We start from the raw sequence: 72,089 nt of genomic DNA, 5'->3' as shown, positions 1-72,089 counted from the left end.
CCAAAATCAGCTAATCAAAATCCTAAGAACACTCTGCACCACACCCAGCAGACACACTAGTGGACGGCCTGAGTGGAATAGGGTCGCCCACTTGCGGGGTTGGGAAAGGGGAGGTCAGGAGTGTCAGGAGTCAGTATGAGAAAGGGAGAGTGTAGAGTTGGAGGTGAAAGTGAGAGGAGGTCAGGAGCTGGGCTCCTTGGAACTACTAGGTAGCAGACGTTGGTCTGGGCCTGGTAGGAGCTGGACCCCCTGTCGCAGGGGATCGTGACAAGGGGCACGGCATTGTCATGGAGGACAGCCGCCGACCTTGTACCATCACCGAGCTGGGAACAGGGCACAACGGGGTACGTGGACCCGAGGTCAGGTGGTAGCTTCAGGCAACCTGACAATTCGCCCGACGAGAATGGAGCCTTCAAGATCCGCTCTCCACCTGCTCAAAAATCGGGGTACTAGCGCAACGAGGGGGATAGGACTTTCCACACATACGGTCCAAGAAGTCCCAAGCGTAAACCCTGAGCGCAAGCTCCCTCAGTTAGCCACACTGGGGAGCGGGACCCGACTAGTTTTAGGCTACAGGGACCAACCAGAAAGAAACAAGGTGCCATGGGAAAAGGTCACAGATCAACAGGCAACACCAACAGAAACGGGACCCAAACTTGCTCCCCCTCAGCAGCAGCGGTGTCCAGAACTTTGGTTTACTAAAGTTGTTGGTGTCAGCGTTATTGGACTGAGTGAGTACGCAAGTGACCCTTACCTCCCCAACGGCACCTCCCTGTCCCCATCATCGAGTCCCGGGGCATCCCCCTACCCGTGGAGGGGTTAAACACCTGGCTGCCCATTCCATTGCCACCAGGTACTCCCAGCCGCAGCGGTGGTACTCCATCTTACCACACACAACGGGTGGCATCACAAACGCTCAATATACCAAGCCCCCTGTAAATACCCCCCTTCATTCTGGTGGCCACGAGATCCCGGGTCCGGACGCCCCTCGAGCCATCGCGGATCCGAACCCGAGCAGCTCGGCTGCTGACACGGGGGCGGTACAATAGCATAGGCCCCCTATTTATCATGATAATAGATGGACATGTTAATAAGATGCAAATGAGGATAAAGAGTAAACAAAATGTTCTAAACATCTAAATTTATTCAATATTGAGTATCAGTGCCACGTGCAGAAATCCCAGCTCTCACAAACCTTGGCTGCCATTAACAATTATTTGAACAATGTTCTGCTACGCTGAATGCACTTGGGCAAATCATCAAGATCTGTTGCTGGCAGATGTGCTTGATGGGAGACATTATTTTTTTGGTGTAACTAGTGGTACAGCGCTTTCTCCAATATGTCCCGGAAGCCATTATTCAACATGAAAACATCAAGCTACATGTTGTTCATGCTACTGTGTACAGCGTTCATATCCTAAATGTGTTACTATGGCCTTCAACATCTCTGGACGTTTCTCCCATCAAGCACATCTGGGATGTCATTGGTCAACAATTGCAAAGAAAACTGCCAGCATTGGAACTATCCTAAGCCTTCAGCTGTCTTACGCCTCCTCCATCGCCACAGATTTATGGTCCACACCGCTGATCTTCTACAGCAAGAAGCCCAGTAAGTAAAACATCGCTGAAGCCAAGGTCTCAGCCTCTATTTCATGTTGCTCTCAGATGGCTTAGCAATTATATGATACCAGATTCACCTTAATAATGTATGTTTGTGTTGGAAAATCTGGTGACAGAACTGCTCTAGGTTAAAATGGACATTAAGTGTCATACGGTGTGCTGCTCTATATGCACCAGGTGCCGTGGCGACTATGGACTCTATTCCCACTGCAGAGTCTGACACGCAACCTAGTACTTCTATGTTGCTTAGTCAAAGCCTGGTGTCGACCAGTTTAGTGCTTGCTTGTGTTAGGAGTTAATTCCTGCTGACCTGTGAGTTGCTGCTGGGGCCACAGGTTACTGAAGACCTATCACAGCTGCCTCCGCCCTTTAAAAGATGGTGGGTCCTGTTCCTCTCTGCTGAATATAGAAAAATCGATACTGGTCTTGGTGCATGGTGATTCAGCGTATGGAGCACTGCTGTATGGTATCTTGGTGTGTTGTGAAGATACCCTTGTCCTTGCATATTTCCTTCCTTTTCTTTATTTCCCCCTTTGCACATATTGTCATTACCTCCATGAGTGACTGCTGTGAGTTAAGAGTTTTAGTTTTTCCATGTCTGTCTATTTGTGTGGGAATTTATCACTCCAGTTCTGGTCACCTTTCAGGTGGTGAGGGGGTATAAGACCAGGGCTTCTCAGGAGCTAGAGTTACGCTGGTGGTCCGGACCGCACCACCATCAAGCATACCTCTGGGATATAGATCAGTTAAGGGCTCCCCTAGCCTTAGGGCCAGTTTAGAAGTCCCAATTCCCAGTCACTTCATTACTATCGTGACTTTAAGTTATTATGGCATAACCTGACATGATTTACACTGAAAAATCTCCATGTTTTCCATATTTCCATATTTCTTTGAATTGTATGACGTTACTAAACTAAAGGCCCTGTCACACACAGAGATAAATCTGCGGCAGATCTGTGGTTGCAGTGAAATTGTGGACAATCAGTGCCAGGTTTGTGGCTGTGTACAAATGGAACAATATGTCCATGATTTCACTGCAACCACAGATCTACCAAAGATTTATCTCTGTGTGTGACGGAGCCTTAAGACTAATATCACGGACAATTAACGAGAAGTTATAGTCAAAATTCTGCGACACTGAGAAACAATATGACCAAAAATGTTGAAGCTTTTCATTTTAAATGTAAATATTATTACTACCTCATTTTCATTCTTGGGGGCACTATAAGAAAATGATGAAATTGTTTAATGATTGAAAAAACCCAAATCAGTTTGGACGTCTGTATACAGTACTGACCAAAAGTTTGGACACACCTTCTCATTCAAAGAGTTTTCTTTATTTTCATGACTCTGAAAATTGTAGATTCACATTGAAGGCATCAAAACTATGAAGTAAAACATGTGGAATGAAATACTTAACAAAAAAGTGTGAAACAACTGAAAATATGTCTTATATTCTAGGTTCTTCAAAGTAGCCACCTTTTGCTTTGATTACTGCTTTGCACACTCTTGGCATTCTTTTGATGAGCTTCATGAGGTTGTCACCGGAAATGGTCTTCCAACAGTCTTGAAGGAGTTCCCAGAGATGCTTAGCACTTGTTGGCCCTTTTGCCTTCACTCTGCAGTCCAGCTCACCCCAAACCATCTTGATTGGGTTCAGGTCTGGTTACTATGGAGGCCAGGTCATCTGGTGTAGCACCCCATCACTCTCCTTCTTAGTCAAATAGCCCTTACACAGCCTGGAGGTGTGTTTGGGGTCATTTTCCTGTTGAAAAATAAATGATGGTCCAACTAAACGCAAACCGGATGAAATAGCATGCCGCTGCAAGATGCTGTGGAAGCCATGCTGGCTCAGTATGCCTTCAATTTTGAATAAATCCCCAACAGTGTCACCAGCAAAGCACGCCTACACCTCCTCCTCCATGCTTCACGGTGGGAACCAGGCATGTAGAGTCCATCCGTTCACCTTTTTTGCATTGCACAAAGACACGGTGGTTGGATCCAAAGATCTCAAATTTGGACTCATCAGACCAAAGCACAGATTTCCACTGGTCTAATGTCCATTCCTTGTGTTCTTTAGCTCAAACAAGTCTCTTCTGCTTGTTGCCTGTCCTTAGCAGTGGTTTCCTAGCAGCTATTTTACCAAGAAGGCCTGCTGCACAAAGTCTCCTCTTCACAGTTGTTCTAGAGATGTGTCTGCTGCTAGAACTCTGTGCGGCATTGACCTGGTCTCTAATCTGAGCTACTGTTAACCTGTGATTTCTGAGGATGATGACTTGGATAAACTTATCCTCCGCAGCAGAGGTGACTCTTCGTCTTCCTTTCCAGGGGCGGTCCTCATGTGAGCCAGTTTCTTTATAGCATTTGATGGTTTTTGCCACTGCACTTGGGGACACTTTCAAAGTTTTCACAATTTTTCGGATTGACTGACCTTCATTTCTTAAAGTAATGATGGCCACTCGTTTTTCTTTACTTAGCTGCTTTTTTCTTGCCATAATACAAATTCTAACAGTCTATTCAGTAGGACTATCAGCTGTGTATCCACCAGACTTCTGAATAACACAACTGATGGTCCCAACCCCATTTAGAAGGCAAGAAATCCCATTTATTAAACCTGACAGGGCACACCTGGGAAGTGAAAACCATTTCTGGTGACTACCTCTTGAAGCTCATCAAGAGAATGCCAAGAGTGTGCAAAGCAGTAATCAAAGCAAAAGGTGGCCACTTTGAAGAACCTAGAATATAAGACATAGTTTCAGTTGTTTCACACTTTTTTGTTAAGTATTTCATTCCACATGTGTTAAATCATAGTTTTGATGCCTTCAATGTGAATCTACAATTTTCAGAGTCATGAAAATAAAGAAAACTCTTTGAATGAGTAGGTGTGTCCAAACCTTTGCTCTGTACTGGACATTTATCATTAGCCACTAACAAAGACCTAATAATTACCTATAGGGGACCACTCAATAAACATTAGATAACAGCGAAAAAATGTGGTACTAAACCCAATTGTTAAAAAAATTATTTTTATTTATTTATAACAACCATATAAAATTAATTAAAATCAGCAAGAAGTCCATATAGGTTGGCTATACCACAACAATTTCAATATAATAATTATGTAAACATACTGGAGCAATTTTCCAAATTAATTGTCACAACATAAAGAAGGGGATATAGGGGGAACCAATATAATTGGCTACTCTTCCATGACTTTGAACAATAATTCCTGAGTTCCAGTATCCACTCAATTCCTCCCTAAATATCCTCCAATTCAATAATTGGTTATAAACCAGTACTAACCCATGAATTGTGGTGGTATGAAGCCTCCCAGGTCGTCCAAATTGCACCGGTATGTTTACATAATTATTATATTGAAATTGTTGTGGTATAGCCAACCTATATGGAATTCTTGCTGATTTTAATTAATTTTATATGGTTGTCATAAATAAATTAAAAAAAAAAAATTTTTAACAATTGGGTTTAGTACCACATTTTTTCGCTGTTATCTAACGTTACATTGCCAGGTATCAATACAAAAATAACATTTATAGTACTTTTACATGGGAGACAGATGAGCTTCAGGTATAAAAAAAAACCCCAAAACAATCTATACTTATTATTTAATTGATCTCTTACAGATTTGTATTTTTATGTACAGATGAAGCTAGAATTAAAAAGACTACAATACCATTATGCACTAAAGATACTCTGGCATGAAACAATGTAAGGCCACACAAACCTAACAATTCAAATTCATTGCCTTTTGTTGAGATAAAAGAACCTATAGGGCACTTTACACAGCGACATCGCTAGCGATGATGCTGGTGAAAGCACCCGCCCCCGTCGGTTGTGCGTCATAGGCAAATCACTGCCCGTGGTGCACAACATTGCTAGGAATGGTCACACGGACTTACCTGCCTAGCGACGTCACTGTGGCCGGCGAATTGCCTCCTTTCTAAGCGGGTGGTTCGTTTGGCGTCACAGCAGCGTCACTAAGCGGCCGACCAATAGAAGCGGAGGGGCGGAGATGAGCGGCCGGAATATCCCGCCCACCTCCTTCCTTCCTCATTGCCAGCGGCCGCAGCTACAATGTTGTTCCTCGTTCCTGTGGTGTCACACATAGCGATGTGTGCTGCCGTAGGAACGACGAACAATCTGCGTCCTGCAGCAACAACAATATATGAGATTAGAACGATGTGTCAACGATCAACGATATAGTGAGTATTTTTGATCGTTAGCGGTCGTTCGTACGTTTCACATGCAACGACGTCGCTAACAAGGCCGGATGTGCGTCACGAATTCCTTGACCCCAATGAAAATCTCGTTAGCGATGTCGTTGCGTGTAAAGTGGCCTTATGTCATCACACGCCACTAACCAGTAGATATAGGATTAATGGACAAGTTAAAATGGTTGTCCTGCCTTGGGGCAGAAGTCACTTTATTTGACTGCTGACTTGTGAATCATCACAGAGAATAGAATTCTCTGGTGCCGGAAGAGGGCAGGCATGTAACCGCAAGTTTGTGATGTGCATATATGTGGTTAAGCCAACTAGACATGCATGACATCACTCAATGTAAGTGAATTGAGTGAGGCTGGATAGGTCTAGCCGGAATGTGACTAGGAGTATGCAAATTGTATACTTGCGGTCACATGACCGCCCGCTCCCGGCACAAGTTCTGGAGAGTCCTGACAGTGTGCACACTGTGCTCTGTGAGGATTCACAAGTCTGCAGTCACATAAAGTGACTTGTGCCCTAAGGCAGGACAACCCATTTAATAGTGTTACGATGCTGTCCGGTGGCTTTATTGAAAGTATGGCTACTAAATGAGCTTCACTCCTTCCATTGGCTTTGAGTCATAGAGGCATGCACAAAGTGGCTACAGTCAGCATTCAGTACATACTGAGTGGTGAATGTAATGACGCCCCAGGACTTTGATTGACAGTACTCAATACAGCACATCCTCTAGAGCATGAGCTGTCAATCAACAGTGCTGGGGTACACTTCCAGTTGCACAATGCTATCAACAATGACTATAGCCACTCCAGGCAAGTCTGTATCATTGGATGCAGCCTTTCATATTAACTTTATTATCCTGTAGATTAACCCTATATCTTCAGGTTAATATAATTGGGGAACAATACCAGTTCCCTTCAAGTTAAATTATCTTGCCGTGATATCTTTCTTATGTGTTAGTTTAAGAAGGAGTACAAGTGTCGTTGATGTACACTGACAAGCAAAAGGGTAACAATGTTTTGTCTTTTGAATTTTTAACTTTCAGGTTCCATATCTCACCATCGAATTCAGCTTTCAGAGTGAGACTACCTTTATTTCATAGACAATCCAGTTTGCTAAATCATATACAGTATACATTTCACTTGCAACTATTAAGCTTCTTCACCCTTTTTCAGGCAACCATTTCAGACTTGTGTAACATGTGTCACACGGTGCTTGCATGGATGTCTGTGATCTCACTATTATGATGCATACGAGCCACCTCTACTGCCATGTTTGTCACACCAAAACTAATAGACCTTATGATGAACCGACTTCTTGACTGATATTCTCCCTGAACTTCCAGCTTTTGAATGGATGGATGGACTTTATTTCCCATTCTTCCAACTGACATTGTACTCACATGATGCAGTTGCAATATTCTTGGCAGAGAGACTACTATCATTGAGTAGGATGATGATGTTTCTCATTTTTTGAGAAATGTTCCACATTGCTGCTTCTCAATTCGAACCAGTGAATTGTTTCTTGTGAATCTGCCTAATTAAACATTCAGCTATTTGTGAGAAAAGGATATAATTTGAAGTATACAGGAAGAAAGTTTTTTCAAACACAAGGAGCAAAACAGTAACAATGCTGTATCATGACAAGAATTTGCGTAACTAATTATATGCTAAGTAGTTGGAAGTCAAATTTATATATAAGATAGCCAAGATGATTGTCTATAAAATTAAGGTAGTCTCTTGATCGAAGCTGTAGTGGATGGTGACATATGAAGCTTGAAAGTCAAAAGTTCAAAACATTGTTACTTTTTGCTCATTACTATATATATACTAACTATACCTCTACTATAGGGGACTCATACCTTTGGCTCGGGAGCTGCATGGGGTTCGCACGCCCGGTGATCTGTGGCTTGTGGCTGTCTGCTGGTTAAGTACACTAGTCTAGCAAAAAGATTTCATTTCTGTGAAAAAGCTTTGGCTGTAATTATTAGGGTAATGGGGGCTCTGGGTGTCATTTCTGTGAGTCTGGCAGAAGCTGAATGTGGCTCGCGACCCTCTCTGTGTTGAATGTGGCTCACAACCATCCCTCAGAGCTGAATATGGCTCGTAACCAGGGCCGTATTTACCATTAGGCACCCGTGGTCCGGTGCCTAGGGCGGCAGATTGTGAGGGGCGGCACCTTCTGGCAGCAAAAAAAAAAAAAAATTTTTTTTTTTTTTTTTTTTTTTTTTTTTACATTTTTTTTTTTTGTGGCCGCCGAGCACAGGGAGCTGATTGACCCCGGAACTGCCGGCGCCTGCACTTCCGGGGTCACAGGCGCGCGCCAATCAGCTCCTTCCTCTGTGCTGCGTCCACTGCTGTGTGGACGTCACATGCAGAGCTCACAGCAGGACGCCGTGGAGGACGCCGTGATGGAAGCCGGTGTCAGAAGAGGATACTCACGTGAGCCAGGAAGATGGCGGCGGGCACTGGAGCAGGTAAGTGGATTCATAAGGAGCGTGGGAGTGTCTCTAATGCAGACCAGAGATCTGCGCATGCGGGGGGGGGGAGGCGGCAAAGGCAGATACTGGAGGGAGGCAGAGGCTGAGACTGGGGGGAGGCTGGAGGGAGGCAGAGGCTGAGACTGGGGGGAGGCTGGAGGAAGGCAGAGGCTGAGACTGGGGGGAGGCTGGAGGTAGGCAGAGGCTGAGACTGGAGGGAGGCAGTGGCTGAGACTGGGGGGAGGCTGGAGGGAGGCAGAGGCTGAGACTGGAGAGAGGCAGAGGCGGAGACTGGGGGGAGGCTGGAGGGAGGCAGAGGCTGAGACTGGAGGGAGGCAGAGGCTGAGACTGTGGGGAGGCTGGAGGGAGGCAGAGGCTGAGACTGGGGGAGGCTGGAGGGAGGCAGAGGCAGAGACTGGGGGGGAGGCTGGAGGGAGGCAGAGGCAGAGACTGGGGGGAGGCTGGAGGGAGGCAGAGGCTGAGACTGGGGGAGGCTGGAGAGAGGCAGAGGCTGAGACTGGGGGGAGGCTGGAGGGAGGCAGAGGCAGAGACTGGGGGGAGGCTGGAGGGAGGCAGAGGCTGAGACTGGGGGGAGACTGGAGGGAGGCAGAGGGAGAGACTGTGGGGAGGCTGGAGGGAGGCAGAGGCAGAGACTGGGGGGAGGCTGGAGGGAGGCAGAGGCAGAGACTGGGAAGAGGCTGGAGGGAGGCAGAGGCTGAGACTGGGGGGAGGCTGGAGGGAGGCAGAGGCTGGGGGGAGGCTGGAGGGAGGCAGAGGCAGAGACTGCAGGGAGGCAGAGGCTGAGACTGGAGGGAGGCAGAGGCTGAGACTGGGGGGAGGCTGGAGGGAGGCAGAGGCAGAGACTGGAGGGAGGCAGAGGCTGAGACTGGAGGGAGGCAGAGGCTGAGACTGGGGGGAGGCTGGAGGGAGGCAGAGGCTGAGACTGGAGAGAGGCAGAGGCTGAGACTGGGGGGAGGTTGGAGGGAGGCAGAGGCTGAGACTGGAGGGAGGCAGAGGCTGAGACTGTGGGGAGGCTGGAGGGAGGCAGAGGCTGAGACTGGAGAGAGGCAGAGGCTGAGACTAGGGGGGGGCTGGAGGGAGGCAGAGGCTGAGACTGGAGAGAGGCAGAGGCTGAGACTGGGGGGAGGTTGGAGGGAGGCAGAGGCTGAGACTGGAGGGAGGCAGAGGCTGAGACTGTGGGGAGGCTGGAGGGAGGCAGAGGCTGAGACTGGGGGAGGCTGGAGGGAGGCAGAGGCAGAGACTGGGGGGAGGCTGGAGGGAGGCAGAGGCAGAGACTGGGAAGAGGCTGGAGGGAGGCAGAGGCTGAGACTGGGGGAGGCTGGAGAGAGGCAGAGGCTGAGACTGGGGGGAGGCTGGAGGGAGGCAGAGGCAGAGACTGGGGGGAGGCTGGAGGGAGGCAGAGGCAGAGACTGGGGGGAGGCTGGAGGGAGGCAGAGGCAGAGACTGGGGGAGGCTGGAGGGAGGCAGAGGCAGAGACTGGGGGGAGGCTGGAGGGAGGCAGAGGCTGAGACTGGGGGGAGGTTGGAGGGAGGCAGAGGCTGAGACTGGAGGGAGGCAGAGGCTGAGACTGTGGGGAGGCTGGAGGGAGGCAGAGGCTGAGACTGGGGGAGGCTGGAGGGAGGCAGAGGCAGAGACTGGGGGGAGGCTGGAGGGAGGCAGAGGCAGAGACTGGGGGGAGGCTGGAGGGAGGCAGAGGCTGAGACTGGGGGGAGGCTGGAGAGAGGCAGAGGCTGAGACTGGGGGGAGGCTGGAGGGAGGCAGAGGCAGAGACTGGGGGGAGGCTGGAGGGAGGCAGAGGCAGAGACTGGGGGGGAGGCTGGAGGGAGGCAGAGGCAGAGACTGGGGGGAGGCTGGAGGGAGGCAGAGTCAGAGACTGGGGGGAGGCTGGAGGGAGGCAGAGGCAGAGACTGGGGGAGGCTGGAGGGAGGCAGAGGCTGAGACTGGAGGGAGGCTGAGACTGGGGGGAGGCTGGAGGGAGACTGAGGCTGAGACTGGGGGGAGGCTGGAGGGAGGCAGAGGCAGAGACTGGGGGGAGGCTGAAGGGAGGCAGAGGCAGAGACTGGGGGGAGGCTGGAGGGAGGCTGAGGCTGAGACTGGAGGGAGGCTGAGGCTGAGACTTGAGGGAGGCTGAGGCTGAGACTGGAGGGAGGCTGGAGGGAGGCTGAGGCGGAGACTGGGGCAGGCTGAGGCTGGGGGGAGGCAAAGGCTGAGACTGGGGAAGAGAGGCTGATGCTGAGGGAAGATAGAGGCTGATGCTGGGGGAGAGAGGCTGATGCTGGGGGAGTGGGAGAGAGGGGCTAATGCTAGAGACAGAGGACAAGGGATGAGGGATAGTGCAATGACAAAATCGATTGGGTGGGGGGAGTGTAAGGACTCAGAATAAGAGGGGGCAGCATTGGGAGCTCATTGTGAAGAAGGGGCAGCATGTGTGGGATCAGTATGGAGTGGAGCAATGTAGGGGAGTCAATATCAAGAGTGGGGTAGTGTGTGTGTGGGGGGTCTCAGCATAAGCGTTAGTGTGGTGGTCTTAGCATGAGTGGGGCAACATGAAGGTCTCATTATGGAAAAGAGGAAGGCAGCATTAGGAGCTCATGGAGAGGGACAGCATGCATGGGACATTGTGAGAAGGGGGCAGCATGCATGGGACACTGAGGAGGGGGCAGCATGCATGAGACATTGTGAGGAGGGGGCAGCATGCATGGGACATTGTGAGAAGGGGGCAGCATGCATGGGACACTGAGGAGGGGGCAGCATGCATGAGACATTGTGAGGAGGGAGCAGCATGCATGGGACATTGTGAGGAAGGAGCAGCATGCATGGGACATTGTGAGGAGGGAGCATCAAGCATGAGACATTGTGCGGAGGGAGCAGCATGCATGGGACATTGTGAGGAGGGAGCAGCATGCATGGGACATTGTGAGGCGGGAGCAGCATACATGAGACATTGTGAGGAGGGGGCAGCATGCATGAGACATTGTGAGGAGGGAGCAGCATTCATGGGACATTGTGAGGAGGGAGCAGCATACATGAGACATTGTGAGGAGGGGGCAGCATGCATGAGACATTGTGAGGAGGGAGCAGCATGCATGGGACATTGTGAGGAGGGGCAGCATGCATGGGACATTGTGAGGAGGGAGCAGCATGCATGGGACATTGTGAAGAGGGGGCAGCATGCATGGGACATTGTGAGGAGAGAGCAGCATGCATGGGACATTGTGAGGAGGGGGCAGCATGCATGGGACATTGTGAGGAGGGGGCAGCATGCATGGGACATTGTGAGGAAGGGGCAGCATGCATGGGACATTGTGAGGAGGGGGCAGCATGCAAGGGACATTGTGAGGAGGGGGCAGCATGCAAGGGACATTGTGAGGAGGGAGCAGCATGCATGGGACATTGTGAGGAGGGAGCAGCATGCATGGGACATTGTGAGGAGGGGGCAGCATGCATGGGACATTGTGAGGAGGGGGCAGCATGCATGGGACATTGTGAGGAGGGGGCAGCATGCATGGGACATTGTGAGGAGGGGGCAGCATGCATGGGACATTGTGAGGAGGGGGCAGCATGCATGGGACATTGTCCTCACATCATGCTGCTCCCTCCTCACAATGTACAGATCATATTTCATAATCGAGGAAGGTGTGGTGGATATACAGTAGTTTATAAGGGAGGGCAGTGTGGTGTTTATTAGGGGCAGTGTCACAGTCACAGTATATAAGTGGGGACGGTGTGGTGGGAATATTTTATACTCATGCTATGTTTTGATGTGCCTGTGGTGATTCCCATTGGGGGGGGGGGGTTCGTTTCTTATTGATACTTTTTAAAGTGTGCTACAGAGTAGATCTGCCTTAAACAGATGTCATGTGCGAAAACTCAGTTTTACGTTGTCACTAAGGGGCGCGACCACTTAAAGTGCCTAGGGCAGCACGAAGGCAAAATACAGCCCTGCTCGTAACTCTCTCTCAGAGTTTAATGGAATGTGGCTCGCAAAACTCCCTCAGAGCTGAATGTGGGTCGCAAGCATCCCTCGCAGTTGAATGTGGCTCATGAACTTCCCTCATAGCTGAATGTAGCTCGCAACCATCCCTCAGAGCTAAATATGGCTTGCAGCCATCCCTCAGAGCTGAGTATGTCTTGCGAACATCCCTCAGAGCTGAATGTGGCTTACAACCATCCCTCAGAGCTAAATTTGGCTCACGAGTCACGACCATCCCTCATCGCTAAACATGGCTTGCAACCATCCCTCATAGTTGAATGTGGCTAGCAAACTTCCCTCATAGCTGAATGTTGCTCGCAATCATCCCCAATAGGTGAATGTGGCTCGCGACCATCCCTCAGAGCTAAATGTGGCTCATGGCCATCCCTCAGAACTGAATATGTCTTGCAAACATCCCTCATAGCTGAATGTGGCTCGCAACCATCCCTCATAGCTAAATGTGGCTTTCAACCATCCCTCATAGTTGACTGTGGCTCTCGACATCCCTCAGAGCTGAATGTGGCTCGCGTCCATCCCTCAGAGCTGAATGTGGCTTGCGACCATCCCTGAGAGCTGAATGTGGCTCTCAATCCTCTATCAGAGTTGAATGTCGCTTGCAACACTCCCTCAGAGCTGAATGTGGCTCGCAAGTATCCCTTGTAGCTGAATGTGTCTCGCGAAGTTCCCTCATAGCTGAATGTGGCTCGCGACCATCCCTCATAGCTGAATGTGGCTCGCGACCATCCCTCATAGCTGAATGTGGCTCGCGACCATCCCTCATAGATAAATGTGGCTCACAGCTATCCCTCAGAGCTGAATATGGCTTGCAGACATCCCTCAGAGCTGAATGTGGCTCGCGACCATCCCGAAGAGCTAAATTTGGCTCGCAACCATCCCTGATAGCTAAATGTGGCTTGCACCCATCCCTCACAGTTAAATGTGACTCGCGACATCTCTCAGAGCTGATTGTGGCTCGCGACCATCCCTCAGAGCTAAATGTGGCTCCGACCATCCCTCAGCTGAATGTGGCTCGTGACCATCCCTGAGAGCTGAATATGGCTCTCAACCCTCTATCAGAGTTGAATGTGGCTCGCAGCCATCCATTAGAGCTAAATGTGGCTCGCGACCATCCTTCAGAGCTGAATGTGACTCGCAACCATGCCTTAGAGCTGAATGTGGCTCGCAACCATGCCTCAAAGCTGAATATGTCTTGCAACCAGCCCTCAGAGCTGAATGTGGCTTCTGAACCTCTCTAAGGGGTACTTTGCACGCTGCGACATCGCTAGCCGATTGTAGTGATGCCGAGCGCGATAGTCCCCGCCCCCGTCGCAGATGCGATATCTTGTGATAGCTGCCGTAGCAAACATTATCGCTATGGCAGGTTCACACGCACTTACCTGCCCTGCGATGTCGCTCTGGCTGGCGACCTGCCTCATTCCTAAGGGGGCGGGTCGTGCGGCATCACAGCGACGTCACACAACAGGCGGCCAATAGAAGTGGAGGGGCGGAGATGAGCGGAAAGTAAACATCCCGCCCACCTCCTTCCTTCCTCATTGCAGGCGGGACGCAGGTAAGGAGATGTTCCTCACTCCTGCGGCTTCATACACAGCGATGTGTGCTGCCACAGGAATGAGGAACAACATCGTACCTGTCGCTGCAGCGAAATTATTGAAATCACCGACACTACACAGATCACCGATTTTTGCCGTTTTTGGGATCGTTAATCGGTGCTTCTAGGCTTTACACATTGCAATGTCGTTACTGGCGCCGGATGTGCGTCACTTTCGATTTGACCCCGACTTGATCGCAGTAGTGATGTCGCAACGTGCAAAGTACCCCTAAGGGGTACTTTGCACACTATGACATCGCAAGCCGATGCTTGCAATGCCGAGCGCAATAGTCCCCGCCCCGTCACACATACGATATTGTGTTATAGCTGCCGTAGCGAACATTATCGCTACGGCAGCTTAAACAGACTTACCTGCCCTGCAACGTCGCTCTGGTTGGCGAACCGCCTCGTTACTAAGGGGGCGGATCGTGCGGCGTCACAGCGCCGTCACACGGCAGGCGGCCAATAGAAGTAAACATCCCGCCCACCTCCGTCCTTCCGCATAGCCGGCGTGAGCCGCAGGATGCAGGTAGGAGAAGTTCCTCGCTCCTGCAGCATCACACATAGCGATGTGGCTACCGCAGGAACGAGGAACAACATTGTAACATCGGTCCTTCCGAAATTATGGAAATGACCGACGCTACACCGATGATACGATTTCGACGCTTTTGCACTCATTAATCATATCAAAAACAACTTACACACTCCGATATCAACAGCGATGCCGGATGTGCGTCACTTTCGATTTGACCCCACCGACATCGCAGCTGCAATGTCGTAGTGTGCAAAGTACCCCTAAGAGTTGAATGCATCTCGTGACCCTTTCTCAGCACTGAATGTGGCTCACAACCATCCCTCACAGCTGAAAGTGGTTCCCAAGGTCAGAAAGTTTAGGGGCCACTGTTTTAGAAGTACATTACTACAGGACGTGACAATCTTGCATAGCATGAAGGAGTGTTTTTCTCATTTTACTCATTAAGGGGAAATAAATTATCTAAGGAAGAAAAAAGCTAAAAATACCCAATGTCTCTTTTACATTTCTTTAGAAAGTTTCTTTTTAACTCTCGCACACATATACTTTGTACTATATATGTTTGATTTTCTTTTTAGTTAGATCTTGCAAATTTGAGCTAACTTATATAGAAGTAATTATGTAGCATTGCTAAACAGATGTTTGCTCCAAACCTTGACAGTTAGGAAAGTAATAATGAGCTCCATATGTTTATGTACAGTACATATTTCAAGAAAATAATGGTAATATTGTACTAAGTAAGGCACAAAACCATATGAGTTCACCAATATGATATGGAGGGGTATATGTAAATTATATATGGGTTAAGTATATATATTCATAGGACTGGAATATATAATTAAGAAAAACTTGTTTCAAAATTCAATCTGTTCATCTATTCTGGGACCTCTAGTCAGTAGGATAAAAAAGATAAAGATGTTGGGTTATAGTAGAGCTGATCTGAGACTGTTATCTAGGGTCATGGCATCTCCTGTCTGCTGTTTCAATGAAGTCTGCTCTGGTGTGGCACTTTGTTTGAAAAGTGATAAAGTAGGAGAAGTGTGATGGATTTTTTTTCTTATGTCTGCGGCTTTTTGATGTAACCTGTCATACCTACTGTCAGAGCGCATAGTCTGTCTTTCTGTTACTGTTAGAATTATATCATGTGAAATGCTAAGAAAAGGTCAAACGACTCCACAAAGAGCTCGGCACTTAGATGTACCTGATATTTAAAGCAATGTATATTCATGCGCTCTCATGGTTACATTTGGAGGATTATATCAACAATGTATGGGAACGATTCAGGATAAACATTAACGGAGTTGTACTGAAGATGTACGAGGAGGTAGAAAGAAGCTGTAGGGGATGTTTCCTCTACTTTCAAGGCAATTCACACATGCCTGCAGGTGTACTTTATGGTTTAGACATCTTTATGGCTTCTGAAGACTTTCACAGGGATGGTATGAAAGTCACATATGAAAACTGTATTTCTCCACAATAAATTGGGGAATCAATATCACTTGGAGGTGCAGGAATGAATTTAAGTGAAGATGAGGGTCCTCACATCAGTGAGTAGAACTGTAAAGGTCTATAGAGAAATGTCTGAGTAGTTATGTGCAAGTGTTTAGGGTTGAGCCTACGGTCTTTATTGTTTAGAGGGCCTAAGATCTGTACTTAAGGGCTCTCTTTTAGGCTATGTGCCCACGCTGCGGATTTACCGCGGATTTTGCCGCGGATTTGCCGCGGATTTACTGCGGATTTTCCGAAAATCTGCAGCAGCGGCACTTCCAAGCCATTTCAATGGCATTTTGGAAATGCTGTGTCCATGCTTCGGATTTTTCCGCGGCGGATTTGCCGCGGATTTTGATCTGGAAAAATCTGCACCATGTCAATTATTGTTGCGGATTTTGGTGCGGATTTTGGGTATAGAATGGGGAAAAAAAAAAAAAATCCGCATCAAAATCCGCGGCAAATTCACGGTAATCCGCGGCAAAAATAAGGTGCGGATTTGCCGCGAAAGTCGCGGATTTTCATGTAGAAAAATCCGCAGGTACATTCTACCGTGGACACATAGCCTTAGAGTCTATATTTATTTGTGAGTAGAACTGTAAAAGTCTATAGAGAAATGTCTGAGCAGCTAGGTGCAAGTGTTTAGGGTTGAGCCTAGGGTGTTTATTGTTTAGAGGGTTGAGCCTATGGTTTAGAGGGTATTGTTTAGAGAGTTGTCCTAGGGTTTAGAGGGTATTGTTTAGAGTGTCTAAGATCTGTACTTAAATGGTCTATTTTAGGGTCTATATTTATTTGTGAGTAGAACTGTAAAGGTCTATACAGAAATGTCTGAGCAGTTAAGTGCAAGTGTTTAGGGATGAGCCTAGGGTCTTTATTGTTTAGAGGGCCTAAAATCTGTACTTAAGGGGTCTCTTTTAGGGTCTATATTTAGTTGTGAGTAGAACTGTAAAAGTCTATAGAGAAAAGTCTGAGCAGGTAGGTGCAAGTGTTTAGGGTTGAGCCTAGGGTGTTTATTGTTTAGAGGGTTGAGCCTATGGTTTAGAGGGTATTGTTTAGAGAGTTGTCCTAGGGTTTAGAGGGTATTGTTTAGAGTGTCTAAGATCTGTACTTAAATGGTCTATTTTAGGGTCTATATTTATTTGTGAGTAGAACTGTAAAGGTCTATACAGAAATGTCTGAGCAGTTAAGTGCAAGTGTTTAGGGATGAGCCTAGGGTCTTTATTGTTTAGAGGGCCTAAAATCTGTACTTAAGGGGTCTCTTTTAGGGTCTATATTTAGTTGTGAGTAGAACTGTAAAAGTCTATAGAGAAAAGTCTGAGCAGGTAGGTGCAAGTGTTTAGGGTTGAGCCTAGGGTGTTTATTGTTTAGAGGGTTGAGCCTAGGGTTTAGAGGGTATTGTTTAGAGGGTTGTCCTAGGGTTTATAGGGTATTGTTTAGAGCATCTAAGATCTGTACTTAAATAGTCTATTTTAGGGTCTATATTTATTTGTGGGTAGAACTGTAAAGGTCTATATAGAAATGTCTGAGCAGTTAGGTGCAAGTGTTTAGGGATGAGTCTAGGGTCTTTATTGTTTAGAGGGCCTAAGATCTGTACTTAAATGGTCTCTTTTAGGGTCTATATTTATTTGTGAGTAGAACTGTAAAGGTCTATACAGAAATGTCTGAGTAGTTAAGTGCAAGTGTTTAGGGTTGAACCTAGGGCCTTTATTGTTTAGGGGGCCTAAGATCTGTAATTAAGGGGTCTCTTCTAGGGTCTAAATAAGTAGAGTCACTAAATGAAAGGGCAACATGTTTCAACATCAATATGAAGACTTCCTCAGGTTGATAATGCATACTTCTAATACAATGGAGCAGGTACAACCATTAGGAAAGGAAGTAGAATGTGACATCATGTGGTGAAAGGTCCATTCATGTCTCTTCATAAGCTAAAAATGGTAGAAAGTGAGGCAGGCAGTGACATAACATGGTAAACGGTGGTCCATCTATGTATCTGCATAGTTTAAAAAGGGCAGGAAGTGAGGTAAGCAGTGACATCACATGGTAAAAAGTGGTCCATCCATGTGTCACACCCCTTTAATCTGCCGCTAGGGCAGGGTGTTTGGTAGTTCTCACCTTGATATGACGCAGTGCCTCCACCCGAATCTTCCTAGGAGCTCTAGGGGAATGCAGAAGGGTCCTTGTCTTCTGCTAGGGGTCGACTCGGGAAACCCTTGCCAACGCTCCGTACACACTCACAATAACAGGTTAGAAATCTTAACAGGTTTATTTGCAGGAGGATGAAAACTGGCAATTGCAGGAGAAAAGCAAGTAACAGTGAACAACAGGAAATGTTATGCAGTATTCTACAATTCTAAAAAAATGCCAGAGGGGCTCTTTGCAATAGACCTGAAGGTTAGGGGTAATGCTTCCTCTTTAACCTACACCACACACTCTGCTCACTTATTACAATTTACCAACTAACAGCTGCAGCCTCACAAATGAGACAGTCCCAAACTGGGGCCCCAGTTGCCACGGATGTTGGCGCGCTTGCTGTACATTGGTGCATTTAAAATAATGAAGGCAATATTCTTCCAGAGCTGGTCCTATACAAACTCCCAATTAATGCAATTAAAAGTTCCATTTGCATGGCTTTGTAATTAGCTTCAGCACACTTCTCAGACTGTAGAATTTCAAGTCCCAGGTACACTCCCTTATGAATAGCTCCAGTACACTTCTCCAGTAGTACAACTACAAGTCCCAGTAATGCCCTTGTAATTTGCTCCAGCACCCTTCTCACACTGTAGAACTACAGGTCCCAGCAATGTCCTACTCACTTCTGACTGCAGCCGGTCTGTTCTCTCAGACTATTCCACACTGGAGCTTCAGGATCCAAGTGTTTGGAACGAATGGGAATGTCAAGCAAAATCCTTCGTCTGAGTGAGAGTCCCAGAGGACGGAAGTTCCTACTTGTAGTATCTCCTGGAGATGTGGAACTCAGTCTCCTCTCTCAAGGAGAGGTAGCTTCAGTTCCCCAAGATGGCTGAGCCTCCCTCCACCCCCCAGTCCTGTTCCCACCTCCCCCAGATTTGCAAGGCACCTTGGGAATTGTAGTTTCCTGCAGTTCAACCAAAGTAACAGCATCTGTAGAGGTGAATGTGGGTGGAACTCTATAGATAGCTCCCAATTCAAGTGTCACACATGTATCTGCATAGTCTAAAAATGGCAGGAAGTGAGATAGGCAATGACATCACATGGTGAACGGTCCATCCATGTATCTGCATAAGTAAAAAATGGCAGGAAGTGAGATAGGCAGTGACATCACATGGTGAACTGTCCATCCATGTATCTGCATAAGCCAAAAATGGCAGGAAGTGGATAGCCAGCGACATCACATGATGAATGGTCCATCCATGTATCTGCATAAGCTAAAAATGGCAGAAAGTGAGGTGGGCAGTGACATCATGTGGTGAAAGATCCATCCATGCATCAGCATAGATTAAAAATGAAGAAAAAACAAAAAGCCAGCACTAAATGTGCACTTCAGCACTAAAAATTCCAAACTGTACTTATTATATAAAAATTTTGAGATTTTTGGCACAAAATTGCAATTTCTTGAGCTACCCCGCCACGTCACGGCAAATCTCATTTGGGGCAGTCCTACACTAAAATATTTTTATAAAATGTGCCATACGGCCTCCCATATGAATAGTAGAACTGCTCTTAGCAGCACTCACCTGGTCTATTTCAATCCCGTACCCATGACTGAGTGATGGCTGTGGGCGGGACAGGTCCAAGCAAATGCTGCATGAAGTAAATAGCCTGTGGACAGGGCCTGATGACTGAATGTGAACAGTCACCAACCGCCAAAATCTAGACAGGTGGAATACATCCCAAATTGGGGTGCATAGCAAGGTGGGGGTCAGCCACCGACCAATTCAATGAAGAAAAAACAAAAAGCCAGCACTACATGTGCACTTCAGCACTAAAAATTCCAAACTGTACTTATTATAAAAAGTTTGAGATTTTTGGCAAAAAATTGCAATTTCTTGAGCTGCCTCGCCACGTCACGGCAAATCTCATTTGGGGCAGTCCTACACTAAAATATTTTTATAAAATGTGCCATACGGCCTCCCATATGAATAGTAGAACTGCTCTTAGCAGCACTCACCAGGCATAGCAAGGTGGGGGTCAGCCCCACTGCTAAGAGCAGTTCTACTATTCATATGTGAGGCCGTATGGCACATTTTATAAAAATATTTTAGTGTAGGACTGCCCCAAATGAGATTTGCCATGATGTTGGCGGGGTAGCTCAAGAAATTGCAATTTTTTGCCAAAAATCTCAAAATTTTTATAATAAGTACAGTTTGGAATTTTTAGTGCTGAATTGCACATTTAGTGCTGGCTTTTTGTTTTTTCTTCATAGATTAAAAATGGCAGAAAGTGAGGTGGGCAGTGACATCACATGGTCAACAGTCCATCCAAGCATACGCATAGGCTAAAAATGGCAGGAAATGAGGTGGGCTATGTATCTGCATAGGCTAGTAGGATTGGTATTTATTTTTATGGGACTGGGTCTGGTTTGTGTTTTATGTATAAGGTGTAATGAGTGGTATGTAGTATCCTGGGGTCTTTAGAGCTTTGTAATTATTTCATGTGTTTATTTATGCCTAGTCTGGAATCTGTATTTATGGGGTTTGATCTTGAGTCCATATTTATTTAGGGGGTCTGTAGTTATATTTGTGGTCTGTATATATTTTGGGTATGATATACTGATTCTGAGGCAAGCATCTAGTACGAGGTCTGTATTTGGAGTTTTGCAGTATCTAGTATTTGTATGTATTTGTTTAGAAGATTTGTATTTTTTTAGGGATTGAATCTGAGTCTATATTGATTCAGGTGCTCCAGGGTCTAGATTTATTCTAGGATGTATATTTACTTTGCAGACCTGCGTTTTTTTTCTCGAGTCTGTATTTATTTCAGGACTATACTGATTTGGGGGTTTGTTCTGCAGTCTTTATTTATTTAAGACTGTGATAGAGGATGTATTGTCTAATTTAAATGGGAGCAAAGTTGCTTTTGATCAATGGTTGCCTTACCCATCTCAGTCACTAAGGACCTAAAGTCATTACTGTAAACCGACTGTCAGAATAGTAAGATCCCTGCACGCTCTGCCCCAATCTCAGATCTAGTTGTAGACAAAAAATTAGGGCCCTAGACCATGCCGTGAGGTGATTTAACCACTGGACTCCAGGTACTTGACTTAGGAATGTGGCTGTTAACTAGAGATGAGCGAACCGGCCGCGGTTCGGCTCGAGTTCGGCTCGCCGAACCGAGGTCTGGTTCGAGTTCGGGTCGGCGAACCGCTCGAACCCCATAGGAAACAATGGGAGGCAATCACAAACACATAAAAACACATTATAAATGTACACATACAGTTAATAAACATTGCCATAACACTTACCTGTCCCTGTGATCCGTCCTGCACTTGTCTCCTGTCGCTGTTCCATCCGATGATCGCTGAATCTTCCAGGTAACCAGCACTGCCAGCAGTGATGCAGGACCTATCGTGATGTCAAAATAGCCATGTGACCAGTCACGTGTCTATTATCTCATTGGCTACAGACTGGTCACATGACTATGACGCCGACATGCTAGGACCTGTGATTGCATCTCTCTGTTATGCTCCAGCGATCCCACCAGCAACCTGACCTGGCAGGGATCGCTGGAGCGTCACTACACGGGTTGCTGGTGAGCTGTCAGGCAGATCTCACCAGCAACCAGTGACCAGCCCCCCAGCCCCCAGCCAGCAGCGACGCGTGGAAGCGATGCTGCGCTTGGTAACTAAGGTAAATATTGGGTAACCAACCCGATATTTACCTTGGTTACCAGCGCACACCGCTTAGCGCTGGCTCCCTGCACTCCTAGCCACAGTACACATCGGGTTATTTTTACCCGATGTGTAGTCTGGCTATGTGTGCAGGCAGCAGGAGCCGGCACTGAAAACGTGACAGCGGCGGACGCTGGTAATGAAGGTAAACATCGGGTAACCAAGGAAAGGGCTTCTTGGTTACCCGATGTTTACCGTAGTTACCAGCGTCTGCAGAAGCCGGCTCCTGACCGTTGACACAGCCAGTCAATAACGGAGATCACCATTGCCATAGCAACACGCTTGGTAGCGGTGACGGGGACATCCTGCTACCAGCACGCAGCGGCACCGGAATCACGTGATCGGAGCACCGTTGCTATGGCAACCCGTGCCACCGCTTAGAGTCGGGAGCCTGTGGTCACTCTCAGAGTGATTTCTGCACGGAGCACAGCGTCCTTTCTCCCATGCACTGCTGTCTGATGGAGCAGACAGAGCTGCATGTGTTGAAGGAGAAAGAAGACAGAAGACCATGGATCGTGGAGGGATGACAGGGGGTAATAAAGATGGAGTCTCTAATGTGTCTGTGTATTTATTTCTATTAAAGTATTTTTTCTCTGTGTGGTGTTTTTTTTTAACCCTTTATTGGAGATTCTTAATGGCCGGGTCAAACGTGCCTGACATTAAGAATCTCTGGCTTAATACTAGCTAGTAAAACATAGCTAGTATTAACTCATGATTACCCAACAAGCCACCCGGCTCCAGGGCTGTTGGAAGAGTTGGATACAGCGCCAGATGATGGCGCTTCTATGAGAGCGCCATTTTCTGGGGCGGATGCGGACTGCAATTCGCAGCAGAGGGGCCCAGAAACCTCGGGCTAACCTGTGCTGCGGATCCAATCCCCAGCTGCCTAGTTGTACCCGACTGGACACAAAAATGGAGCGAAGCTCACGTCGTTTTTTTTTTTAATTATTTCATGAAATTCATGACATTTAAAAAAAGGGCTTCCCTATATTTTTAGTTCCCAGTTGGGTACAAATAGGCAGCTGGGGGTTACAGGCAGCCCATACCTGCCTGCTGTACCTGGCTAGCATACAAAATATGGCGAAGCCCACGTCATTTTTTTTTATTTTTTTGGCAAAAAAAATGCTTCCCTGGATTTTCCATTGCCAGTGAAGGTAACACCAAGCAGTGGGGGTTAGCAGACAGTAGCTGCTCGGATTACCCTCAGCTAGCAATACAAAAAATGCAGTGGGAGCCCATATATATATTTTTTTAATTATTTATTTAAATAACTAAAAAAAAGGGCTTCCCTGTATTTTGATTGCCTGACATGACAGTGCTGTAAAAATTAATCATTAAAAAAATGACGTAGCACTCCGCGATATTTTTGATTCTCAGCGCAGATAAAGCAGACAGCTACGGGTTGCCACCCCCATCTGCCTGGCATTACCTTGGCTGGCAATCAAAATACAGGGAAGCCCATTTTTTTTTTTAATTTAAAAAAAATAGTTTAAAAAAAAATGACGTGGGCTCTCCCCATTTTTGATAGCCAGCTAGGGTAAAGCAGAAGGCTGTAGGCTGAAAACCACAGCTGGCAGCTTTACCGTGGTTGGGGATCCAATGTGGAGGTCACCCCAGGCTCTTCTTTATAATTTTATAAATAATAATAATTAAAAAAAAAAAGTAGGGTCCCCCCCAAATTGGATCACCAGCCAAGGTAAAGCGGACAGCTGTGGTCTGGTATTCTCAAGGTGGGAAGGTCAATAGTTATTGGCCCTTCACAGCCTAAAAATAGCAGGCCGCAGGCGTCCCAGAATTGGTGCATCCACTAGATGCGCCAATCCTGGCGCTTCACCCCAGCTCATCCCGTGCCCTGGTGCAGTGGCAAACGGGGTAATAAATGGGGTTGATACTAGCTGTAAAGTCACCTGACATCAAGCCCAGCAGTTTGTGATGTCATGGCATCTATCAGACACCCGACATCACAAACTGTCAGTACTAACAAAACAAATAGACGAAAAAAAATGTATTTGAAAAAACACTCCCCAAAACATTCCCTCTTTCACCAATTTATTGTAAGGAAAAAAAATAAAGGGGTCCCACGATGACTCTGGACCGTCTAAAATATGGGGGGACACGCTCAGGGAACATATCCCCCATTTTTTAGGAGTGCAGACCCTCCATGTGAGGAGTGTGGGTGCAATGAATCTGCATCGACTCTCCCCGGGTCCACAGCAGCAGAGTCCATGTCGTAACTGTTGCTACCAAAGCTGCAATGCCCTGCTCATGAGGTAAGGGCATGCCTAATCAGGAGAACTATTCTACATTTCCAAATATTGGTATTTGCTGATATTATTGCTATTCCACCTACTATATATTGGGGATAGGATCTTGGAGATGGAATACCCCTTTAAGTCCAGTTATCCAGCTGAATGAATACTAAACAACAGAGCTCGCTATTTAGACATGTTTTCTTGTGGCGTATAACGGACTCTCATGTTTGGTTGTCGTTCAGCAGGGCAACTATAAAAGCAGATCCCTCCATTTGGAAATGTAGTATAGCTCTCCTGATCAACTATGTTCCTTACCTCATGAGCAGGGCATTGCAGTAGCTTACAGATGCATGGTTACCGCCACTCACTGTGTCTGAACACAGGAACTTGAGCTGACAGCCGCTCTGTGCATGCGGCAGCGTCTATTGTGAAGGAGGGGGCCGTGGGGGATCAACGCTGCACAGGTACCGTGGAACACCGGGGAACATCGGTGGGGTTATAGGGGGTGACCTGGCAGGGCCTGGGGAGGAGTTCTCTGTCGCATGTGTCATGGCACATGCGACAGAAATCAGAGGAGTAGGGTGAATGCGGCCGGCGCGCTGCTGTGCGTGCGGCCATCTTGGATTTTCCGGGAGGGGGTCAGGGGGGGGACACTTTGGCGACACCTGGGGACCGGGGTCGAGATTTATCTCCCATCTGACATGTTTGTTCATGCCAGATGGGAGATAAATATTTTTTTTGCCGGCGCTGTCATTTACTGTAACGTGATCATCGGTGTATACCGGTGATCACGTGAGCGGGGACCGGACAAACCGACCTGAATCATGATCTCCAGGGTCTCAACTACCCCCTGAAACCCCGGAGATTTTCTGACGCTGGGGGGCGCTATTCACTTATTTCTGTTTGCTGTTTATAAACGGCAGATTAGAATAAGGCTACATTCACACGACCGATCCGTTTTTGCGGTTTGCAAAAAAACGGTCCGTTTTCTTCACAGGTGCATCCGTGTGGCATCCGTTTCCGTTCCGTATTGTTAGGTATGGGTGGTGGATCCACTGGGCCGTGCACCCCACCGGAGGCCTGGGTGCACGGTAGCCGGAGCACTAGCATGGCAGGAACTGCGTCCCACAGAAGACGGGTAGAACAGTCACTGGGGCTTCAGAGTTCCTGGAGACAGTGCAGGAATCCGGCACAGGTGCCGGGTAGGAATGTCAGGCAATAGTATGATCACAGGACACGGCACAAGGGGGACCTGAGCACCTAGCTTTCAAGACAAGGCTTACAAGACACGTTGATCAGGCCCCACCCACATGGAAAGGCCAGTCTTATATACCCAGCATAGCCTCATGTCATATCCTGCTGCAGCAGTGCTGGGCCCATAAGACCAGGTGAGTGGGCACGGCCCGACCCTATACAGAAGCATGAGTCAGACACATGAGACTGGGGACAGGACACAGGAAAGCACGAGCGGGAGCGGCAGCCGTGACCGGTGGACACGTGGACCGGATCAGTGGGTAAGGAGTGGTGCCGTACATTTGTGACCGGATCAGTGGATAAGGAGCGATGCCGAGGCATCGGGAGCGTGACACGTATATGGTCCATATGTCATCTGCTTGTCATCCGTGTGCCTTCCATTTTTTTGGCGTATTGCCAAAAAACTGAAGGAGGGAAAATACATAAATTTACCCAGGATCCATAGCTTCATCCTACAGGAGGCGGTCACATGTTCACTCCAGCGCCATTTTCTACTGCTTTTCACAGCGTAGAGTGCTCTGGTGATTTTCTTGTGCTTGTACACTTCATACCAGTCTTTTCTGTCATTATAATGGCAGAAAGACACATAATGTCCCACTCTACTGCATTTTGTAATTTTGCACCCTTTGGTGCCTGTCATGTGGCACTAAGGGGTGCTTAGCCTTGTATTTACCAAAATAAATTTAAAAAAAAAATGACGTGGGATTCCCCCTATTTTTGTAGCCAGCTAGGGTAAAGCAGATGGCTGCAGCCTGCAGACCACAGCTGGCAGCTTCACCTTGGCTGGTAATCCAAAACTGAGGGCACCCCACGCTGTTATTTTAAATTAAATAAATAATTTAAAAAAAAAAAACACTTAGGGGTCCCAACAAAATTGGACCACCAGCCAAGGTAAAGCAGACAGCTGGGGTCTGATATTCTCAGACTAGGGAGGTCCACTGCTATTGGACTCTCCCCAGCCTAAAAATAGCAGGCTGCAGCCGCCCCAGAAGTGGCGCATCCATTAGATGCGCCAATCCTGGTGCTTCGCCCCAGCTCATCCCGTGCCCTGATGCGGTGGCAAACGGGGTAATATATGGGGTTAATACCAGATGTGTAATGTCACCTGGCATCAAGCCCTGGGGTTGGTGAGGTCAGGCGTCTATCAGATACCCGACATCACCAACCCAGTCAGTAATAAAAAAAAATAGACGACAAACACATTTTTATTTGAAAAAACACTGCCCAATACATTCCCTCTTTAACCAATTTATTAGAAAGAAAAACAAATCCAGGTCTGCTGTAATCCAAGCGGTTACCATGACGATCCATACCATAGTCACTGTCCCAGTCAATGAAGAACAGAATATTCCCCATTGGCTGGGAGAGCAATGCAGTGACCTGAGCTAACATCAGAAGGTCAGCCCAGGTACTGCAGGGCATGACAAGTGCTGCTGTCAGCGAGGTACATTACCTGCGCTTATCTCCTGCACTGCTGATACTGCACACTGACTTCAATCAGCTTCACAGCCAAGTATCGCGAGCGGCCCGTGACGTCACCGCTAGTGAGAGTCTCGGGCCGCAGTGACAGATGTGAAGCGGCAGCCATGGAAGACCGTGTCAGCGCTGAGGTTGGGAGGGCGGGACTTCATCACCGCAGGTAAGCCGAGTCGGGCCATGTGTGCGGTGCGAGGTGGGCGGAGCCTAGTGAGGTAATGTGTGCGGGTCCTAGGTGGGCGGAGCCAATTGGTGTAATGTGTGCGGGTGCGAGGTGGGTGAAGCCTAGCGAGGTAATGTGTGCGGGTGCGAGGTGGGCAGAGCCTAGTGGGGTAATGTGTGCGGGTGCGAGGTGGGTGGAGCCTAGCGAGGTAATGTCTGCGGGTGCGAGGTGGGCGGAGCCTAGTGGGGCTATGTGTGCGGGCGGCGGAGTGCGAAGTTGGTGGAGCTTAGCGGGGCCATGTGCGCTGAGGACGCCAGTGCCGGGGACTGCATGGCTGGGGACAGGTGAGTGTGAGTGTGTGTGTGTACATGCTGAGTGCAGGAGGGGGCGAAGCGAGCTGAGCGGGGAAGTGTCGGCTCCCTGCACGCGTAACCAGGGTAAATATCGGGTTACTAACCAAAGTGCTTTGCTTGGATACCCGATGTTTATCTTGGTTACCAGCTTACCGCAGGCTGCCAGCGATGGCTCCTGCACACTGTAGCTGTAAAAAGCCCTGCTTTTTCTGCTAGAACCGTTCTCGAACGTAACTCGAACTATCGAGCTTTTAGCAAAAAGCTCGAGTTCTAGTTCGATCTAGAACACCCCCCAAAATCACTCGAACCGTGAACTGGAGAACCTCGAAGCGCGCTCAACTCTACTATTAACCAATTCAAATTCAAATGAGCTTAAAGTGATATTTCCGTTAACCTCTCCTCTACTGGGGAACCAAATATTATCATTTTTTCTTTTATGGTGAAAGTGAGAGAATTCGTTCCCGAGGTGTCACACGTAGCGATGTATGCTGCCTTGGGAACGACGAACAACCTGCGTCCTCAACAATTAACGATTTTTTGAAAAGGAACGACGTGTCAACGATGGATGATTTGGTGAGTATTTTCCATCGTTTACAGTTGCTCGTTGTTGTCCCACGCAATGACGTCGCTAACGAGGTCGGATGTGCGTCACGGAATATATTGTTAGATACGTCATTGCATGTAACGGGGCCTTTAATGAGCCTGATATACTTACTATGAAAATCCATTTCAGGAAATCCTGGTCAAAATTGAACCCCTTCACAACCTATGAAGTGCTGGTGTGTCATATTTTGTGTCCCTTGCTTTGATGTAGGCTCCCACGCTGAGCCAACCTCTTTCCCTGCATATGTCGGCTGATCTGATTAGTCATGTGCCTCCAACAGCCGCAGGTCAATTGGAGATCCACCCTTGGTGGTTAACTAGTTAAATCCCACTGCAAATCTCTGACAGCGGGATTTTAAATGCACCATCAGGATGGTGCCTCATTCCCTGCTCCTGTGACGTGATTATAGGTAGAAATGAGCAAACCTGAGGTTTGGTTTACAAAACGAACACCACCTAAAAAACACAGGGCTCAGGTTTGGAGTTCGAATAGTTTACTCACATGAGCAGTGCTGTGCTCATGGACACTTGATGCTCAGCCCTGTGCGAGATGCTTGCAGTGTTTGAACGGCTAGTACTGGGGTAACCACAGCATGACCACATGTAGTGTACATCCAAAAAATAATGAAAATGTCAACCCACCCTGCCCTAGAAGCTGGCTATATGTGAGTGGAGACTCAAGCTGCCAATCATTGCTTCTGAACCTCCTCGGGCAAGGCTCGGTCACATAGAGGTTTGGTTTCTTTGTTGCCAGTGAACCGAACCTCCACAGGTTCGCTCATGTTTAAATATGGGGCGCCGATGGGTTTTCATGACACCCAGGGGTTAGCTAATGACCTCTGTTTTTGTCATGATGCGAGCTGGCATTCACAGAATATCAGGACTTCAGTTAGTCAGAGAAGTGCTGATGCCCATTCCCTGCTCTGTACAGCACTTGCGATCAGATGATCGCAGCTTCAAGTCCCCTAAGGGGATTAGTAGATACAATAAAAAGTAAAAAAAAAAAAAGTTTTTAAAAATATGACAAAAACCCCACGAAAGTTAAAATCATCCCTTTTGTCCCATTGAAAATAAAATATTTAAAAAGAAATAAAAAATACACATATTTGTTATCACAGAGTTTAGAAATAACTGATCTATCAAAATATAAAATTAATTAATCTGAAAGGTAAACAGCGTAACAAAAAAAAAATTGTAAAACGACAGAATTATGTTTTCTTGGCTGCTGCAACATTGCAAAAAAATACAATAAGAGACAATCAAAACATCGTAACTACCGCAAAATGGTGAGGGAGCAAAAAAAAAAATAAGCACTACAAATAAATGCATTAACAGTGTAACTTTGGTAATTAGTTATATTTTCTTAGTACCATACGTGTAGGCGGGGAGTAATGGCGTGGCTACCGTGGACACTGAATTGGAACAAATGTTCTTTTCTCGGTCTCCAGTCTGCAGCAATCTTCGCTGCTTGACCACAACATCTGATTCTCCTCTAGGGACAGTGCTAAGTATTCTGTCTTCGGTGCTTGACCATAAAATCTGGTCTTCTCCTGGAGATGGTATTTGGCCTTTGGGTTCCTGTGAAGACAGTATTCGGTTTTTCAGTCTTCAGATTTCTCTGGAGATGATTGAACTCAGGTTTACTCCAAACTCACTTCTCTCCCAAGTACATTCACTATAGCTGACATGGGCTTGCTCCACTGTTTTCACGTCCACTATCCTGTTGGTCGTTTAAACAACTTCTTCTCTTTGCTGCCAGCCCAGCCTTTTATATTTTGAAACTGTGCCACAGTTGTCACCTGACCTGGCATTCCCGTCAAACCTTTCCCTCAAGGAAACACAATCTTACACTTCAGTTCCTGTGTGTGCTGTTCCAACAGCAGATAGCGGTATTTGTTTATAAGTGTTGTGAGACACTGGATACAAGTGAATTTTACTTGCCAAATTGTATCACCCCATTCTGCAGCATGTATGATAATACTACATCTTTCACATCTTGGTACACCTGAGGTGGGATCTGTGCGTACTTTTCTGAGATGGAGGCCGTATTCCCTGTTGGAATCTAATGTTGGGTGACCCTTGTGCAGCCGAAGGTGTCATTATGGTGGGCAAACACCTCCTAGTACTGTGTCAGCAACCCTTCGACCTCTTCCTCTTGATGATGAGAGAATTCAGTCAGATTTGCTTCTGTTTCTTCTAGGATCTCACCCCTCCAATGTTTCTGCTCAGGAAATACTGCCAGGATCCAAGGATCCCCTTTCACTAGAGTCAGTTTTATAACATTAGACCGGGTGAGGTCTTCTGGCATTACACAAACTTGGGCTACTTTCTTCTTAGGAATTAGCTGCAGGCTAGTCCCACCCAGGTTCAGGCACCTCACCAGCACTTGTCCTTGACGAACAGTGGCCAGGCTGCGGGCAACCAAGAATCTGGTATCTCTTCTCCTCCTTCTGGGGGTTTGACTTGAAACACCACTTCCTCCAAAGAGAGCTGCATTTCACTGATGAATCCAAGAGAAGGAAACACGTTGGCAGGCACATACGGAAAGTAAAGGGACCTATGATACATAGGGTCAGCTGTGGACTGCACTTTCCAGGGTGGGAGTTAATGGGTTTTTAAGACAATTACAGCCTCTTTAGGGACACATATGGCTTTTACTGGCTTTTCCCAAGAGGTTGGAATTTCATTGATATTCCCTATATCCTAGTACCTGGACTTCTAACTGGGTGAGATTGTTCCTTTTTTTAAATGATTGACTACATTATAAGACTAAGGACGGTACCTTTGATGGTGATTGTTGACCACTATTTATATAATCTTTTATGTCATCATATGCATTATTTAAGACACATTTATCCATACAATCCTGACCACGGTCAGGTTTTGGATTTTTAATAATCTTTTTGTTTTGTTTCACCATGATTTTTTGTTTGTAGACCCATTATTCAATAGTAGGGGATCTATTGAGTTACTGACAATAACACAGGGTTCCTTACTTTTTTTAATTACCATATTTTTTGGTTTATAAGATGCCCCGGATTATAAGACGCACCCCAAATTTAGAAGAGGAAAATAAGAAAAAATAATTTTTAGTCTTAAAAGGAGGGTCCCTTTCAAGTGTGTCTTAATCCTAATGCTTACCGGGGGGAGTGGCGGTGGTGGAGCAGCTCAGGAAGGTCACAGGAGGCAGATTCAGTGATGCTGCGGGTTCAGAGGAGGGGGTTTTGTGGCTCAGGAGAGTCATTGGACAGAGGGTCGGCGATACTGTAAGCTCGCGGGTGTCGCGACTGCGGGCACCATTGATCTGACGGCGAGCTGCGGGGGTGTCACTGAAGTGGACCAACTCAGGAGGGTCACAGGTTGGGGTGTTATGGCACTGGTGATGACCGCCTGATCTGATTGCGGGCTACATTAAATCGCCCGCGGTTGATGGGATGAACGTCAAGAAAATGGCCATGGAGACTAAGCATGCACAGAAAGGCCTCTGTGGCTATTTTCTTGAAGTCCATCGTATCAATGTGTGCACAAGACACCTTCCCGGCCAGTTTCTTGAAGTTCATCTTGTCAACCACGGGTGATTCAATGGAGCCCACCAGTCAGATCAGGTGCCCACTGCCGCCGCCGCTACCGCCACACCCCGTCCTGTTACCCTCCTGAGCGCTCCACTGCAGTGACACCCTCAGTATCGCCAACCCTGTCTCCTTTGCCCCCGCTCCACCACCGCCGACCCAGTAAGCCATATCTAGTTTGTAAGACGCACCCCCATATTAGGAAAAAAGTGCGTCTTACAGTACATAACTTTTAATTGAACGATAAAATGTATGATTTAACATCTCATCTTGTGCTGTTTATAAAAATACTGTGAGTTGTACCTATAATATTAGAAATGTATCACATATCTGTTCTTGTACTAACATAATGGAACATTTCTGCTTACGGTTAGACTTATTGTAGACCATGGATTTGTTTATTTTAATTGCATGATCCACAAATTTGACTTTGTACATGATCATAACACCCACGTGTTTCAGATAATATTAAGTAAGACATGGATTTTTTACATCGTATAAACCAATTGGACCAGTTGGCCAGACGATTGTGTGCATGGCCTTGAATTTCTGATGCCGTGCCATTTGCAGTATTTCTCCTAACACCTGTTTCCTGTGTGGAGCTGCTTGTAGCTTGTAATACATACTTAAAGAAAGTAGTGAAATGTAAATCATCATTACCAGATGTTTATTGTTTCTGCTCCGACCTACCTAATCAGTTTACTTGAAACATATGTTCACTTTAATTAAACTTTTGTCTAAATGATTTATTTGCAGAATTGAAACAAGCTTGGCAAGAGCTTTGACCAACCAAGGATATCATCCTTAGGCTGTAAATAATAGGAAATATGTTCATGTACAAATGTCACTGGTGTTAGTACACAAAGATTTTCTTTAAGAACGTAGAAAACAAAATGTTTCCCAAATTTGTTTGTGAGATCACATCCAGTCCCCCCTCTGTAGAGTAAAAATGCAGAAGAACCGGTCCATCCTTAAACCACATCTACTAAAGGTACCATCACACTAAGCAACATCGCTAGCACATCGCTGCTGAGGCACAACTGTGTCGCCAGGGGGTACTCAGATCCGGGCCACGAGGTCACTTCTGTGGGTATCACGGTGGCGTGACCCGGTCTGTGATCCCAGGCTCCACAGTAAAAGGGGGTTTGGTAAGGGAGATTGTCCGTGACGCCACCCACGGTTGTAGTGATTGTGGACACCACCGCTGCGATGAAGGTGCGGGACTCCCGGGAACGGTGTTGGGATGCAGCTTAGGATGTTAACCACTCCGTGGGTAGGGGCAGTTGGTCCCGGGGCCCGTTCGGGGATAAGCAGGGAGCAGGGTGCAGTGCTGCGGTGCGGTGCCTGAGGGCACGGGCATACTCACAAGTATTTCACACAGAGTCACTGGTAACTAGGAATTGCCGGTGTCCGCAGCCTTCGGTACGGGGGTGTTAGTGTCCCACACACGGTGCAGCAGCTCCTGTTGTTCTTTCCCTGCAGCCAGGTGCCTCTCTCTCCACTCTCTTCCTCTTTCTCCTCAGCCGGGAACGGGGAATCCACTCCCCTATAGTGATCCGGGTCACCCTAGGTACCGGTGGGCCACTACCCTGCCCCGGCTACCTCTGGCCCCTTCCTCACTCACAGCCTGTCCCGGCCCTTTTGGAGCACGCTTCACTATCAGCCTGGGAGCTACAACTCCAGACTCCTCTTCTGTCTGTCTCTCCACACACTCTGCTCCAGCCCCTCCCCTCTGCTCTGCTTTTCTCTTACCCTGGGGGATGTGGTTTGTCCTGCTGCACCGGTGTGAGATCAGATTACCAAGGAGGATTAACTCTTTCTGTGACAACCTGGCTTTGCCAGGGCGTCACACACCCCCTTGGTAAAACACGGCCCGTCCTCGGGCCGTCTGGCCACCAACATTTATTAAAACTGGAAAAATCAACACATTACAATCATACATCTTTCCACATCGGGAGGTACGTTTTCTAAAACTTTAAACCGTTCTGCCACCCCACACCTGCGGAGCAGATGGCCTCCTCCTGAACTTGAGGGCGCTCAACAGGGGTGACAGTCCATAAAACAGTCACCTTTTTAACTTGTGGGTAGCCGTCCATGCTCCACTACCGCTGCCGCTGCCGCCACTCCCAGTACGGGGCACGGGTTCCGTGCTCTGCCTCCTGCTCAGAAGCCAGGCCCACTTGGATGCCCTCGGCGCCGGCTACAACCGGCCTCGCTAACTGCCGAGGGCTCCATCTCTCACTGGCCTGCTCCTCCTCTCTGCAGGTGCACTCCGGCTGCTCCACAGCCGTGACGGGGTACCTGGGAGCGGCTGGTGCCACATCTGGGGCAGACTTCCAATCGGGTGCCACCTCCGTTGCGGCCGGGCGGACTGCCGGAGCCGACGTCATCACCGTGGCGGCTGGGCGGACTGCCGGAGCCGGGTAAGATGTCATCGGGGTTGTGGCTACTGCTTGTCCAGGAACGGAATTAGGCAAAGTCCTGGTGTCCCTGCCTTTACAGTCCTGGTCACATGAACTGCGGTTCCTTCCTCCTGCTCCCCCTTGGTACTCGGGAGCAGTCCTTCCAGCAACTTTTAAAGTTTTCCTTTTGCTTCTGGTCCTCCGGAGCTTCACTTCCGCCCGCGTTCTCAGGGGGCGGAGCCTCTTTTTTCGCGCCCACCTCTTGGGGAAGAAGGTGCTGGGCGGGAGATTTTCGCGCCCAAAATGGCGGCAAAGATGGCGACTTTCAAAATTTTTGCAGCGGATCACTGCTGACAGTCCAGAATAAGGCGCACTTCCTCCAGGTAACTGGATGGGTTCGATCCTGTTCGTGACGCCAAATGTGTCGCCACGGGGACCAGGGGGTACTCAGATCCGGGCCACGAGGTCACTTCTGTGGGTATCACGGTGGCGTGACCCGGTCTGTGATCCCAGGCTCCACAGTAAAAGGGGGTTTGGTAAGGGAGATTGTCCGTGACGCCACCCACGGTTGTGGTGATTGTGGACACCACCGCTGCGATGAAGGTGCGGGACTCCCGGGAACGGTGTTGGGATGCAGCTTAGGATGTTTACCCCTCCGTGGGTAGGGGCAGTTGGTCCCGGGGCCCGTTCGGGGATAAGCAGGGAGCAGGGCGCAGTGCTGCGGTGCGGTACCTGAGGGCACGGGCGTACTCACAAGTATTTCACACAGAGTCACTGGTAACTAGGAATTGCCGGTGTCCGCAGCCTTCGGTACGGGGGTGTTAGTGTCCCACACACGGTGCAGCAGCTCCTGTTGTTCTTTCCCTGTAGCCAGGTGCCTCTCTCTCCACTCTCTTCCTCTTTCTCCTCAGCCGGGAACGGGGAATCCACTCCCCTGTAGTGATCCAGGTCACCCTAGGTACCGGTGGGCCACTACCCTGCCCCAGCTACCTCTGGCCCCTTCCTCACTCACAGCCTGTCCCGGCCCTTTTGGAGCACGCTTCACTATCAGCCTGGGAGCTACAACTCCAGACTCCTCTTCTGTCTGTCTCTCCACACACTCTGCTCCAGCCCCTCCCCTCTGCTCTGCTTTTCTCTTACCCTGGGGGATGTGGTTTGTCCTGCTGCACCGGTGTGAGATCAGATTACCAAGGAGGATTAACTCTTTCTGTGACAACCTGGCTTTGCCAGGGCGTCACACAACTTGCTAGCGATGTTGCTGTGTGTGACATCCAGCAACAACCTGGCCCCTGCTGTGAGGTCGCTGGTCGTTGCTGAATGTCCTGGACCATTTTTTAGTTGTTGCTCTCCCGCTGTGAAGCACACATCGCTATGTGTGACAGCGACAGAGCAATAACTGAATGTGCAGGGAGCAGGAGCCGGCTTCTGCGGACGCTGGTAATCGATGTAAATATCGGGTAACCAAGAAGCCCTTTCCTTGGTTACCCGATATTACCTTCGTTACCAGCATCCGCCGCTCTCACGCTGTCATTGCCAGCTCCCTGCTCCCTGCACACATAGCCAGACTACACATCGGGTAATTAACCCGATGTGTACTCTGGCTAGGAGTGCAGGGAGCCAGCGCTAAGCGGTGTGTGCTGGTAATCAAGGTAAATATCGGGTTGGTTACCCATATTTACCTTAGTTACCAAGCGCAGCATACTTCCACGCGTCGCTGCTAGCTGGGGGCTGGTCACTGGTTGCTGGTGAGATCTGCCTGTTTGACAGCTCACCAGCAACCCGTGTAGCGATGCTCCAGCGATCCCTGCCAGGTCAGGTTGCTGGTGGGATCGCTGGAGCGTCGCTTAGTGTGACATCTCACCAGCGACCTCCTAGCAACTTACCAGCGATCCCTATTAGGTTGTATCGTTGTTGGGATCGCTGGTAAGTTGTTTAGTGTGACTGGGCCTTAAGAAACTCAGCATGTTACTGTTGTTTGCAAATAAATCAATGTAACTACTCAGTGTTAATAAGGAATATCTGGCCATTTGTGTGGGGGTGAACTATTCCTATTTATGCTAGACATATTGTTCTTTTGTTTGGTGAGTTAAAGTTAAATGGATTACTCTTTCATGTGGTCTTTTTTGCATGCTAATTTTTGGAATGCCTGCTGATTGTGGATTGCATCAGCCCCCTACAGTGTACTAGCCTGTATCATCTAGAAAACAATTGAACTAGGGAACAAATAGGGAACAGCCATGATTATCTTGCCTAAATCATGTGAGACACAATGTACTGAAATGGGAGTTGAGGGATATAAAAAGGGGCCTGCTCCTATAATCGGTGATTCCTATGGTCCCAGCTAATGGATTACAGAACTGATACCCTACCCAACATTGAGTCCACAAATTCATTTGGAGAATCCAGGTTGGGACTATCTGGTCACCATGGCATATACCTTGCTGTGCTTGGTCGACTTCCTTAGCTTGCCGTTATCTCCTCTCAGGGTGCTACCGGCTGGCATAATGGTCCTGAATGCCCCAAACTCACAGAGGTTCTAATACCTGGCAAATCAGCGGATGGTGACACTCTGTCACCTGCACGATCTTGTGTCCTTGTTGGAAATGTACTATGTACTGTTGTCTGTTGGGAACCCAGTAAAGTCTTACTGGAGTGTGGTACCCTCACCGTGTGTTGTCTGAGTAGTGTTCTGGCCCCAGTGAAGGAGTATGGCCATTCAATGGGATGAGCCCCAGTCAATGCGATCTTTCTAGAGGCAGCCAGGCCCATGGACGAAAGCACCCCTGACCTTCGTGTCTACACAGTCAATTACATGCAAAGTTCATACAAGTTTTTCATTTTGTGGAAATCTGAAGTTTCACACAGTCATCCCTTAAGCAAACACAAGTGCAGCTTTTACATAAATAGAAAAAATATACTGCAAGTACAAGGCTCATGAAACAAGCAGTCCTTTGATATTTTGAAGGATTAACAGCATTAGAAAGCAATATTAAGTTCCAGGCATTTTACATAATACATTACATTGTTCACTGACTGTAATTCATTGTAATTCATTGCTTAAAGTGAATGTGGAAGAATTGTATTATATTTTAGAGAAAACACATCTTATTTAACAAAGGATAGTATATAGAGATAATATGAAACAGTGCCCCCCCTAGTGCTAAAATCTCCTCTTCCTGCCCTACGACTACATTGAAGATGAGTGACCTGACCCATTTCCCACTTTTCAAATTAGTTATCATCACTAGAGATGAGTGGACCCATGGAAGTTCTGTTCCGCAGGATTAGCCAGTCTTTTGGAAAAGTTGAGTTTGGAACACGGATTTTACCTGAACCCCAATGGAAGTCACTATTTCGGCAGTTCAGGTCTCCACCCACATGCAGCCAGCCATAAACAGAACACTTCTGAGGGCAGGTGAGAGGAGTTTTTCTTTTTTTTTTTCGTTTGGTGCACACTACATCCAATCATGCTGTTGTTACCCCCAGTGTGAGCCAATCAAATACTCCAAGTAGAAGTAACCCCCTTGTGACTAGTTCCTGCGCTCATTAGCGTGTGATAAAAGATCTTTATAATTACTTTTTCTAAAGATCTCTTTATCTATGCTACTAGATACAGGGACAGTTAGACCGGGATTAGCAATATGCACCCAAAACTGCTTGTGGTTCTAGGTGCATCTTGCATCTGACAGGTTCCCCTTAACACTAGGTAATCAATAACACCCACCAAAAACTCTGCAGTACTAGTATCAACTAGGTACATTGCTTCTGGGCACAGAATGAGGGCAATGATGATTGACAAGTCTCTCCCTTAGTTCTGTTTCACACGTCAGTAAAAAACACAGACCTTTTTCACTGACGTGTAAAAAACGCATATGTCCCTCCATGTGCCATGATTCACAACACACGTGGGATATCCATGCACTATCCGTGCTATCTGTGATCCGTGTCCGTCATCCGCGATAGCACATTGACGTATACTCACCTGTCCCCGCTCCTGCTGTCCGTGGTGCTGAACTCTTCGGCTCTCCTGTGTACCGGCCGCCGCTGACCTCCACTGCAGCTACTTCCGGGTCGGCTGCTCCATGCATAAATGAATATGCATGAGAATAAGCAGCCGGGCTAGAAGCAGCAGGCAGTAGAGCCTGAAGACAGCATTGCTGGAAAAGGTGAGTATAAAAAGCTTTATACTTTCAATGTCCGTGTTTTTCTGGTACGTGTTTCATGGATCACAACATAGTGTGGTCCGTGGGACATCAGTGATGCCAGAAAAGACAGACATGTCTCTGTGCGGAGCACACGGACACGTGTGTATGCCGCACGGAGACACGGTCAGTGAAAAATCATTGAAGTGAGCGCAGACCGATTGATTACAATGGGTCTGCGTATGTTCATGATTCTGGTACGTACAAAAACTAGCACATACATACCAGAATCACTGACGTGTGAAAGAGGCCTTAGAGAGACAGCTGGACTCTAATTCATGCTACTTGAGGTTTGGGCAGCATGAATCACTTGCCAGGTTCCCTTCAAGAATTATTTTCACCATAAAGATCAAGGAGTTCTTACAGTCGTCTTACGTTCTTTGATATTTATGCGGGCTACATATGGTACGATCTATCGTGCGATTGCACGAGCGATCGTACCCGCCCCCGTCGTTTGTGCGTCACAGGCAATTAGTTGCCCGTGGCGCACAAAGTCGTTAAACCGCCATCACACGTACTTACCTGCTGAGCGACCTCGCTGTGGGCGGCAAACATCCACTTCCTGAAGGCGGAGGGACGTTCGGCGTCACAGCGACGTCACACAGCGGCCGGCCAATAGAAGTGGAGGGGCATAGATGAGCGGGACGTAAACATCCCGCCCACCTCCTTCCTTTCACATTGCCGGCGGGAGCCGCGGGACGCAGGTAAGCTGTGTTCATCATTCCTGGGGTGTCACACAGAGTGATGTGTGCTGCCCCGGGTATGATGAACAACTGGCGCCATTAAAAATAAACAATTTTTTAAAAATAAGCGACGAATACACGACTCACGATTTGTGAGCGTTTCTGCGTCGCTCGGAGGTGTCACACGAAACGATGTCGCAAGCGATGCCGGAAGTGCGGCACGAAAACCGTGACCCCGACGATGCATTGCACGATAGCTCGTCTCGTGTGACGCCCGTATTAGGCTATGTGCCCATGGGACAATGTACCCGCAGACTTTTCCGCAGGTTTACCGCACCTGTGGCCCGGAATCCGCAGCGATCCATTGCTGCGGGATTCAAGCATTTTTGTTGCGGTAAACCTGCGGGACAAGAGCGGAAATACCTGCAGAAGTTCCACCCTCTATCTCCATAATGGAAAGGCGGGACAACCGCAGGTATTTCCGCATGAATAATTGACATGCAGTTATGTGCGGCTGCAGGACATCCGCAGCATATTCTGCAGCCGCACATACTGCAGCTTGGACATAGCACTCCCCAAATCCGCCAGGATAACATGGGGAGTGTCTGTACTTGCATAAACCTGCGGATTTATCTGGAAAATTCAGATAAATCTGCGGGTTTTCCACGGCAAAATCTGCGGGTACATTGTCCCGTGGGCACATAGCCATAGCACATACTATGCAGTATTTTTTCTACACTTGCCTAAAATTTAGGCACAAAACGGTTTGTATTTTTCCTGTATATTCTAGGAGGGAAATCTCTAAATCTTAATAATATACACAATGACATTAAACAGAAGTCACTTTACAATTTGATTTTTGCATCTAGAATCTCCAGAGATATTGTATTCTTCACATATTCTTTACATATTTAGCACTTTTTTATTATTTTGTTAATGTCATGATGTATTATTCCAATCATGTGCCATCTGGAAAAATAATAGCATTATTTTATCTCTTCGCAAACAATTTATTTGATTGCCATGCACTTAGTCAAACCATCAATATCTTATGATGCGTTGAACTGTTTCAAGGGAAAATATTTTTTTAATGTTTTATTTATTGATGCATACTCTGATTTATACTAATATTCTCAACGAGTAAAGTGCGTCTTCAGATATACTCTTCACTCTAGATGTCTTACACGCTGATTATTAAACAAACTTATCCATTTCATTCAGTTGACATTAGTAAATGATGCGCTCGTGAAGCATTCTGACATTTAATGTTCTGCAGGTGTAGACAGTGTAGAAGGTCTTATGTAATGAGTTTTTAAGAAGCAGACTACAATTTGTTTAAGGCACCAAATCAGTCATTTTGCATAGTCCTTAGAAGAGTACATAAGGAAACAATTTCTATACATGTCTCCTGGTCTATAATCGAGTGGTACACATGAATCATCAGTGATGTCAAGTTCCGCTTTGTAGATAACAACCAGTTGGTCTTTAAGAATTGATTTCACAAAACTATACACAAATATAAGGAAAGGGAAAAATGATAAAATGATCAATTCAGCTGGACTAAAGGGAACATGTCAGTTGCAATATGCACCCACTCTAGGTGAATATTGCTAATCCCTTCCTAACAGTCCCTGTATACACTAGCATAGATAAAGAGCTCTTTAGAAAAAGTATTTCTGAAGATCTTATATCGTATCCTAATGAGCGAGGGGACTAGTCCTCCCTGGGCGTTAGTTCCCGGCTAGTCGCCCCCATTAGCATGTTAGTACGCCCCTGTAGGAACATGGTTTACAAGAACAATCCATTCTGGGAGTGTGCTTGTAAACCAAGTTACTCATCAAGCAAAGCAAAATTTACCATAGGAAATAATGCAAGCTCAGACAATTCGTTCCACAACTTGTTCAATGTTCCATCCTGGTCCCCTATTGTGCCATTCCACACATGCACAAACACACACAAGCACACACAAACACGCACAAACACGCACGCACACACACATATTATGCTCACCTTACCTTTCGTTCTCTCGCCTACCTCCTGGTTCTTGTAATCTGCAGGTACAGGATATGTATCGGGTAACCATCGCGACTGATGCCGGAGGTTCCGCTGCCAGAGTGCTGACGTCAAAGGCAGGAGCCGCTTGCCTCTGATTGGCCAGTGCGCTGCCTTTGAGAAGCGGCTGACAGCGGAAGTTCCTCCATCGTCACGATGGTTACCCAATACACATCCTGTACTGGCGGACTACAAGAACCAGGAGGTCGGCGAGGGAATGGAAGGTTAGGTGAGCATAATATGTGTGTGCATGCGTGTTTGTGCGTGTTTGTGCGGACTGCAAGAGTGGGTTAGAGCGCGGTGAAAGTACGGAACCGGAAGTGTGTGCGGTGAGTATTTGGTCACACAGCAAAGATTGCTTGTAAACTGAGTTACAAATTTACAGGAAGCTTTGCTCATATAGCGAAATACTCGCACACCTAGTTACTCATAAACCGAGGTTCCACTGTATTAACGTAATATAGTGCATAAAATATAGTACCAACTAAGGTCATGGAATGCAAGGACAAATGGCGCATATGAACATCAATCCTGGAGAAAGACCAGTATATCAGGGCAGAAAAGGATCATCACAAAGTGCAATTGTGCAAAGAACATATTGCTAACAGATAACATACCGTATATGAAAATAACAGTGTCACAAAAAGCCTGATCACAAAGTACCAACATACATTCTCCCTCTGTTTCAGTAAGTTTGCTTCATCAGGGGGAAGGTTAGTGATCACGTTGGGACTTTGTGGTAAGTAATATAACTTCTACTACATTCTAGTTCTGACATGATGTACTTATGCTACTGTATCTGGAACCACCAACAGAAAAGTAAGCAACTGCTGCCAACCAGGAAGCCACCTGTGGCTTCTCCTGGAGCATGGAAGTCATATTTAGGAGCTACAAACTGCAAGACTGCAAGAACCAGGGCACTGGGGACTATGTTCTATCGCCAAAGGCTTGCTTTACCCTTTTCTTACTGGTTTCTGACTTCAGGGTTTCCATAATACCTTCTAGTATTTTATCAGCAAGAACAGTTTGCAGTTCTTTTCTTCCAGTCTAAAATACTATTACCCTGGTGGCACATCAACAGAGGGCATTCAAGGGGATGTCCACTACTGGGCAACCCCTTTTTAAATGCTAAAGTGCCCGGATCAGACACACACAGACACACAGATCACACACCTTCCGGTTCAGTGCATTACAGTAATGTTGTCTTTGTTTTTCAAGGCAATCATGTGATTGATGCAGCCAATCAGTGGCCTCTGATTTACTACAGTCTACACGCTTCCATCTGTTTCATGTAACTGAGCTGCAAAGTCTGCAGCATAACAGCAGTCGATGATAGGGTGCAGCAATCAAATCACAGTGCCTGGAATGGTCTAGTTTAGTCCTGTTTTGAGAGGTGAATATGTGTTTTCTTTTTATTTTACCTTGTTCATTTTAGCAATTAAGAAGTGTTTTCCCTTAGTAAGCAATCTCTCTAAGGCAAAAAAGTTTTTTCACCAACAGTCCATCAGAAAATAAATGTGCTACATATAGTGATGGGTGAACCTAAACTGTAAAGTTCGGGTTTCCATACCGTACACTTAGGGGTACTTTGCACGCTGCAACATCGCTACTGCGATCTCGTCGGGGTCAAATCGAAAGTGACGCACATCCGGCGCCGGTAACGACGTTGTAACGTGTAAAGCCTAGATGCGCCAATAAATGATCACAAAAGCGTCGTAAATCGGTGATCTGTGTAGTGTCGGTCATTTTCATAATGTCGCACCAATAGGAGATACGATGTTGTTCCTCGTTCTTGCGGCAGCACACATCGCTTGTGTGTGAAGCCGCAGGAGCGAGGAACATCTCCTTACCTGTCTCCATCAGTTATGCGGAAGGAAGGAGGTGGGCGGAATGTTAACATCCCGCTCATCTCCGCCCCTCCGCTTCTATTGGCTGCCTGCCATCTGACGTCGCTGTGACGCCGCACGACCCGCCCCCTTAGGAAGGAGGCGGGTCGCTGATCAAAGCAACGTCGCAGGGCAGGTAAGTGCGTGTGAAACTGCCATAGTGATAATGTTCGCTATGGCAGCTATCCCAAGATATCGCATGTGCGACAGGGGCAGGTACTATCGTGCTCGGCATCGCAAGCATCAACTAGCGATGTCGCAGCGTGCAAAGTACCACTTAGTGTCTGTGCACAAACCCTCACTGTTTCTCCTGATCCCCATCTGTGACACCTTTGTGATAGGTTGCTGTCAGACTGTGCCCACTCCCTTTGTGCCAGTATGTGATTTGTTGCCCTCACACTAGCTGACTGGGACCCCAAGTTAACGTGTAAAAATTAGTAAATAATTGGAAAAACTGACGTGCAGTCCCTCATATTTTGACAGCCAGCCAAGATAAAGTAGACAGCTAAGTGCTAGTATTCTTAGGCTGGGGAGGCTCATTGTTTTTGCGCCCTCCACAGCCTAAAAAGAGCAGCCCGTAGCAGCCCCAGAATTGGCACATCCATTTAATTATCCTGCTTTAATCCCCATTTTGCTTTTTTTGCAGCTCTCTAGCCATTACTAATACTATTTTATCACATCAAAGTTCAGGTCCCCATAGACTTATTGTCATGGCTGTCTCTTTGGATTTGAGACTTGCGACAGATTCTGGGCTAGAAAGCCATTGCTATGTTCACCCCTGTAGTTAAATGTAGTTTCTTTTCCTTTGGGGAGGAGAGGGTTAATGTCATTATTCCTTGCCAGTAAGCTTTCTCATCATCATCCCACTTGTTTCTGGTTTGGACAATTCCCAGTCCCTATATATACCCTCTGCTTCCAGTAGAGGGTGCCAGTTATTCATTCTCATTTGGATGCTTGACCTGGAGTTGGAAGGAGCTGGTGGAACCCTCTCTGCAAGTTTCTGTGTAGGCTTCAGTCTTGGTGCTGACTGCAGCAGTCTGTTGGGGTATTTCCACCTGTCTGTCTTTCTTTCCCTTGTGTGTTGTTTTAGTGCAGCGGTGGGGCTAGCATCCCTTACCTGTCCACTCACTAGCCAAGACTATTGTAAGGTCACTCAGGGCTTCAAGTTCCTTCTCAAAGACAGGTGATGAACCTCTATGCCAAGTAAGTGGAGGAGATGTCCATGTTCCCTCTCACTAGTGCTAGGGCCCACCATTGTTAAAGTGTCCCCGGTGTACCCCTTGTGTTGTGTTGTGCGTCACGTCATGCGCCACATTCTCTGTCTGATTATTGACACTTATATGAGGTTTGGGTCCGAACTCAAGTTCGGGTAAATTCCAGGCCCAAACTGGACTTTTCTTTTAAAGTCTGGCTGTACCCAGCAAAACCGAACATCTGCGGGTGCGACAATACTTAGTGACAAATAAAGCAACTTGGGGGCTATTTCAATCATTTGTTGGAATCAATGATATTAAAATAGAAATGAAGGAGTGAAGGAATGGTATGTTCCAAGGAGCGATAAGTAACATAAAAATACTTTATTGAAAGCATTTTAAAAACACTAAAAAACTGCAGCATGTTAACACCTGACACATTTCTGGCGCACAAAAAGATGCCCTTAGTCATAGGAATGGTTAGAAGAGATGACTGACTGGTTTGTAAATGCAAATACACCAATGGGCGGTCAAAAAATTGAAACCTCATGAAGATGCATATGTCTATACAAAAAGAGAGAAAGGGAAAAAAAGGGAAAAAGGTACAAAACTCCTGATGAAAGTACATGCTGTTAATTCACTCCTTCATTTCTATTTTTCTGGTCGATGCCTTACCAGAGGACCTGGCACCCATTTCCCATCTCATGGATTGAAACTGCTACATACGTCGTGGTGAGCTTCCCCTTTTTTCTTTTGATAATAAAATATGTTTATGCGCAGAAATATACTTATACTACCAGTATATATTAGAAAAACACTTTTTATGTCTTTATTAAAGAGAACCTGTCACCAGATTTGGGGCCTATAAGCTGCGGCCACCACCAGTGAGCTCTTATTGTAACGCCTGCCTGGATCAACAGACTCGGGGGATGTAATGGACAGACTAGAGGGAAGCCACTCACCAAGCAGGAGCCCCAGAACCCTGAAACCCTTTAACCCCTATACAGGCATTTGGAATTACACAGGGCCCTGGAGATCACTACCTGTGGAAGGCTGCAGTCCAAGGAGAGTAGTCGTCAGGCAGGGTCAAACCAGGAATAGCAGAACAGGGACAGAATCGGCAGGCAAAGACGTAATCATAAACAAGCAAGCAGAGGTCAAAACCGGATCGGTCAGCGACGTACAAAACAGCAGGCAGAAGGGTAGTCAGGAAACAAGCGGTAATCAGCACACAATATCACAGGACAAAACAGGAGCCAGAATTCTCAGAACTATCTCTGACAGTGGTCATGTGGCAGGAGAGGGAAATAAAAAGGGTGTGGAGTCTTCCCATTGGCTGCAGCTGAACGATGGCACTTCAGCTGGGAGACACCCGCCACCTACAGTCAGCCAGTGGTACTGCAGATCCCCAGGAAACACAGACCAGTGGATGAGCGGAGCCTGCGCCCACCAGCGCTGCCGGCATCGACTCCTCTCCCATCACCAGCACCATCCACGGCAGGAACACAGCGTCGCCTGGTGATCGGAGCAGAAGTCGATGGAGCGGACTCCGGTGGTGACGTAACACTTATATACAGCATTATAACATGCTGTATATAAGAGTCCAGGCCGCTGTGTAGAAAGTAAAAGTGTCTTTATAATACTTACCGAACGGTCGCTGCGGTGGAGTTGGGTCATATGGGCGTCTTCATTCCCCGGTGCCGGCGCCTCCTCTTTCGGCCATCTTTGGCATCCTACTTCTGAAGTCGGGGTGCATGATGTGTCCTACGTCATCCACACTCGCCAGCATTGAAGTCCTGCGCAGGTGCACTTTGATCTGACCTGGGCAGGGCAGATCAAAGTATTGTAATGCACCTGCGTGGGACCGGCGAGTGTGTATGACGTAGGACACGTTATGCACCCCGGCTTCAGAAGGAGGACGAAGATGGCCGAAAGAGGAGGCGCTGGCATCGAAGAACAGAAATGCCCATATGACCCAATTCCACTGCAGCGCCTGTTTAGGTGAGTATGATAAAGTCATTTTTACATTCCACACAGCAGCCTGGGCTCTTATATACAGCATGTTAGAATGCTGTATATAAGAGCCGACTGATGGTGGCCCCAGCTTATAGGCCCCAAATCTGCTGACAGGTTCCCTTTAAGTTAAATAAATGCAGCCTTTTCTTATCCACAAAACTGGAGGAAACGCCAATGGATCAACGCTGCATATAAATCTTTATATAAAGGTTGGATTACAAATCTGTGTTTCTAAGCTGGCAAGCAATTGACATTGATTTTTTTTAAGTCCTGTAAGTTCATTTAAGTACATTAAAACAGTTCTATCACATCGCCTGAAGTTTTGCGGGATTCTTAAAATAAATGTAAAGTCTGAGAGGTGATAATGGTATTCTTGTCTGCTGATTTGTTACAACAGGACACCAAGAAGCAATGAAGTGAAGGGTAACGCGTAGTAAACAACATTTATACACACAACACTTAATGTTTTGTACGCTTTGTTACACATAACAGCAAATGTGAGGACAGCCATTTACACTTCTTGTCGCAAACAAGGGATGCATTGTTACATCAATGGCAGACTCAACCGAATGCCATGAAACTTTCTGTAAAATTTGAAACGTTCTACATAAAAATAGCAAATAAACAAGAACAAAATGTATTTGTGCCAGTTTTCTACTGTAAACTAATTAGACAATATAGAGATTGGGTTGACTCATTAACTCAGGTTGCAGCTATTTTGAGCGTTGAGGACAGAATGTTTTTTGTTCGTTTTTTGTCTTTTATTACCGTATTTTTAGAGCCTGTATGAAAAGCCGGAAAGTGGGATGAGTTGCAATTTTGGGGACAACTTGACTCCGGAATGTCTGACTAAAGACCTTACCATTAACCAACCAACCGTCCCCCACCCCCCGGGTTGTTATCTAAAACAAACACAAAGACTGCGTGACATTGGATATAAAGGCTACAGCAGCCCCATTTATTAATAACAAAACATAAAAAATATATACAAACATTTCAAAACACCCGAAAAGAGGGGGTAAATGAAGGTTGACAAAACAGTTCATTGCAACATCGGCTCCATCTCCTGCCCTCAGCAGCACCACACCGGCTCGAAGGCAGCTAGCCAGATGTTGCCGACCCCATGTCCTGCTGAGACTCAACCCAGCAAGGACCCATATCACCAATTACTTGCACCACCAGGGGTAACCTCCTCCTGCACTGGGTTCGCCCCTCTCTTCTGTGCAATCCCCCACCTTCAGATACCCCCCTCCTTTCCTCCGCTGTTGTGACAAAATCACAATCTCCCTCCTCTTCCACGTCAGTTGTTGAGTCTACCACCAGGGCGGGCAGACGGGAATTATTCAGGACACCGTCCAGGTAACAATAGCTACCCCACCCCTGACCTATATATACGACTCCCCCTTAAGCACCAACCCCTAACCAATCAAACTGACCCCATGTCCTAACTGATCCCAACCCTCCTCCCCAGATTTGTCGCACAAACTGCATTTTAAACTTAACCCTTTAATGACCTTATGGCCTAGCATCCCTCCTAGTCATGCTGACCTCCCTTGAGCCCCTTTGGGGCAGCAGTCCAGGCTATTGGTGACTATAATGCATTGAAAATATCGTATTCTTTTCTTCGGGAAGTTGTGAAACGAATACATTTTATTGTTTTTTTTGTAGTTTAACATTCTTTTATATGGTGCTCATCATGTGATATACTGTATATCACATATTTACATTATTCTGTAAATAAGTATGATTACAGCTATATTAATCTCTTCACCCCTGGGCAATTTTCCGTTTTTCCTTTTTGTTTTGTCCTTCCTTTCTTCCGAGAGCCATAACTTTTTTTATTTTTCTGTCAATATTGCCATATGAAGGCTTATTTTTTTGCGGGACAAGTTGTACTTTTGAATTAAACCTATAATGTACTGAAAAATGGGAAAAAATTCCAAATGTGGAGAAATAATGAAAAAAGTGAAATTCCACAATGGTTTTAGAGTGTTTTTATTCACCATATTCACTATATAATAAAAGTGACATGTCAGTATGATGCTTCAGGTCAGTACGAGTTTGAAGATATCAAACATGTATACTTTTACTTTTATCTAAGTGGTGAAAAAAAATCTAAAGTTTGTCAAAAACAAGAGTAGCGCTTTTGTCGCCATTTTCCGAGACCCATAGCTTTCTCATTTTTTAAGATCTGGGGCTGTATGATGGCTTATGTTTTGCGTCTTGAGATGAAGTTTAAAATTTTTTTGTAGATGCACTGTTTTGATTGTCAAAAAAAAAGGAATTTTGATGTTTGGAATTTTATTCTCGGCACGCCGTGTACTGATCAGATCACTTCCTTTTATAATGTGATAGATCTGGCATTTATGAACGTGGTAATAACAAATATGTGTACTTTTTAATTTTTTCACTTTTATTTTCAAGGAGCTGATTGGAACGTTTAGTTTTATTTATTTTATAATAATTTTTAAAACTTTTTTTACAGTTTTTATTTATTTTGCTAGTCCCTGTAGGGGACTTTATCACTGCCCTGACAGATCGCCTGTGCATTTTTGCTGATCAGAGCAGCATCACTCTGATAAGCAGAAATGTCCATCTCTTGTGAGTGCCGGCACTCTGTTGGCTCTCACAGGAAGTGAGTCATGGCAATGTCAGGGGTTCATCAGCTGACCCCGCACTACCATGACAACACATTGGCACCCTGTGATTGCATCATGGGGCCGTTGATGGCGGCTAAGAATGGTGCAATCCCGTCGTGGCTCTTTAAATCGCGCTGTCAGGGTTTCACAGCTCAATCTAATGAGTTAACAGGCATGGGTGGATCTCCGATCTACCTGTGCCTGTTAGCTACACATGTCTGCTGATCAGATCAGCAGACATGTGCAAGGAATACCACGGGCTTGTTGCCGGAGCTACGGCAAGCGGAGGGAGGTGACCAAGGACATACCAGTACGTCCTTGCTCGTTAAGGGGTTAAATTTATGCAGATATTCATGTTTTGCAACTTTGAACACTAAAAAAAGAAAATAAATCGACTCTATCACCAGGTTTTTGTAAGGTAAGGAAAAACAGGCTGCACTCCAATGCTGTGCCGATGACCCGTGGAAGCCTGATTGGCAGGCGAAACGGCCGTCGTCCTCTGTGAGGGACCCGCATCCAGGTCTCCTCTCTCCTATTTTACCCTGCACCGTTTTATGGGATAAACTTCATCGGCACAGCATTGGAGTGCAGTCTGTTTTTCCTTACCTTGGATATTCCTGACTTGATTTTTCTCTGACGTGCACCCTGCAGCCGAGGAACAGCACATTCTGGAGCTACACCTCCCGTATTAGTGAGTCAGCACATGGTAACAATAGCAAACTAGTGGTGCAGGACTTATTTTCTTTTTGTGCATATCACCAGGTTTTTACACCACAAACTATTTACAGTATTACAGTATACTGTGTGTACATGTAGCTCTTTGAAAGACAAATTCAGTATTAATTTAATTAATGGCCAATTCATTCCTCATAAGACACTAACAGTTGAGCTTATATGCAAATGAGACTGAAGGCATATGGTAGGTATGAAGCCTTTGTCACTCCAGCTCTATTCCCAGCCGGACTCTGTCTCCTCCTTCTGCTGACTGATGGCTCCTTTGTCTGAAGTCACACGCTTAGAAGATGTCAGTCACGCAGGTGGGGAATAGAGCTGTAGACATGGGCTTGAGAGATGGGGAAGACACGTGAGTATGAGGGATTGTTTTTGTTGTTTTTTTTTTCGTTTTATTTTTTTCAGCTCAGATTTTTGAACAGACTCCAGCCCATAGGAGACATTCTTTTCATAAAAATAACTGTACTGCAATCAAATTTCTCAAGAAAATGTTGGCATATGTAAATTTTGTCAGATCTGATTACCTAGGTATTCCCTCTTATCCTGCTTAGAATAGTCTCCATTAGTAGTCAGTAGGTCTCTTTCTGACATTTCATGTCCAGCTCTAAGACAAGTCTCAAAATCTGCAACTCAGTTGTACAAAAAAGTGACATATTCCCTTTAAAGGGAACCTGTCAGGTTCAATATGGACCCAGAACCACAAGCAGTTCTGGGTGCATATTTCTAATTCCTGCCTAACCGTCTCTGTATCTAGTAGCATAGATAAAGAGATGTGTAGAAAAAATATTTCTAAGGATCTTTTATCATATGCTAATGAGGCCAGCAACTAGTCGTAAGGGCGTTAGTTGCCTTGGCTAGTCGGCCCCCTTAATATGTAAGCACGCCCATGTAGGTGTGCTAACATGTTAATGAATGCGTAGCATCAGCGGTATGGTTGCTCTCACCTCAGCAGCTGGTTTTTGGCTCAGTGCGCAAGATCGGAACGTCGGTGGACTTTCGGTCCTGCGCACTGCACCAGTTTGAAGCCAGGACACATACACCTGGCTTCATAGTCCGGGACTTCCGATTGTGCACACTGAGCCGAAAACCAGCGGTGGCAGCAGAGAGGTGAGCACGACCATACCTCTGATGCCGTGCATTCATTAGCATGTTAGTAGGCCCACAGGGGCATGGTAACATGCTAAGGGGGCTGACTAGCCAAGGGAAGTAACACCCTTGCGACTAGTCCCTGGCCTTATATGATAAAAGATCTTTAGAAATACTTTTTCTTAAGATCTCTTTATCTAAGCTACTAGATACAGGGACAGTTAGGCAGGGATTAGCAATATGCACTAAGAAATGCTCGTGGTTCTGGGTGCATATTGTACCTGACAGGTTCACTTTAATTATTTTCTTTAAATTTTAGTGTTAAAAGTGGCATTCAATTCCAATCTATTGGATCAAGGTTTCTCCTCCCAGAGCTTAAAGCCATTGAGATAAATAGAGACATTAACATTTACAAATTCCAAAACTTTCTTATATTTACATTCCAGATAAGATATAATTGTATTCAATGAAAATAACAGAATAAATCAAAATGTTTGACCTGTGCTTCACCCGTTCTACGATTACAGCACATTAAAATAATGATTATTTGGATCGAGATGATTGGTAAATCATCAGCTAATTTGAATTTAATTACCATTACATTGCTCCCATTCATTATCAATAACTTTAATTAGGCTTTGTGGGTGAAAACAATACAATGAATAATTAAAGTATTAAAAAGAGGAAGATCTCTTAAGCATTAATAATTTAAACGTATTGTTAATTGTAGATTCTTTTCTGTTCTTTTTAATGCACATTTAGAGCTGGCATGAAGACTAAAAATCGGGAAGTTTTGCATTGATAATAATAAAATTTCCATTTAATAATTCATATCGTCTGCTGAACGAGGTAGGAGCTTTTTTAACATTTCTTTTTAAGTCTATATTAGACTTGTGCTTGAGATGTGTATTAATGAAAGAATATGATCTTAAGATGATGCTTTAAAAGGTAAGACTCCTATAATGAACACATGGATGTGAAAGACTTCTTGAGGCTTCTGCCACACTCACGTGAAATTCACGCACGTGCCGAGAGACACGTATTTTCCCTGCGTGTTGCGTGCAGGTAAGTACGTGTCTCTGGTACGTGCGTGACACGTGTGTTCTACGTGTGCTATCCGCGATAGCACACGTAGAACCGGTAATTATTATACTCACCTGGTCCTTCCTGATGTCCGCGCTGCTGTCCGTGTTGCTGATCCTCGGTCTCCAGCCCTCCCGTCTCCCCGCTGCTGCTGCTGCCAGGCAGTGAAGTGAATATTCAATGAGAATAATGAGTGGCGGTCGGCAGCAAGAGGCAGCAGCGGCAGAGACAGGAGGGCTGGAGAAGGTGAGTTAATGTTTTTTTTTTTTTTCACTGACATGTGTGTTTTCTCCGGCGCGTGTCACACGGGACCGCATCCACACTACACCCGTGTGGTACGGGTGCGGGCCGTGTGACACCCGTGCTGCCGGTGAAAAAACGGACATGTCAGCGCTTTTAAAATCGCACACACGTACAAACGCACACGGACACACGTTCCGTGTGGTTTTACGTGTGTGTGCCTGCTACCATAGGGTAGCATTGGTGTACGTGTCTCCGTGTCTCCGGTACGTGTAAAAAATGCCAAACACGTACCGGAGGCACGGATGTGTGGCGCTAGCCTTAAGTAACACGGTAAAGATATGCCACAATAAAGATGACAAATTTTAGGGCCTATTCAGCTAAGGAAGACATGACACATTGGGCTTATATGTGCTTGCTCATCTGACTTAGAGTAAGGAATGTAGGGAATCTTTTATTACGCTAGGATTCACTCATACCTGGTCTTCTTTTGGACATATCTTTCTTTCTTTTAAAGCCCTTCAGCTCAATCGTGAGCCATGGCGACTTGATGGATGAATGCTCTGTAGGAAGATCTATCTTGTGCAAGCCTAGATATCTCCACCAGGGTCTACAACGCCATTATTTTGATAGTATGAGGTCATCAGGTTGCTAGTCTTCCTCCGCCTTGATCCTTCTATGCTTCCCACCATTATGTCCTTCACCCCACTGACTGCTATCTGTTAGTCAGTGGGGTCAAATGATGTGTCCAAAGTAGGCAAGTTATAGCTTTGTGATCCTTGCTTCAAGTCTTTTCCCATCTCTAGACTCACTGAGTAAAGCGGGCTTTACACACAGCGTTATCACTAGCGAGCATACCCGCCCCCGTCGGTTGTGCATCACGGGCAAATCGCTGCCCGTGGTGCACAACATCGCTAACACCCGTCATACTATGCCTAACGATGTCGCTGTGGCTGGCGAACCGCCTCCTTTCTAAGGGGGCGGTTCGTGCGGCGTCACAGCGGCGTCACTAAGCGGCTGCCCAATAGAAGCGGAGGGGCGGATATGAGCGGACCGAACATCCCGCCCACCTCCTTCCTTCCTCATTGCGTGCGGCTGCAGGTACGATGTTGTTTCTCATTCCTGCGGTGTCACACGTAGTGATTTGTGCTGCCGCAGGAACGACGAACAACATCGTACCTGCAACAGCACCAATAATCGGGATAGGAACGACTGCACAATGATCAACGATATGGTGAGTATTTTTGATCGTTACCGATCGTTCCTGCGGTGTCACATGCAATAACGTCGCTAACGAGGCCGGATGTGCGTCACGAATTTCGTGACCCCCAACAACATCTCGTTAGCGATGTCATTGCGTGTAAAGCCCGCTTTAGTCTTTCTCTTCTGTAGCGTGTAAGATCTTATGGTCAGAGGAGTCCTCTCTTTCTCTCTTATAGAGTACAAGCTGTTATAGTCAGTGAGATTCGAATGATGTGTCCAGAGTAGGCAAGTCATAGCTTGGTGATCCTTGCTTCGAATAACATGTCTGGCTTGATTTGTTCCAAAATTGCTTTGTTTGGGTTTTTTTGCTATCCACAGACAGTATTGATAACATCCTTCTCCGGCATCACATTTCAAAGGCATTTATTCTCCTTCCATCTTGTTTCTTTATTTTTCAGTTTTCACACCCATATGTTACTACAGAAAAGACGAGACTATATACAAGTTGAGTCTTCATCACCAGTGAAATGTTTAAATGTACACAGTACATAATTTTAATTATCAAATAAAGGTCAAAAGCAATGGCAAAAATTCATTGTACAGCACCATTAGTATTGTTAAAAAAAATTAAATGGATTGGTTCAATAAACAGTTTGCTCCATAAAAGTGATGTAAAACTGTTGCAAATGTCACATGATATGTGGTTGCACCAAATTTCTATTGGCCAGTGCCGTCAGATTTCTATTGGCCAGTGCCGTCAACTTTTTGAAACATGATTGGAGAATAAGAAAAATTTGACTTTTGCTATAAACGCTTTTCAAGGTGCAGTGATACAACCAGGAGTTTGTTCGGAAGCAGGTCCCTCAGCCTCAATATAATATCTGGCAAAATTCAGTCTTGGGACATCTTTATTAGTTCAAGGCTCCACAATTGGTGTAATACGGAAAATGCAGCACATAAGTCAATTACTGTCGCCTCAATTAAGGGAAAAAAAAAAGCAAAATGAGATATACAGGGAGGCCAACAAGGAGGTATAACTGGGACCTCAACTGAAGACTCGGAAAGCAAATAGAAAATGATTAAATAGTAAATACTGTATATCTAATTACTTTCTCAATGCATATAAAACCCCTCATTTACAAAATGGATTGTATTTTTCTCCAACTAATAAATGTAATATTTTTTATTTATTTTTGGAATTACATTTTTATATGAAAAATTGCATCGAGGGCAACATTTCACTTAATTGGAAATAAAAGGATAAAAAAGAAGAGAACTGCACCAAACAGGAGCAATCAGCCCCTATCATCAGCCAGAAATTTAAGACCAAGTTGTATTTCTACCCTATAAACAGCCATGGCAACATTTTCCCACTTTCTGAAGAAAAAACAAAAAAGCCAGCTCAACTCAAAATGGCATGTATTATAAGATGTGCACTGCACTAAAAATTCCAACCTTCGTTATTTTAAAATTTGAGATGTTTGGCAAAAAAATTGCAATTTCTTGAGCTACCCTACCACGTCACGGCAAATCTCTTTGGGGCAGTGCTTCTATAAAATATTTTTATTTGAAATGTGCCATATAGCCTCACATATGAAAAAGTAGAACTGTTCTTAGCAGCACTTACCTGGTGCTTTTCAATCCTGTACCTATGACTGAATCATTGTTGTGGGTGGGACAGGACCAAGCAAATGCTGCATGAAGTAAATAGCTTGTGGACAGGGCTTGATGACTGAATGTGAACAGCCACCAATTGCCAAAATCAAGACAGGTGGTAAAACAAACCAAATTAGAGGTGCATCGCAAGGTGGGGGTCAGCCACCGACCAATGAAGAAAAAACAAAAAAGCCAACTCAATTCAAAATAGCATGTATTATAAGATGTGCACTGCACTAAAAATTCCAACCTGCACTATTTTAAAATTACTTTTTGTAGACTTATTTTGGCAAAATTTAACAGGAGGACGCTTTGGGTGAAACACGTGTCAGTGTAGGGACGTGGATCTGGCACCAGGGCTCCATACACTAACAGGTATAGGATAGGTCTTTTGTTTGTGACTGTGTGTATTTTATTATTGACCACTGGGCGGGTATTGCTATCCTGGTGAGATATTCGGTCAGTCACTTCATGCATATTCATACATACTTGATAGCCAGGAGGATTGAACTTAAAGGTAATTTTGTGTAAAAAATGTAAGACATATCTGTTTTCCTGTATCATTGCAGCAATCTTTACCATTTTTATCATTATCAATTAGCTGCTGCTGTTTTGTAATTTTCTTTTATAAACATGCTTTGCCGATCTGTATCGTCACGTTGTGCTACATATATCAACATCTTGAAGCACTTCTTTGCTGTATCTAATTTTATTATCTATTTGAACTTTAATAAAACTTGTTGTATCTTCATCTAGACCTTGTCACTTTTTGTCAACCAGTAGGCATGGTTGATTTCATGGGGTTTATGAGTAATTAACCGAGTGTGGTCTATGATTTATGTGACCTTTATGGACATTTATGATATTTATACATATGAATCATGCATAAATATAGATGTTTTTATAATAGTAACAAATAGCACATTACATAACTTCATAGTAATTACAGACACTCCCAACATCCACCCAGCTTAACCAAATCCCCTCAACAATTCTTTGTTTCAAAAGTGAAATCCCACCCTTTTATAAACTACCTTTTGACAGGCCTTTAAACCTCTTCCTTACTTTAAAACTATCAAAGCCAACAAATTTGAATTTCAAACGATCCTCTCATTTCTAGAAACTGCCAAGCAGACCAATTATTTCTAGTGTGAATTGCGCCAATTTTACATTATATAGACAGATTTTTATAGGCGTTTGACACATCTCTACACAATTACTTAAAGGACTCTGACCAGTTGATCAGGAAACTAAATATGTTGTTATGACAAGACTACTACATATTGATGTTTATGGATTGTGCAGCATTGTATTCGAATATCTAAATGTACATGTTTTCTACAATATACAATATTATCATGAAACAAATATCTCATTAACAACAACATACACAGAATTTCTCCTGAAATTTTTAAGGTTTTTATGACAAAATAATTATTTTTTTCCTATGAAAGAAAAATATTCCATCCAAAACAGGGTACTGTGATGGGCGCAAACGTCTTGCTGTCTTAAGAATCTCTTTATGGGATGGATTTTTTTTTTTTTTTGTTGGACCACCCAAATTGGCACAAAATCATCTTATACCTTGGTTTATAGATAACCTATTTTTTGTAGCATTCATGATTTCTGTAACCAACTTAAAACCAATAATGGAAGCATCAAACTAAATTTTTGGATCTATTGATCATTTATCACGAGCACTTTTTCATAACTGAGACATTTTTTAAAGTAAGAAATACCAACAGCTACTTTAATTTCAGAGCAGAAATAACAAAAAATAGGCATCTTGGACAGTCCATATTTGCTGACACAAGCTCTGCCTGTGCTGTAGGATGTTATCTCATGGGATCACATTCTTCAAGAGTAATAACACAAGGGAAGTATTGAACACCACCACAATTGTCACACAAATTACATAATAATAGTATATTTAACTTAAAGAAACTCTGTCAGCAGGTTTTTGCAATTTACTCCGAGAGCAGGATTGATGTAATTTCAATAAAATTAATGTTTTATCACTACAAAACTAGTTGTCTTGTATCTGTAATCCTCCTGTTCTGTGGAAACACACAGCACTTAGTAGCACCTTCCTGCCTATGCACAGTGTACACAAATAGCAGCCAATCAGTGATGTGGGCGGGGTTATACAAAGCTCAGCATTCAGAGGACTGCTAAATTTGCAGCAGATAAAATAGTAATTTTATCAAAACTCAGTAATCAGATTACTAGGGTCAGATTCACTGCCCCAACTTCATGCTGCTCTCAGATTACATTGCAAAACCCTAGTGGCAGATTGTCTTTAATAGCCTTGTAAACCTCACCATGCACCAACTACTTTACTGCATTAATAATCATAGATCCAGAATAAAAATGGGTTCTAACATCGTGGACTCTCTAGGCATTTTGCATTTGCACACCAGTGCCGTTATCACTTAGTAAAGCTGACCCCGATTGACCACATTAGAATAGAGGTATACAATCGATTCAAAGCATTGAAAAGAAAAGAGGTTTTCTGGATCTATAAATTAAACACTCTTCAACCTAATGGCTTGAATGAATGATCAGAATCCATAGTTTAACTCTTCCTTTCCATTAACATCTTTCTGCTGTTTAGGGATGAGCAAACCTGAATGGTAAAGTTTGGGGTTTGTACTGGACACGTGATGTACTGAGTTCAGGTGCAGAACAAGGCTCCATAGGTCACTCCCGGGCAATGGCAGTGCAGAATTTCTCAGCACCCTAGCCCTTACTATGATCATTTTACAGCCATTTTACAGCATCAAAGTACAAGTCCCCACTGACTTTTATCCTCTTTGGAGTCCGGGATCAAGTCTGGATCGTGAACTGAACTCCAGCCGAACCCAGCGAACCCAAACTTCTACGGGTCCGCTCATCCCTACTGCGTTTCTATTAATGCACAATAGTAAAACAATATTAACTTTATATAACACATTTTAAAGTTTTTCCTTTTAATTATTTTATTCTTACACCAGCAAGTGGCCAATAATAACTCAGTCCTTTGCCCTAATTAGTTACTTGACCCTTTAGGGTTTTGTTAAAGGGAACCAATCACCAGGGTTTTCAAATATAACCTCAAGCAAGTGTTATACTGGCACTATCAGGCTGATTCTCTACATAGCTTTAGTGGTCAGCTCAGATGTATAGGTTTTGAAATCCAAGAAAGTAAAGTTTATAAAATTAGCTGCTTGTTGAGTGACAGCAGCTGAGGAACAGATAATATCTGAGGGGAATTCATAGTTATCCCCTCCCTCTGTTAGAATTAGCATAGGTATTATACAATCGACCTAGCCAGGACCTGTGTAAGGTCATGCCCATGTGACCTAGTATCAAGCTTTGTTGGCTGGAGCCACGCCCCTTCTGGTCACATGGGTATGACCTCACACAGGTCCTGCTAGGTCGATTGTATAATACTTATGCTAATTCTATCAGGGGGAGGGGATAACTATGAATCCCCCCCAGATGGATTTTAAAACCTAAACATTGGAGCTGACAACTAAAGGTATGTATAGACTCACCCTGATAGTGCCAGTGTAGAACTGGCTTTAGGTTTTATAGGAAAATCCTGGTGATTGGTTCCCTTTAATGTCTATGGTGAGATTTTTTTCTACAGCTGCGGTCAAAGCATTATATTACTACTACTTTTCTTGTTTTATTTTTTTGTATATACTATACTTACAGCTTCTTACATTCTTGTTAATGGTAAATCCACTAATTTTTTCATGTCCTGCATATTGGTGCAATTATTAGAAAATGGAAGAAACACAAGATGACTGTCAGTCTTACTCAGTCTGGGGCTCCATGCAAGATCTCACCTTGTGGGGTAAGGATGAGTTTGAGAAAGGTCAAGAATCAGCCCAGAACTACAGAGGAGGACCTGGTCAATGACCCGAAGAGAGCTGGGAACACAGTCTCAAAGCTTTCAATTAGTAACATACAACACTGTCATGGATTAAAATCCTGCAAGGCACATAAGGTCCCCCTGCTCACTCCAGCACATGTCCAGGCCTGTTTGAAGTTTGCCAATGACCATCTGGATGCTCCAGAGGAGACACAGGAGAGGGTTATGTGGTCAGATAAGACCAAAATAGAACATGTTGGTATCAACTTCACTTGCCATATTTGGAGCAAGAAGAAGGATGAGTAAAACCTCAAGAACACCATCCCAACCATTAAGCATGGGGTAGGATGACTGCACCATATTGAAGGGAGAATGGAAGGAGTTATGTATCGTACGATTTTGGCCAACCATCTGCTTCCCTCAGTAAGAGCATTGAAGATGGGTCATGGCTGAGTCTTCCAGCATGACAATTACCAGAAACCGACACAGCTAGGGCAACTAAGGAGTAGCTCTGTAAGAAGCATTTGAAGGTCCTGGAGTGGTCTAGCCAGTCTCCAGACCTGACTCCAATAAAAAATCTTAGGAGGGAGCTAAAACTCAATGTTGCCCAGTAACAGCTCCGAAATCTGAAAGATCTGGAGAAGATCAGTATGGAGGAGTGGGCCAAAATCTCTGCTGCAGTGTGTGCAAACGTGGTCAAGAATTACAGGAAACGTCTGACCTCTGTAATTGCAAACAAAGGTTTCTGTACTAGATATTAAGTTCTGTTTTTCTATTGTATCAAATACTTATCTGATGCAATTTTAATGCAAATTAATTAAAAATCATACAATGGAATTTTCTGGATTTTTTTTATTCTCTGTCACAGTTGAAGTGTACCTATGATAAAAATTAACAGATATCTCCATTGTTTGTAAGTGGGAAAAAGTGCAAAATCGGCAGTGTATCAAATACTTATTTCCCCACTATATGTACAGGATATTTGTTTCATCTATAAATTTAACTCATTGTTATATTCTAATAATTTAATTCACTGCTTTAGTTTCAGGGGTTATGGGGCAAAATGAAAGAAGGACCGCTGCAGGCTGTGATTGGCAGCTGCAGCCAGGTGGCTGTCATAGTGCATATTTAGTAACATCCCCAATGACCCTCAATAGAAGTCACCTGAGCATGGCAGCCAATTACAGGCCCCAAAATCTTGCTGCCACCTTAAAGGATGACAAATTCCTGCCCGTGCTAATTTTTTTCTTTTTCCTTAGTCTGACTTTTGTCCGCCACGAGTGGCAATACAAGTGATATCATATATTGTCATTGTTTCTGATAGGTATGCAATGTTATATCTCACTCTATTATTTTCTTCTGATTCATTTTATTCATTGAAAAGGCCTATGTTTGGGCCGAAACGTTGGTAAAACAGGACTTTCTTTACTATTTCCTTCAACACAATAAAGCAAAACCTACAGATTCTTCTTCTTCGAAAGAGTTTTTTCTTATATGACTTCATCACTGCAGCATGATGCGTACATGACATCACACCAGACACTGCAAATTGATTGGCTCAACTTGATTGATGACCAAGAATGTTGCCATCATTTGTATCATTGGAATTCTTTTAATAATGTGACTCTTTCCAAATTGTGTAGGAAAAAGAAAGGGAGGAAGGTAAAGTTCTTACCCTATTTGATACCCCTCCCTCCTGTCCACTACCTACCGCGGGGGTTGGCACCCTAAATATACGAAAATGGCGCCCCCACTCAGCGGTGGCTAGCCCTAAAAAATCCCTAGATAGACCCTCAATATAGTCATGAAAAATAGATAAAGTGGAGGGTTATGGGAGGGCACATTCAAACTTAGTGGACAGAAATACTAGGACACATATACCCGGCCGATAGGCCTTGACTATTTCATGGAATTCCGACGTACCCAGGAATGATACTTGATCAGATATAACCTAATAATATAGATAGTATTCTCAGGGACCCGGAGTAACCAAATCAACTCACTATGCAGAGAGAGTACTCCAATAGAAAATGATATGCATACTAGACTAAGTGCATAAAGCAGTGCAGAGTGCAATATGATGTATAGGACTCAGACATACACAAGCTCCTGGGGCTGTCTGCTTCCTCCAGACAGACGGCTTATATGCCCCAGGAAGCCGGTTTAGGTGTCATTGCATTTGCACATACAGATTGCATATCAATAAGCAACCAGGTGGAACCACCCGGGTTAGTGCATAAAGAGATAGTCAGGCACTTAGCTCATTGGGGGTCATGTGATTGTCCCAGAAATGCCCTGGAGTCGCCTCGACGCGTTTCTCCGGCCACGGATCTTCAGGAGGCTCGATATATAACTTGCCAATCGTTAACAGGACGGCATGATGTCTGGATAAAGGGGGAGACCTGATAGACTGAGGTCTCCTTTTGGCTTTTGCCAAGAGTGAACCGCCCCCACCTCCAGCCAATCCGTCCACCCCGCTCCCTCACCCACAGGCACACCCCCCCCCACCTCCCTCCCTCCCCTCCCTCCCTCCACGTCCAACCACCATCCCCCTCCGTATGATGAAAAGGTAAAGTTCCCATTCAGATGTACTCACTCTATTCCTATGTCTATGATGGCTTTGATGGGACTAAGTCTCAGCATGCAATCGAGTGTTAATACACTCGTCAGATCTGCATACCCAGGTCGTATGCGAAGTCAGGGAACGCCCCCCTGATGCGTTCCACCATCGGACGCCGCTTGCGTTCCACACCCGCATCACGGGGCGGAACCGGAAGTGGCGTCACTCGGCGAAACCGGAAGTGGCGTCTTGCAGGCATTCACGGCCAATTGGAGATCAGGACGGCCGTGCAAACAATGCGAAGACAGGGGGAACGCCTCAGCCATTCACCCAATGTGACGTCACCTGCTGTTATTATCAGAGAAAGCAGGGAATACAGAATCGTCACATCTCTAGACCAATGCGTACCCTGCACAGTATTAGCAAGTCGGGATGACCCAGATTACCTATCCGGGGTGTGCTTTGATCATGGTACTCTCAGTGGAGGGACAGTCCTCATCATAATAGCATTTGTACACTGACCGATTGTTATCAGTGTAGGTGAGCACGGGGATTCTCATGAGGAGATAAACCCCCTAATTGGCCGTGAATGCCTGCAAGACGCCACTTCCGGTTTCGCCGAGTGACGCCACTTCCGGTTCCGCCCCGTGATGCGGGTGTGGAACGCAAGCGGCGTCCGATGGTGGAACGCATCAGGGGGGCGTTCCCTGACTTCGCATACGACCTGGGTATGCAGATCTGACGAGTGTATTAACACTCGATTGCATGCTGAGACTTAGTCCCATCAAAGCCATCATAGACATAGGAATAGAGTGAGTACATCTGAATGGGAACTTTACCTTTTCATCATACGGAGGGGGATGGTGGTTGGACGTGGAGGGAGGGAGGGGAGGGAGGGAGGTGGGGGGGGGTGTGCCTGTGGGTGAGGGAGCGGGGTGGACGGATTGGCTGGAGGTGGGGGCGGTTCACTCTTGGCAAAAGCCAAAAGGAGACCTCAGTCTATCAGGTCTCCCCCTTTATCCAGACATCATGCCGTCCTGTTAACGATTGGCAAGTTATATATCGAGCCTCCTGAAGATCCGTGGCCGGAGAAACGCGTCGAGGCGACTCCAGGGCATTTCTGGGACAATCACATGACCCCCAATGAGCTAAGTGCCTGACTATCTCTTTATGCACTAACCCGGGTGGTTCCACCTGGTTGCTTATTGATATGCAATCTGTATGTGCAAATGCAATGACACCTAAACCGGCTTCCTGGGGCATATAAGCCGTCTGTCTGGAGGAAGCAGACAGCCCCAGGAGCTTGTGTATGTCTGAGTCCTATACATCATATTGCACTCTGCACTGCTTTATGCACTTAGTCTAGTATGCATATCATTTTCTATTGGAGTACTCTCTCTGCATAGTGAGTTGATTTGGTTACTCCGGGTCCCTGAGAATACTATCTATATTATTAGGTTATATCTGATCAAGTATCATTCCTGGGTACGTCGGAATTCCATGAAATAGTCAAGGCCTATCGGCCGGGTATATGTGTCCTAGTATTTCTGTCCACTAAGTTTGAATGTGCCCTCCCATAACCCTCCACTTTATCTATTTTTCATGACTATATTGAGGGTCTATCTAGGGATTTTTTAGGGCTAGCCACCGCTGAGTGGGGGCGCCATTTTCGTATATTTAGGGTGCCAACCCCCGCGGTAGGTAGTGGACAGGAGGGAGGGGTATCAAATAGGGTAAGAACTTTACCTTCCTCCCTTTCTTTTTCCTACACATTTTGCACAAGGGTTTGTGGATTTTAAATATTATTAATAAAAGAGTCTTTTAAGGGTTATATATTTTTGATTGTGACACTTCCCCTTCTTCATAAAGCATCTTTCCAAATTGTGCATCTTTGCATGGAGTAAAGAATATTTATTGACACAGTTCCTAATATCTGAGATAATACAGGCAACCTGAAAATGGAGCAGACCAGAAGTAGTGAGAGTGCTGCAGCCCAATAACAACCACTGATTGACCTTAGTGCTCACATGGTTATCTACTTCCATTATTCGAAGGTGATCAAGTGATGCCCATATGAGCATCCAACTGCTCTTAACGAGTACCAAGCACAGAAGCATGGTAGTACTCACTCATTACTAGTTTATATTTTACAAGGGAGAATCTTTTATTTAAAAAGGGGTTGTCCAGATAGTGGACAACCACTGTAAGTAAATAATTACAGAAACAACGTCATAATATTTTTAAGATACCTATATTATGGCTGTTACGAATCTGCTCTGCCATGGCTGCAAGCAGCCTGCTGCGGTTCCAGTTGCGCCCAGGCGCCGGCCACCATTTTTGGCCGTGCCTCAGGTCGTCCAGCTGGCTGCTTCATCCTCCACGTCTAAGTGTGGAGATGCGGCTAGTGCGCATGTGCGTGCTAGAGCCAAAGTCCAGTGTTTCGCCTAGTGAGCATGCTCTGTCTGACTGTGCCATTCCTGAGGCTGAGTCCTCAGTTCAGGCTACTGAGCATTAGAGATGAGCCACCCCTCTAGAGTTCGAGTTCGGTTTGTGGAACGGACACCCCGGGATGTTCGACGAACGTTCGTCGAACGTTCGATGAACCAATTCGAACCCCATTGAAAACAATGGCAGGCAAACACAAACACATACAAACACACAGAAAACTCCTTCTAAGGTGTCCAAAAGGTGACAAACAACTCCCAAGACACCATAAACACATGGGAAAGTGACAAGGACATATACTCATGCAAAAACAAAAGAGCTGGACGAGTAAAAAGAGAAGACACAGATATCGGAGTATCTGCAAGTGAACATCGATGCCATTACTGTGCAACTTGAGCCTTGCTCATTTTGGCCTTACCATCTGGATAAATTGCCTGAGCTCGCCACTTATGCCTTGGGGATCTTGTCGTGTCCCGCAGCCAGCGTTCTCTTGGAATGTGTCTTCAGAGCTGCTGGGTGTGTGCTGATAGATAAGCGCACGCGTCTGTCCAGTGACAATGTGGACAAACTAACGTTCATAAAGATGGCCAAATCATGGATCTGCAAGGACTTTGCTACCCCTGTGTCATCCAGGGCCTCGAAAGGCTGGTGGATTTTTCAGAGTGCTTCATGCAAATCATCTTTTTAAGTTTGCAACTGGGGGACAACTGATGCCAGTGAAGTGGTGTGTGTGTGGATCAATTTTTGGAAAAGAGGGAGACTGTGGTTGGAGTCCCTTTTTTTTTGAAAAATGAACCAAGATGAGGAAGTCATGGATCACAGAGGACTTTTCTACCCCTGTGTCATCCAGGGGAGGCGAAAGGCTGGTGGATTTTTGAGAGTGCTTCATGCAAATCATCTATTTAAGTTTGCAACTGGGGGACAACTGATGCCAGTGAAGTGGTGTGTGTGTGGCCCAATTTTTAGAAAAAAGCGAGACTGTGGTTGGAGTCCCCTTGCTGCGTTTTACATGATTTTAGAAGGGCACGACATGCCTAAGAGGTTGACTTTCAGCATCTGCAAGCTGTTGCCTACAGAAATGCTGCCTTTCCACCCTTTTGACCGAGAGGATTTTCGAGACCTTATGCCCATCGCAGTGCCCCAAGAGCCGATGCCCAGTCGCCACTCCTTCTCCAAGAAAGGCGTACCCGCGCTACCCCAGCATGTTGCACACAACATCACCGCTTCCATGAGAAACTCTGTGTGTGACAGGGTGCATTTCACCACAGATACTTGGACCAGTAAGCATCGACAGGGGCATTACATGTCGCTGACTGGGCACTGGGTAACTATGGTGAGAGATGGAGAAGGGTCTGCTGTACAAGGCTTTCCACCCCCACGAGTTGTGTGTCAATCCTTCCTCTGTATGTAGAGGTTCCTCCTGTAATACTATTGTATGTACTGAGGATTTCGATTGCGTTAGGGCAATGACAACCAGAGACGAGTTCTTGGTGCAAAGATGTTTATAATATGCAACCACGGTATGTACATAAACGGAACAAAAACACAGCAGAACATAAACACAAGAAATACCTTCCAGGGTCGGAGCGAAAGGGAATTCCCGGGACCACACACCGGACTCCCCCAGGGAGACCACCAAGAGCGAACCCCTATTCAGGGACTGTCTGGCAATCACCCCAGAAGGCCTAAATGCGCAGCAGCCGGGACACAAAAGGGCAATAGGTATAGTCCAAAAATGTCCGTACGTGATGAGAGTCCAGAGTGGTTTATGAAACGGAAGAAACCGGGCAGAAGTACTGACCAAGGACGGCAGACGGAGTCCGGGCACAGCTAGATGAGACCAGGTGAAGTCCAGAGTCAGATTCGGTTGTTTCCAGAGGATTCAAATCACAATCAGGAACCAAGAGCAGCAGGGCAGGAGCACACAGGAAGCAGTATACTCAGGCACTGGACTAAGCTTAGGGGCGGCCTTTTAAACAGATGGACAGGAAGTAGGGCAACAGAACAGCAAAACTCCATGTTAACCAAGGGCAAGCTCTTTCAAAAGAAACCTGGAAATCCCGGAACTCTGACAGTACTCCCCCCCCAGAAACGGCCTCAGGACGGATCAGGGCCTGGCTTGTCCGGGTACCGTCGATGAAACTGAGCAACCTTCCGGGGCGCTCGAATGTTACCCACAGGTTCCCAGGAATCGTCCTCGGGGGAGTACCCCTGCCAACGTACCAGATACTGAAGCCGATGCCGATGGAGCCGGGAGTCAATAATGTCCTCAACCACGAACTGCTCCTGGCCGTCAACCATCACAGGCGGAGGAGGAGGCACGATACGACCATGAAACGTGTTAGGGGAGACAGGTTTGAGTAGAGAAACATGAAAGACCGGGTGTACCTTCAAATGGTGCGGCAACCTCAGCCGACAGGCCACAGGGCTCACGATCCCGGTGATCTTAAACGGACCGATGAATTTCTGCCCCAGCTTCTGCGAAGGAACACCCAATTTCAGATTTTTGGTGGATAACCACACCGAGTCCCCTACCTTATACATGGGTGCCTGTTTCCGGTGAGTGTCTGCCGACTTCTTGTAACGCTCCTGAGCCGAAGCCAAAGAGTCCTTCAAAACCTCCAGATTCTGTCGTAGCTCCGTCACTCTGTCCTCCACCGCTGGCACCGAAACCGCCACCGGTGACCTAGGCAAAACATTCGGATGGTAACCCAAGTTAGCGAAAAAGGGCGTTACCTTAGTGGAGCTGCTCTGAGTGTTGTTATATGAGAACTCCGCCAAAGGAAGCAGCGTCAACCAATCATCCTGCAGATGGCTGACATAACATCGTAGGTACTGCTCCAGGGTTTGATTAGTCCGTTCGGTTTGCCCATTTGTCTGAGGATGGTATGCAGAAGACAAACAGACATCAATACGGAGTGCCGAGCAAAACCCCTTCCAGAATTTAGATGTGAACTGCACGCCCCGGTCAGAGATGATCTCATCTGGTACCCCATGCAATCGAAATACATTCTGGATAACCAAATCCACTGTCTCTGCGGCTGAGGGAAGACCGGTAGATGGAATAAAGTGAGCAGCTTTGGTCAACCGATCCACCACCACTAAAATGGTATTGTTACCGCCTGAGACTGGCAATTCCACAATAAAATCCATTGAGATGGATCCCCAAGGGTGAGATGGAACGGGTAACGGTTGAAGGAGTCCCGTAGGAGCCACACGAGGGACCTTGCATCGGGCACAAACCACACATGAGTGGACATAGTTTTTCACATCCTTTAAACAGGTTGGCCACCAGAAAAAACGACTCAGAAATTCTTGCGTCTTCTGTACCCCCCTATGACCTGCCAACACGGAGTCATGGACCAATTTGAGAACCCGAAGTCTTACAGCCTCCGGGACATAAATACGTCGCTCTCTCAACCACACACCATTCCGAAGGACAAGAGTCACATCATTCGGGGGGTCAGCGAGAAATACGTCACCATCATAGGCCAGCTTGATGTCCTTCCACAAGTCCTGGTCCTGGATTACTCCAACGAAATTGGCATCAGATAACACGGTCTGAGACGGGGTTCCAGGCACGGAGTCCATGGCGTGGATTCGGGACAAGGCATTGGCTTTCCCATTACGTGAACCTGGACGGTATGTAACGATAAAATTGAATTGGTTAAGGAACAAGCTCCAACGGGCTTGCCGTGGCGACAGGCACCTGGCAGATTTAAGGAATTCCAGGTTACGATGGTCTGTGAGAACTACCACTTGCTGCGCTGCTCCCTGTAAGTGGTGTCTCCATTCCTTAAAAGCTGCAATAATCGCCAACAATTCCTTGTCCGCAATGTCATAGTTCCTTTCTGCAGGGGACAACCGGCGAGAAAAGAAAGCACACGGATGCAAGAGACTCTTGTCCCCAGTTCTTTGGGAAAGGATAGCCCCTAATGCATAATCGGAAGTGTCGACTTCCACAATGAAGGGGAGTGCGGGATTCGGGTGTATTAGTATTGGTGCTGAGGTAAAACAAACCTTGAGACGATTGAAAGCTTCCTGGGCCTGGGCGGACCACACAAACTTCTGTCCTTTCTTGGTTAACAGAGTGATAGGACGGACGATCTCTGAAAAGTTATGGATAAAGCATCTGTAAAAGTTGGCAAAACCGACAAAGCGTTGTACCTCCTTGATGTTTCCTGGTTCCGGACAGTCTAGAATTGCTTGTATCTTGCCAGACTCTATGTTCAGTCCCTGAGGAGAGATGACATATCCTAAGAATTGTATTTTTGAGCAATGGAATTCGCACTTCTCCAGTTTAATATACAGGTGGTTATCCCTCAGTCGGGTAGGTACTGTCTTGACGTGCTCCTGGTGTTCCTGTAGGGAATCAGAAAAGATCAATATATCATCCAGGTAAATCACCATGAATTGGTCCATTATAGCCCTAAAAATATCGTTGACTAGGTGTTGGAAAGCCGCAGGAGCATTACAAAGTCCAAAGGGCATCACTAGATACTCATAATGTCCATACCGACATCTGAACGCTGTTTTCCACTCGTCCCCGGGACGTATGCGGAGTAGATTATATGCCTCACGGAGATCCAATTTAGTGAATATCTTTGCCTGTTGTACTCTCTCCAATAGCTCAGGAATCAACGGTAACGGATACCGGTTCCGGATGGTTATCTTATTTAGTTCCCGGTAGTCGATACAAGGTCTCAGAGTCCCCTCTTTCTTTTTCACAAAAAAGATGGGTGCCCCTGCTGGTGAGGTAGAAGGGCGAATAAATCCCTTGGCTAGACTTTCATCGATGTAATCTTTTAGTGCTTCTAACTCAGGTGCCGCCAACGGGTAGACATGACCAAACGGGATCTCTGCCCCTGGGAGTTAGGCGGGCTTTGCACGTTGCAACATCGGTAACAATGTGTTACCGATGCTGCAGCGATAGTCCCGCCCCCGTCGCACGTTCGATATATAGTGAAAGCTGCCGTAGCGATTATTATCGCTACGGCAGCTTTACACACACATACCTGCCGTGCGACGTCCCTCTGGCCGGCGACCCGCCTCCTTCCTTAGGGGGCGGGTCGTGCAGCGTCACAGTGACGTCACACGGCAGGCGGCCAATTGAAGCGGAGGGGCGGAGATGAGCAGGATGTAAACATCCCGCCCACCTCCGTCCTTCTCATTGCAGCCGGCGGCAGGTAAGTTGAAGTTCCTCGCTCCTGCGGCTTCACACACACCGATGTGTGCTGCCGCAGGAGCGAGGAACAACATCGCACCTGTCGCTGCACCGGCATTATGGAAATGTCGGAGGCTGCAGCGATGATACGATAACGACGCTTTTGCGCTCGTTCATCGTATCATCTAGGATTTACACACTACGACATCGCAAGTGACGCCGGATGTGCGTCACTTTCGATTTGACCCCACCGACATCGCACCTGCGATGTCGTAGTGTGCAAAGCCGCCCTAAGTCTATGGGACAATCATACGGTCTATGCGGGGGAAGCTGATCTGCTTTTCTTTTGTCGCATATATCAGCAAAGTCATGATAAACCGGGGGTAGAACAGGTACCTGTACAGTGCCCTCCGCATTCGGTGTTACTGGAACCGGTACAGTTGGACTAATGGTCGGACCACTCTGCGGTGGGAAGGATATTTCTTTAGTCTCCCAATCGATGACTGGATTTGTAGACCGCAGCCAAGGAATTCCTAAAATTATCGGAAAATGGGGAGAAGAAATTAACATGAAAACAAGGGTCTCCTGCTGACCTGGCTTCATCACACATTCTAGGGGTACTGTTTCCCAATCAACTGGTCCAGAAACTAATGGAGAACCGTCTACCGTCTCCATGGTAACCGGTGAGGATCTTTGTTGAGTCTGGATACCGTGTTTTCTGGCAAAAGAAGAGTCCATGAAATTTCCCCCTGCCCCAGAGTCTATCATAGCAGAAGTAGGAATTAACTGTCCCTCCCACCGTATCTGAATGGGAAGCGAGCAATGGGTGTATTTCCCTTCTGAGTCCTTAGGTGAAGTTGACATTACAGTCAAGGGAAATACAGCATCCAGGTGTCCACTTGCCTCAGAGATATCGGACTCTGCGTCCGTGTTGTCACACTCTGCCATGGCTGCCAATACCTTATTTGGGCGATTTGGACGTTTTGGGCAGTCAATCAGAAAATGGTCTGATTGACCGCAATAGAAACACAAACGCTCACGGAGCCGGTGTTCACGACGTTCGTTGGTCTCTCGCTTTTGTAGAGAGTCCACTTGCATAGGAACATCCTCGGCCTCTTGAGAGCGGGTTCTCTGGAAGGAAACGCAAAGTTGGTTACCCGGTTTACAGCTGCCCATTTTTCCTGTCTACGTTCCGTCAAGCGGGTATCGATACGTACACAGTGTTGGAGAAACAGTTCAAAATCCCCTGGAGATTCGGCATGAGCTAACTCGTCCTTGATGGTACCGGACAAACCCTTTCTGAAAACTGACAATAACGCATTGTTTCCCCAGTCGGTGTCTACCACTAACCTTTTGAACTCAGTGGCGTATTCGACGACCGACCGCTTTCCCTGACGTAAGGAAAGGAGAGCCGATTCAGCGGTAGCACGGCGATTCGGATCATCAAACATTTGCGCCATTGCTGTTAAAAAGTCATCCAGGTGATTTAAACGGATATCACGATTCTCTATCATAGGATTAGCCCAAGCCAGCGCTCGGGAGGTTAACAACATGATTATACATAACACTTTTGACCGGTCGGAACGGTAATAATCAGCATGTACATCAAAAAACAGTATACACTGGTTAACAAATCCACGAAACTGACTACGATCACCACTGAAACGAAATGGGGGTAACCTAGGCATACCGGCAGCTGATACGGATGTAGTGGGGGCGGCTTCCTGAGCCTCCACTCTGGTTTGCAAATCCTGAATAGCTGGACCCAGTACCTGGTGATCATGGCCCAGCTGTACCTCCACATCTCTAAGCTTAGTTTGCACCGCCTCCATCTCCTGCTGTAATGAGTTAATCATGGAGAAGAGCTGATCTACTCGTGTCTCAGTCATTGCCCCAGCGAAATCCTTTTATTGGCCTGAGTATAATGTAATACTATTGTATGTACTGAGGATTTCGATTGCGTTAGGGCAATGACAACCAGAGACGAGTTCTTGGTGCAAAGATGTTTATAATATGCAACCACGGTATGTACATAAACGGAACAAAAACACAGCAGAACATAAACACAAGAAATACCTTCCAGGGTCGGAGCGAAAGGGAATTCCCGGGACCACGCACCGGACTCCCCCAGGGAGACCACCAAGAGCGAACCCCTATACAGGGACTGTCTGGCAATCACCCCAGAAGGCCTAAATGCGCAGCAGCCGGGACACAAAAGGGCAATAGGTATAGTCCAAAAATGTCCGTACGTGATGAGAGTCCAGAGTGTTTTATGAAACGGAAGAAACCGGGCAGAAGTACTGACCAAGGACGGCAGACGGAGTCCGGGCACAGCTAGATGAGACCAGGTGAAGTCCAGAGTCAGATTCGGTTGTTTCCAGAGGATTCAAATCACAATCAGGAACCAAGAGCAGCAGGGCAGGAGCACACAGGAAGCAGTATACTCAGGCACTGGACTAAGCTTAGGGGCTGCCTTTTAAACAGATGGACAGGAAGTAGGGCAACAGAACAGCAAAACTCCATGTTAACCAAGGGCAAGCTCTTTCAAAAGAAACCTGGAAATCCCGGAACTCTGACACCTCCACAGCTTCTGCCTCCTCAACCTCGTCTAGGTCCTCAACCTCCGCTCAAAACCTGTCTGGTAAGGCCACCCGCATTGTAACTGTGCACAAGGAATCCCGCACACCTCCTTACTATGCTGGCAGCAGAGCTCAACGCCATCAGGCGGTCAAATCTTTACTTTGAAATGTATGGAAAATGTGAGTCACACTGCTGAGGAGTTGTGGACGGTTAGCTCTGGAGACCGAGTTTCATCAATGGTTGTCTCCACTCAACCAGCAGCCAGGGAAGGCCGTGTGCGATAATGATGCAAACCTGGGTGCGGCCCTTCGCCGTGACAATGTGACACACTTGCCTTGTATGTCTCACGTGTTGAACCTGGTTATTCAGCAATTTTTAAACCACTATCCCAGCCTACATGGCCTTCTGCAGAGGGTACGCTCACTATGTGCTCACGTTCACCGTTCACAACCAGCAGCTGAACAATTTGCATCGCTCCAGAAGTCTTTCGGTCTGCCTGTTCACCGCCTGCATTGTGATTTGCAGACACGCAGGAATTTGAATCTGCATATGTTGCAGTGCCTGTGGCAGCACCGGCGAGCCCTGCTGCAATACGTTATGACTATACAATACGTTAGCCTAGGCTAACGAGATCCAGAGGTGGGGCAGATCATGCTGCCGGAGTGGTCTTAGATCAAGTACCTATGCACCCTTCTTCACAGTTTACAAATGGCGACGAAGATGTTTAGCACTAACGATGCCATTATCATTATGACAATTCCGGTCATCTACATGCTAGAGCACACTCTAAACATTATTCAGAGTCAGGTAGTGGGACAAGAGGAAGGAGAGGATGTACAGGAGGTGTCATATGTGGAAGGGATAACAAGATCTACAAGGTCCACACGTTCAGCAGCACCAAGGCGGCAGGAA

The sequence above is a fragment of the Anomaloglossus baeobatrachus genome, chromosome 9, assembly GCF_048569485.1.
Source record: "Anomaloglossus baeobatrachus isolate aAnoBae1 chromosome 9, aAnoBae1.hap1, whole genome shotgun sequence".
Taxonomy (NCBI): Eukaryota; Metazoa; Chordata; class Amphibia; order Anura; family Aromobatidae; genus Anomaloglossus; species Anomaloglossus baeobatrachus.
This window is presented reverse-complemented; position numbering follows the sequence as displayed.